Consider the following 72,089-nt stretch of genomic DNA (forward strand, 5'->3'; position numbering starts at 1 on the left):
ACTGGCGAAAAAATTTGCAAAACTGCGATTTTGACGCCTGGCTGGGCCTGCACATCACTAGCTAGGATGTCCTCTCTATAAACAACAGCAGCAGTCAGTCACTATTCATTGCAAGAGACTCAGAAGCACAAGCAAACTGGTTTCTTAACAAGCAACACAAGACAAACAATGAGGTAAATATAGTCATAGTTTTGCAGTTTTAAATTTTTTAGGTGAAGCTTTCTGAGTGATATGAATTAAAGTAATGAAGTATTTCCCAGGGATTATTTTCAAACTGAAGTCAAATTATCTGAGCACTGAGAATCTAATTATCTGCCTTGCAGGGACCAAAGTAGCTTCAGTTTTCCTCTTTGCCCCGTTTAGCGTTTAGTTTGTATGCTGTCCCTTTAAGCACATAATAAAACAGTACCTTGTACTTGATGGGAACTAAGCTGCACAAATCCATATTAGTGTAAAAATATTCTTATTGGGTTTATTTCATGTTTAGATTTTTTAGCAAAGTTAAGATATGGAGATCCAAATTATGGAAACCCCCCTTATCAGGAAAATCCCAGGTTCCAAGCATTTAATGTGACAGTATTTCCAGGCACCTTGTTGTATGTGGGTTTGGACTAACAGGGCTTGAAAAGAAAGTGAATCAAGAATACTGTATGTGCAAGGCATTCTGGGAAACTGCACCTACATGTGACAGGGAGGAATGCAGATCCAGCATTGCATTGCACCTGCTTTGGTGGTTCCGTGCAGCCACTATTGGAAAGTGTGGGCTCCATTAACTTATCCATTCATTTGCGGTGGAACACATCTAAAGGCCACTGAAGGGGAATGAATATTAACACACAAAATATAGTTACATAGTTACATAGTTAAATTGGGTTGAAAAAAGACAAAGTCCATCAAGTTCAACCCCTCCAAATGAAAACCCAGCATCGATACACACACCCCTCCATACTTTCATATAAATTCTATATACCCATACCTATACTAACTATAGAGCTTAGTATCACAATAGCCTTTGATATTATGTCTGTCCAAAGTGGAATGTTTTGGGGGTCCCCAGTGGAATGGTTTGTGAGGGGGTTTTTACGGTGGGGGCCTTAGTATTATGTAGGCTTTTAGTTCTGCTTAAATATGTTGTTAAACCCTATTTTTCTCCATAATAAATTTAGACCCATTATAGTGCATAGATAAACCGGAGCAGAGTTGGCACTCACCATAAAAGGGTTTGAATCTGCCTGGATGCAGATATAGTATCTATTTCACACAAGTAAGGTCCGCACTCTCAGTTCTTAGAAAAAATAAAACTGTTTATTCACATGGATGACTAACGTTTTTTTCTAAGAACTGAGAGTGCGGACCTTACTTGTGTGAAATAGATACTAATTATGGACTCTGCACCCAGGCAGATTCAAGTACATGGTTTGGTGGGAAAATTACCCATTTGGATTTGACGTATAAAAAAAAAATACGTCCAAAAAATAAAAAATAAATTATTTTTAATTTTTTTGGACGTATTTTTTTACTCACTATCATGTTGAATTTTATTTTTTGGACTACAGAGGGGGTTGGGACATCCACAGGGACATGACATATGCACTCATTTTATGCCAATGCCCATTTTATAAGGGATTGTTTAGTTCAAAGGGTTCGTTTTTCACTCTGTGATGTTTGCACAATATATTTTTGTTTAGTTGTCATTTAAACAACAACACTTTTTACTATGAAGGTAGTGGTCGCAGTATTGTTAAAAATTTAATTAGTGCCACAATATTGATTTATATGCATGCCCCTGTATAGACGTTCATGCCTAAATATACGTATGGTATTTTCACCCAGTGCATAGCCCAGGCATTAACTCCCTAACTTGTGGACACCCACGTTAAGAGAAGAATAAAAATGTACTCGTTTTATAGGGGGGGTGCTCCTGACTTGACCTGATGGCTTTTCCACTTAAGTATAGTTTTAATGAATATAATTGTAAGTGAGGGAATTCCATGATAGACCTGTAATCTTATCTCAAAATGTGGATACTTTTGTAACACTTTGCAAACAGTAAACAGTGATAATGAGTAGCACTTTGTTACAAAGTATGGTGATTTTAACCATTTTAACTGTTAACAAAGTAGGGGATGTGTAATATAAATGTTTGTGATTGATAGATCTAGTATTGATAGAGTATATGGCTTTAAAGTGTATGTTAACTCTTTGACGCATTTTGATGATGCTGTTGATATGTCAAATCCAAATGGGTAATTTCCCACCAAACCATGTACTTAAGCATTTCCATTATGTTTGTTTGTACTTTGAGAAAGGCCTCGGAGGAGGCCCGAAACGTTAGTCATCCATGTGAATAAACATTATAATTTTTTCTAAGACCTGAGAGTGCGGACCTTACTTGTGTGATATATATATATATATATATATATATATATATATATCAATACAAGTGATACCCGCACTCCGTCACCTGATCCACTTTCCAGGTGCTTGGTCAAAACGATATATACAGTGGCACTGTGATGTTTACAATAAAAACATTTTGGATATTTGAGAAAACAGCGTGCTGGTCCTTTGCAAAATTTGTATATATATATATATATATATATATATATATATATATATATATATATATATATATATATATATATATATATATATATATATATATATATATATATATATATATATATATATACTGAGAAGCACAGCTCGCCAGTGCTCCAGCGTCTGTGCTCATGCTGGTGGAGGATGCTAGGACTGCGCAGTCACTATGCAGATGGGCACTCGAACAGCGCGGCCTAGGGGCGCCCAAGATCGAAATCCGGCCCTGGGTAGAGAAGGTATGTTTGTGCAAATAACTAGAATTCTCACTCTCGCATCCCTGTTTAAGGGAAAAATAGATTACATATAGGTATGGGACCTGTTATCCAGAATGCTAAAGACCTGGGGTTATTTGGTCCTTAGCAACCAGATTGTTGGGCATTGCAAACCGGAGAGCTGCTGAATAAAAAGCCAAATAACTCAAAAACCTTCAATAATAAAAAATGAAAACCAAAACGCAAATTATCTCAGTATATGATTCTCTACATCATACTAACAGTTATATCAAAGTGGAACAACCCCTTTAAATAAACACAATAGGATTGTCTTGCCTCCAATATGGATTCATTATTTCTTAATTAGGAATAAGTACAAAGTACTGTTTTATGATAAAGAAAAAATAATTCATTTTTTAAAATGTGAATTATTTAATGAAAAAAAGTAAATTATTTTAAAATAATGGAGATATTCTGAGCTTTAGGGATAATGGATCCTTTACCCGTACTTTAGAAACAAAGGAGTTTTTTCCTAGAGCTACAATGAATTCTTCAAGCACCATATTGGAAAATATTACCTAGGGGCAGATTTATCAAGGATTGAATTTCGAAGTTGAAAATACTGTACTTCAAAATTCGACCATCGAATTTAATTACTTCGACCATTGAATATCGAAGTCGAAGTTTTTTTTCATCAAATTTGGCCATTTGCGGTCGAAGAAGAATCGTTCGATCAAACGATAAAATCCTTTGAACCAAACGATTCCAAGGATTTCAGCGATCAATCGAATGATTTTTCTTCGACTTCCAAAAACTTAGAAAACTGCTGTAGAAGGTCCCCATAGGCTAACATAGCACTTTGGCAGGTTTAATTTGGCAAAGTATTGAAGTCAAAGTTTTTTTAAAGAGACAGCACTTCGATTATCGAATGGTCGAATATTCAAACTATTTTTACTTCGAATCGAAGTCGAAGTCATAGTATCCTATTCAATGGTCGAAGTATCCAACAAATTACTTCGATTACGTCTGATCTACCAACTATTGAAGTTTATTATATAATTATTTACTATACATACAGGTTATTTTGTTGGGGGTCTCTGTCACTCTGTCTCTCATTTACTTGGTTTGATTTTAACATATGGTTTTCAATGTTTTACTATTTTGCATGTATTTTACCTTTTGGACAATAGATGGTGTTGATGCTCATTATATAAAAAGAACATCTCGCTGCCATCTCGTTTAGCCTATGATTAAGGGGTGTTCCCGAAACACGTTAGGCATCTGTTACACACCAGCCACCTGGCTTTTTTTTAATGACTTAATAAACATTTGTTTTTATTTTATAAGACGGTGTGTCATTTAATTTATTAGTTTTGAATTTTTGCAACCTGAGGAGCTCTACATGGTTTTTAGCGCACCAAACTCTATGTAGTCCCTCCAGGACAATCAACAAAGGAAATCTGGGTGAGTCTGCGTTCAGCTGTTAACTAACTATACACGGTTATACCACCACCCACCTTTGTTGGTTATTGTAACAAATCTTACTGTAATAAACATTATCTGAAAAGTAGATTTCAAGACTAGCAGAACAAGTAACAATCGAGTAAAAAAAACTGACCTCGACTGGCCCATCCCACATGCTAACTGTCCTTATTAAAGAGTGTGAGATATAACTGTTATTTGCAACTAAAATAATTGTATTCTCCCAAAAAACACAAAATATATGTAGCTAGAAAAAGCAATTAAGATTAAAATTTTACAAAGGCTGTTCTATGAATATAAAAAAAAATAGTATATATTAAGACTTCCTATTTATGGTATAAGAACCACCCCCCTGACATGAATTGCTATGAATATACATAAATCATATATATATATAAGTGGCATTCCACTACAAATCCCAATTTTAATTGCTTTTAATTTCATATATATATATCTATGTATATATATATATATATATATATATATATATATATATATATATATATATATATATATATATATACTATATATTTGTTTTCTTTTTTCATTTTTTTGGTAACATTTTAATTTATTATTTAATTTACCTTGATCCTGAAAACTAATTCAAGCTACCACCTCACCACCGCTGGCTACTGCATTTCACCTAAACACTTCATTAAAGTTTCCATATTATCTTGTATAGTGATCTAGACATCTTTTTATATTATTGTTGGATTGTCACCTGATATTGCATAAAAACATCATAAGGATGTAAGTAGGGATCATTGTGATTCCCTATTCAGTACCCAGATACTATAACACATGGGGATTATATGTATACATTTATTAAATTGTATCTCAATACACTGCTGGTTATAATGGAGATTGTCAATATGTGTGTTTTGTAATTGATGAACATGTGTCCTTTTAATGTTAACTCCAACAGTGAGACCCCTTCAGTGTCGGACTGGCCCACTGGGATACCAGGAAAACTCCCGGTGGGCCCAGGTGTGAGTGGGCCCTCATGCTGCTAAACATTTGGCCTATTTCATGGTTATTCCCTATTTCTATGAGAAAAAGAGGCTAAATAGATGGAATAATGGATTATAGTATGTAAAGAAAACAGACTAGGAGAATAGAGGTTGAGTGAGGAAAAGAAGAAAAATAGTACTGAGAGTGGGCCCCTGGTCTAAGGTTTTTTGGTGGGCCCCTGGTGTCCCAGTCCAACACTGGACCCCTTATTAAGTAGTTTCCCATTTCTTTAACTGTCTTTCACTTGCTGTTTGAATACATTTTGTGTAACAGGCAATAAAGGCAAAATTCATGTAACAAAGTACAAACAGTAATTCTAAGACCAGCCACAAGTCATGGCAGGCACAGTTCAGGACACATGGCCAGAAAAACATGCCAAAGCATAACCAGGACCTATCATCAACTAAACCTAAATAAAGATTATGACTAGAAAGTCACATTTGTGATGAAATGGAAGTTGAGGGAGCTTGGTGGCAGTCGAGAATGGAGGGCCCTACTTATAGATATACATGGCTCCTTTGCTTATAGGCAGACTCTGGCCAAAATGACTGGCCAAAAAGTGATTTGATCTTGGAATAGTAACTTATAATAACAGATGTGTTGATGGCCCATAATGATAAGATGGCACTTGGATCTTTCTAGTTGCACTTCCCACCTGTGCATTGGCTGAGTGGGATTCACCTCTTTGTGAATTTTTTATTTTTGTCTTTTTCCACTTGGTTTTTGAGAGCATTGTTATGTCCATGCAGGTTTAATTTTCAATAGGAAATCATCATAGCCAACTTAAACAGGGGGAAATAGGTTTCATTGTATTCTATGTCTCAAGCCATGCAGTCTACAAAGTACAGCAGTGAGTCAATTGCTGGAAAAATGTCATTTAGACAAGTAGCTACTTAGTAGTTTTACTCACTGATAAGTCCTGCAACATCTGAATCTCAGAGGCATCCTATTTCGAATTAATGACCTTGCAACTGTGCCACCATAAACAAGACTGATTAGTGATTAATTCATTTCAATTGCGTTGCATGGCAACAGAGAAACCATATAATATATAATATATACTATAATCTACAAAATCTAAAGATGGCAAACACCTATGGACAGCTTTGAAGACATGAATTATTATTTTTATAGGTCTGCTGAACCTCTTGGCTAGTACAGAAAGTTAGTATATAAAATACAGCAGGGCTCATTTATAAACACTGGGCAAATATTCACCTGGGCAGTAACCCATGGCAACCAATGAAATGTTTACTTCCATTGTTTAATTTGCAGCTGCCTTTAAAATGCCAGTCACTGATTGCTTTGGGTTATTGCCCAGTTTTTATACATTAACCCCAGCATCTCTATCATTATACTGTCTTAGGTTTAAGTTAATTTAATTAAGTTTACACAGTCATTTACTTAAAGGGGAACTATTGTGAAAATGAAAATGTAATATACACTTCATTATACTGAATTAAGTTAGTTCTGACCCACTTTTGAAATAATCTAGTTTCTCTTCACACCCGACTCCTGCATCAATAGAGAATGAAAAGAAATAGATGCTAAAATAAGGGAATGGGGAAAATAAACCTGATTTCCTAAACAGTGCAGCATTTTTAATTGATTATATTTCAATTAGAACTTTTTGCATTAGTCGCCTTTAAGCAAGTGCACTGTGCAAAGTTTAATTTCAAATGGAATGCTGTATTTTCCAGTATAATTGCAAGGTGGAGATATGTCTGAGGCAATTTTGCTCAATGAGCCAGATTTAATTTGTTGGGAAAAACGTGTCTCAATTCCAGACTTGTTGATTTGAGTCTGGACCAATGGGTCAAAACCAGTCCTGGAATTGGGGAGGGATGCACAGGAATGATATCACTAGGGGGCTGATTCACTATGGGTCGAATATCGAGGGTTAATTAACCCTCGATATTCGACTAGGAATTAAAATCCTTCGACTTCGAATTTTGAAGTCGAAGGATTTAGCGCAGAAAATCCGATCGAACGATCGAAGGATTATTCCTTCAATCGAACGATTAAATCCTTCGAATCGAACGATTCGAAGGATTTTAATCCAACGATCGAAGGAATATCCTTCCATCCAAAAAACTTAGGCAAGCCTATGGGGACCTTCCCCATAGGCTAACATTGACTTCGGTAGCTTTTATCTGCCGAACTAGGGGGTCGAAGTTTTCTTTTAAAGAGACAGTACTTCGACTATCGAATGGTCGAATAGTCGAACGATTTTTGGTTCGAATCCTTCGATTCGAAGTCGTAGTCGAAGGTCGAAGTAGCCCATTCGATGGTCGAAGTAGCCCAAAAAAACCTTCGAAATTCAAAGTTTTTTTACTTCGAATCCTTCACTCGAATTTAGTGAATCAGCCCCTACATGTCTTTATTTCTGTGACATAGAGTTTTGAATCCTGGAAATTTTTTATTGTAATAACGGAGTATTTTCTGCCACTCCCCTCTTCTGCATTCAAATAAAATGGAGAGGTTAAAAGCATGGGCGTCCGCAAATAGGGACAGGGGGCACTTTCCCCCCCCTGGATTTTAAGGTTTCCATTAAAGGAGAAGGAAAGGTAAATTACAAATAAATTTATATATATTGGCCACAAAGTGGAGAGATACTTACAGGAATCGGCTCTAATAGGGCTAAGGACACATAAATGTCAAGTATTTAAAGGAAATAAGTACAGGAATAATTTTTAATTTGCAAAGCAGTTACTTTACTGAGTAAGTACTGAAACAACTTTATACACATACAGTATCATAAAATATTTTGCATTAAATGCATATTTGCTAAAAGTTGTAACAAATAGTACCTGTATACTGTAGTAGTACAATACTTTATTGCAAAGTACTGTACTTCAGCTCTACACATTTACAACTCTCATTTATATGAGAATTTATTTTCCTTGTGCATGAAATACTGTACAGTGTCTCCACAATACAATATTACATCCTGTTGGGCTGAACTGTACATTTACTGTATTTAACATTGTGCAGAGTTACATCTTTGCAATTTCAAATTGGTATAACCTGGTACAGTACTTTTACAGCACGTTAACTGTACATACACTGTACATCTCATGTACCTGTCAAAAAAATTTGATATTTTGAACTGCTTTGTAATTTTTTGCCTGCTAAACTGCTCAATTTGTTTTTTGCACCTTGTACAACTTGTACAAAAAGAGATTCATTCATTTCTACAGCGGAGAGGTAATTTCTGAGTGTAACAATTGCTGACAGTGCTTCAGAACTTGTGGGAATATGGATTTCCACGTCTTCTACTGGCTCAGAGGTCTCATCTTCATCATCTTGATCTGTTTCATTAATGTGATTATCCAGGATTTCATCAGTGTTACGGACATCAAAAGATGAAACATCGTGGTCAACTGCCACAAAGTTGCTGCATGTTGTTCCTGTTTGCAATTGCTCCCAAGTATCATTCAGTTCATCATTCTCTTCTTCCAGGTTGTCTTCATCCACCTCTTCAGTTTCACCATGAAAGCCAGCTTTCTGGAAGCAGTTAAGATTGCTTAAAGGAGAAGTCAACATGTACGGGGAAAAAATCCTCCCCCCTCCCCTGTGTAGGCCCCCCTCCCTCCTCCCCCAGGGCCTACCTGCCCCCCTGAGCAAATGCCCCTAACTTGTTACTCACCCCTTGGCACAGGTCCTCTGCTGTGGAGTTCACGGGCACCATCTTCTCCCGAGCGCTCTTCTTCCTGCTTTGCGCTGAAAGTTTCCGAAAAAAGATCAAAAACTGCGCAGTAGCTCCGTACCAGCAAATGCCTCCAACTGCACATGCGCCTGAAAGTCACGAAGCTTCCGATCTTTTTCCCCGTACAGGTTGATTTCTCCTTTAATCTGATTCCATGCTTGTGCAGTATAGTGAAAGCATCAAGCACATTTATTTTCAGTTGTTTGGGATCTTGGCCACTCTCAAGCTCACTCAAGGCCCTCTTCACAAGACTTTTTCTGTAGTAGGATTTAAAAGCATGGATTATGCCTAAATCTAGTGATTGCAGCTGACTAGTACAGTTAACGGGGAAGAATACCAATTTGATATTGCGAAGATGTAAGGCAGTTGAGTGAGCAGGGCACCTATCAAGAAACAAGAGTATCTTTTTGCGTTTTTGAAGCCTCATTCTGTTATCCAACACATGCATCTGTTCTTCAAATAATTGTGTTGTCATCCAGGCTTTTTTATTTGCAGTGTAGTTTGTTGGTAGAGTGTTGACATTTTTAAAACATCGATGGTTCATTGACTTGCCAATTACAAGGGGTTTTAATTTTTCACTGCATAAACATACACAATATGTACAGTACACATCAAACACACACACATTAACATAGCATCACACAACCAAATGCATGAAAACCCACTGCACTCACATTTTACAACATACAGCACTGTATTCATGAGTGCTGCACTTTCCAAAACTACCCTTTTATGATGACAATTCCTGTTACGATATGGCAGCTGCTTTTGTGGACACACTGGTACATTTTCATAGGTGGTCAAGTGATTTGCTCTAGGGGGCAAGAAAGGAGACAGTAAGAATGATTGCAGTTTATTCACATGGTTATACAGTACATACTTCTGTTGTTCTGAACTTACCTTAGGTCTTCCTTAATGTCAGAATACTGTGCAGTACAAGTCTTCTTCCTTAGTATGTGGCCGACTTTCCAGATGATGTAATGGAAAAGGCAACAAACCGAGAAATCAGTGTAATCCACTTCTGTCACATCACCTCCTCCCTAAAAGCAAACATCAAACAGAACTGACACCACAAATGCTGCATGACACTGACACAGCGGTTCACTATAACACCTCCACCCCAAGAGCGTTAAGCACTTACACCACAATGCAGCATGACACTGAGACACCCCATTAGCAGGTCACCCCAAGAGCATACATTGCACATACAGTACTGTACAGAGGCACCCCATAACACAGACTTCAAAAAAATGATGGTCACCACCCTGCCACCCCTACACCCAAGAGCATACACACTGAAACACAACTTTATATGTGGGATCTGAACAGGATGTTAAGATGTGGAAGAGCCAATGACCAATCTCTGTGACACAATAAGACAAGGTCTTTCTGCCTACGGCTGACTCCAAAGACATCGTTGTAGTTGTAGTTTAGCGGATGAGGGATGGTAAGCTTGAGCCTTATCACCGGGCCCTGACTCCTTACTCGTCCTGTTCAGGACAGTTTTTCAACCCTCTCCCAGGCCTTCGCTTACACATCCCTTGCTGCTTTAAAGGAAAACTATACCCCCCAAACAATGTAGGTCTCTATAAAAAGATATTGCATAAAACAGCTCATATGTAAAACCCTGCTTCATGTAAATAAACCATTTTCATAATAATATACTTTTCCAGTAGTATGTGCTATTGGGTAATCATAAAAAGAAAATTGCCATTTTAAAAAATAAGGGCCGACCCCTGGGATCATACGATTCACTTTGCACATAAACATACCGAACAAACCATACTTGTTAGGTCACATGAGCCAATTAACAGACTGAGTTCCGTCTTTTGCTTCAACACTTCTTCCTGTAGTTGTAGTATTTCTGGTCAGGTGATCTCTGAGGCAGGGCACAGACCATGATCATGAAATGGTGGTTCAAGGCAAGAGATGTAAAAGGACAATATTTACTTAAATAAAGAATCTTTAATTTGCCACTTAATATGATATAAACTTTCTGTTGCTCAAGTATGCGTTTTGGGGGTATAGTTTTCCTTTAATTTCCCAGACACTGACCCGCTATCCTCCACTGACCCGATGTACTCCTCCTGGATTGGCCCCCGCTCTGCCTGGGATCCCGTTCTGCACACTTGTCCTCCTCTGCTCTGGACACACAGCACCACTAACTCAGCCTTGTCTCCCAGCTCACCCGTAACCTTACTGCACGGCCTAGTTCTCCGCACTATGCACTTTAGCTAAGCGCTGACCTAGTCCTGGCACACACTAGATTTATAATATTAATATATCTATATATTTGTAGAACTATAAATATCTATAATATTAGATGTATAATATTAATATACTGTATCTAAATATTTGTATAGCTATAAATATCTATACTATTAGATTTATAATATTAATATATCTATATATTTGAACCTCAGCCCCTTTCGCTCCTGTCCTTCTTCTACCTCTATGTTTCTGCTTTAAGCCCACTTTTGCCTATTCCTCCCCACAATGTAAGTACTATACGATCATGCCTTCTATTTGGATGACTCTTATCTTTTAACCCTTTGCCTTCTAAACCACAACACCATAATAATGAAGCTTTCCCCTGGCTAACAATGTTTAAACTCTTGTCATTATGTCAACCCATTTGGCAACCACCTAGAAAGTAGGTTGTTGGCAGACCAAGAAAAGGACATTTGTTGTACACGTCTTCCTGCTGTCATTACTTTAAAAAGTTGATTAATAATCAGTTTGTTCACTCTTAGTCCACAAGAACATTTTTATTTCTCTGAAATGTAAGGGCTTTGGTTATGCACAGACTAGCAGACTGGCTTTTTTATCTGATGGACTGACTCGCTTTGCTACAAGTACATGGTACTGATTTGGCTAATAAAGTTGGTTGCATTAGGCTCTAAGATCAAGGAAAGGTCTTCCAATGTCATCTTTTCTGAAATTTTGCCTGTGCCACGGGCAAGTTTAGGAAAACAGCGGGAGGTTAGGGAGCTTAATGCGTGGCTCAAGTCTTGGTGCAGGAAGGAAGGGTTTGGGTTCCTAGAGCACTGGGCTGACTTTTCGTTGGGGTACAACCTATACAGCCGTGACGGTTTGCACCTCAATGGAAGGGGGTCCGCGGTGCTAGGGGAAAGAATGGCTAAGAGGTTGGAGGAGTGTTTAAACTAGGCAAGGGGGGGGTGGGTGAGATAAAGGATTATGGGGAAGCTAGTGTAGATGGGGCAGTGGGGTTAGTAAGGGGTCATGGGGGAGGAGTGAGGGGGGCATACAGTTTACCAGCTAAGGAGGTCCCTCTGTTACAAGGAAAACAGAATAATACTAACTTAACGTATAATTCTTCACTAAGTAATGCACATTTCAAAAGTAAAAGTAGTAACCTCCGCTGTATGCTGGCAAATGCACGGAGTTTGTCAGGTAAAATGGGAGACCTAGAATTAATTGCATGCTCTAAAAATTATGATATAATTGGTATCACTGAGACCTGGTGGGATGAAACATGTGACTGGATTGTGAATTTAAATGGTTACACCCTTTTTAGGAGGGACAGAGGGATTAAAAAGGGTGGAGGAGTGTGTTTGTATGTAAAGCCTGAATTAAAGCCATGCGCTAAAGAAATAAAAATAGCTGGCACTGGTGAGGGTGTAGAATCACTCTGGGTAGAGATTTCGACTGGGCAAAAGGTATCAAAAAGAATTATCATTGGTGTATGCTATAAACCACCTTGTATAAGTGTCGAGTATGAAGCCCAGCTACTCTTGCAGATACAAGCGGCTTCACAGCTGGGTCAAGTTGTTGCTATGGGTGACTTCAATTATCCAGACATTGACTGGGGTAATGGGGTTGCTAAGACAGAAAAAGCTAGTAGGTTTGTAAATATGCTGAATGACAACTTTTTATTCCAGCTCGTTCAAGAACCTACTAGGAATAACTCTCTTTTGGACCTTGTAATAACTAACAATACTGAACTCATCTCTAACATTTGTGTGGGGGAGCATTTAGGGAATAGTGTGATCATAACATGGTCTCCTTTGAGATTCTGTTGCTGAAGCAATTCTATAAGGGAGTAACTAAAACACTAAATTTCAGACGTGCAAACTTTGACAGTATAAGGGCATCTCTGCAACATATTAAGTGGGAAATGCTTTTCACAGGGTTAAACACAGAACAAAAATGGGAAGTCTTTAAAATGCTGCTTAATAAATATACTTGTCAGTATATTCCACTTGTAAGCAAGGAATGTCGTTGCAAAGCAAAACCTTTTTGGTTCAATAGAAGCGTTGGTGTTGAGGTGGGTAAGAAAAGACGTGCTTTTAAGGCTTTCAAGTTAGCTGGTACAGCCGAAACATTTATAAGGTACAAGGAGGCCAATAAATCATGCAAAGAAGCTATAAGGCAAGCTAAAATTGCTATAGAAAAGGATATTGCAGCAAGCAGTAAAAAAAATCCAAAATTATTTTTTAAATATGTCAATAGTAAAAAAATGAAGTAGGAAGGGGTGGGACCCTTACTATCAGAGGGGGGTCAGCTGGTTGATGAAAACAAAATAAAAGCGCAGATTCTGAACTCGTATTTTTCATCTGTCTACACAAATGAAGAACCAGTAAGTGAAGGTTTCCTTCTTAACACTCCCAATTCTAGTAATACAACTAATGATGCATGGTTCACACATGAAGAAATTCAAAAGAGACTTGAACATGTTAAGATTAACAAAGGTCCAGGGCCAGATGGTATTCATCCCAGGGTAATTAGCGAGCTTAGCTCTGTGATTGCCAAACCTCTTTACTTAATTTTTCAGGATTCATTGAGATCTGGCATAGTGCCGAGAGACTGGCGAATTGCTAATGTGGTGCCTCTATTCAAAAAAGGATCCCGCTCTCAGCCTCAAAACTATAGGCCAGTTAGTCTGACGTCAGTATTAGGAAAGCTTTTCGAAGGGTTAATAAAGGAAAAGATACTGGACTTCATAGCAAATCATAATACTATGAGTTTGTGCCAGCATGGTTTTATGCGTAATAGATCTTGCCAGACTAACTTAATTTCCTTTTACGAGAATGTAAGTAGAGACCTCGATTCTGGGATGGCAGTGGATGTGATTTACTTAGACTTTGCTAAAGCATTTGATACAGTGCCACACAAAAGGTTACTGGTTAAATTAAGGAATGTTGGCCTGGAACATAGTATTTGTACCTGGATAGAGAACTGGCTAAAAGATAGACTACAAAGGTGGTGGTAAATGGAACATTTTCTAATTGGGCCAGTGTTGTTAGTGGAGTACCGCAGGGCTCTGTACTAGGTCCCTTGCTTTTCAACTTGTTTATTAATGACCTGGAGGTGGGCATTGAAAGTACTGTTTCTATTTTTGCAGATGATACTAAATTGTGCAGAACTATAGGTTCCATGCAGGATGCTGCCACTTTGCAAAGTGATCTGTCTAAACTGGAAAACTGGGCAGCAAACTGGAAAATGAGGTTCAATGTTGATAAATGCAAGGTTATGCACTTTGGCAAAAATAATATAAATGCAAGTTATACACTAAATGGCAATGTGTTGGGAGTTTCCTTAAATGAAAAGGATCTAGGGGTCTTTGTAGATAACAAGTTGTCTGATTCTGGGCAGTGTCATTCTGTGACTACTAAAGCAAATAAAGTTCTGTCTTGCATAAAAAAGGGCATTAACTCAAGGGATGAAAACATAATTATGCCTCTTTATAGGTCCCTGGTAAGGCCTCATCTGGAGTATGCAGTTCAATTTTGGACTCCAGTCCTTAAGAGGGATATAAATGAGCTGGAGAGAGTGCAGAGACGTGCAACTAAATTGGTTAAAGGGACGGAAGACTTAAATTATGAGGGGAGACTGTCAAGGTTGGGGTTGTTTTCTCTGGAAAAAAGGCGCTTGCGAGGGGACATGATTACACTTTACAAGTACATTAGAGGACATTATAGACAAATGGCAGGGGACCTTTTTACCCATAAAGTGGATCACCGTACCAGAGGCCACCCCTTTAGACTAGAAGAAAAGAACTTTCATTTGAAGCAACGTAGGGGGTTCTTCACAGTCAGGACAGTGAGGTTGTGGAATGCACTGCCGGGTGATGTTGTGATGCTGATTCAGTTAATGCCTTTAAGAATGGCTTGGATGATTTTTTGGACAGACATAATATCAAAGTCTATTGTGATACTAAGCTCTATAGTTAGTATAGGTATGGGTATATAGAATTTTAATTAAAAGTAGGGAGGGGTGTGTGTATGGATGCTGGGTTTTCATTTGAAGGGGTTGAACTTGATGGACTTTGTCTTTTTTCAACCCAATTTAACTATGTAACTATGTAACTATGTAACTATTAGCGCAGAATAATGTGTGTGTAGGTATAATGCTGGCTAGTTTTGTGAAAGAGCAAAAAGTCAAAATGTAAATCCAGAGAGCAGACACCCTTGACCTTTACTAGGCTGCGTTTTTTTTAAAAAAAAATACTCTTTAATTTATAGGCATTTATAAAAGAATTCAAAATAACCTTGTATACTGTGTGTTGTTTGGTCTCTTATGCAAATCCTTTCAATGCACAACTGAATACAGTTAAACTGGCCATATACTGCAATATCAGTTCGCTTGGAGAGGTCACTAAATGAACGTATCTAAGTTTGATTAGGCCACCCACATACTGGGCCAAATTGGAATAATTCAATTGATGGTAGTGTCAGTAACAGAATGATTTATGTATGCGATTTGTACTACTTAATATATTATAGAAAAGCTTTGTAGATTCTGAAACCAAAATATTGTTAAAGTAATTTGTGCGATTCCGTTGCCTCCTTGCCACCCCCCCACGGAAAATTTTCTGTGGACACCAATGGTTAAAAGCATAATAAGGATAAAAGGAAATATAAGATTGCTGGAAGAAAAGTAGGGAAGAGACAGAGAAGTGTATAGATAAAGTAGGTGGAGGCATCAGAGAGGGTTATAGAGAACAGGAGAGAAGAACAAAGCAGGGGAAATGAAAAGAGAAAGTGAAAGTAGAGAAGTGTAGCAGATTGAGGAATGGTGAGAGAATGATATACTTAAAATAATGTGGGGTAATCTAGAATTTGCGGGGGTTGTGCTGTTTTGCTGTGTTATGACACAGGCAGGTTGCTGTGTTTCGGATGCTGAATTAGCAGCCAAGAAAAGTCATATACACATTTTCTATTTGGAGTCCCTACAGGCCACATAATTCGGTAAATCTATGCAAACTCAAGTGGATGAAAATGAGGTCATGTGAAAGTACAGTGTATGATGGTGTAAATGTGAAAATGCCTGCTATGTGTACTGTATATATGGTTTTGAATGATGAAAACTGTAATGTTTAAAAGTGTATTTACAGAGTTTGGCCACAAGAGGGCAGTAGGTTCTTATTAATGTAATATTCTCCCCGGCCACTAGAGGGAACTAGAGGGCAGTGGTAAAAGATATAAAAAGGCAGGTTTTGCCCAGAGAGGGGTCTTCCCATCTGACAGGTGTCTTAGCCAGTTAGGACTAGTTAGCAAGGGTAGCTGGCACCCCAACCAGGAGAGAGTGGCTTAGCAGCCGTGGCTCAGCCATAGTGAGGGAAAGAGAGTGAGATTAGGACAGTGTGAAACACCCAGGCCAAGGTGACGGGAAAAAACCTACCCGGAAAGGTCAGTGGCACAAAGTAAAGTCCTGCCAGGGCGAGGTGGAGTATCATAGAGCGAATGATGGACTACCTGACCAGTAGGTGGTGCAGTTAAAAGGCCTTTGGCTGGGTTCTCAAGTCTGGATTATTTGGGGCAGTTGGAAGACCTACATAGCTGAGAAAGAATATTGGGCAACGATGTTGTGACTAATTTTCAGTTACAGTGTGAACAAATAAAACTCGCTAACTCGCTAAGGGGCCCTTAACTGTTCATTAGAAGGGGATACCAAAACAAAATGTCTTTGTTTTAAAGGAGAACTGAACCCCCCCCCACCAGTACCCTACATAGTCCCCCCTCCCTGTCCCCCCCCCACATATTTGGTAACACCTATAAGTGCCCCTAATCATTTACTCTCCTATAGGTGCAGAGTAAGCTCAGCAGGGGTCATGGGCACCATCTTCTGCTTTTTTTCCCTCCAGGTCAAGCACTGGTCGAAGCACAAGCAATTGTGCGGCATTTTGATGTCAATCAGATGGAATTGCTCAGTAGATTTTTAGGTCACTGCCCAGGGCCAATCTGCTTCAAAATGGCGTCTGTCAGAGATTGTGGTGATACAAGTCTGCTGTAGTCTGCTGCGGCCGCAACTGGAACCCTGATGCTAATGCCAGCTTGACGGTGGCAGTAACTCCAGGTTTAATTGGCATCAATATACACAGGAGGTTTGGAACAGAAGCAGTGGCTAGAAGGGGGGCTCTGTGTATGTAGCCTAGGTAGCCCACATATTAATCCCATAGCTCCCAGCATTTGAAAAAAGGAAAGAGGGAGAAAAAGATTAAAAATTTGACCATGCCTAGTTTGTGGCCACACCCCCTAAATACCATGTCCATTTTAAACAATTTGCCGGGTTATGGAACGTTTGAACACATTTCAGGGGGATTTCGGGGCACATTTTATGTGTTATTACAGTTTTGCTAATGAAGGTGAAATTGCCCTTTAAGCTGCAAGCCTCGGTTCATCCAAGAGACCTGCTTATCTTATTAGTTACAGATGTACTTCAGTGCAGGTGCTGCGTATTCTGGGCTCTCTGCCAAAATCCTCCTTATCTCTTTAAGTCTCAGAAACTTTGTATCTTTTGCTGGTGTCAGTGCAGGAGATCAAAGAGAAATGTAATATTAATAATAATTACATACCTCCCAATTTTCCCCTGAAAATGGGACACTTGGGAGGTATGCAATCCGCCACTGTGTACAACTATGCAAAAAAGACGATGGTCATTATGATGAGGTTCCCTAGTTTTAGTCCAAATTTCTGTTGGACTAATATCCCATTAAAAATAATGCTTCAGTTTGCCCTAACAGCAACAAACTTTGTAAATAAGTGTGGGGTGCTACACCTGCATTGGTGACAGGGGTACATATACACAACCATGTTTATAAATAATCTATGTACCTGCATTGTCAGGTTTTTGAATTCGGTTTTGGTTTTGGGTTTCCCTTCACATGAAGACATTAATGTTAACTTAGTTTCATTTCTGCCTTCTTCCCTCCCAGAACTACATCATAGGATCTCCTCTTTATAAGGATCGGTAGCAGCAGTCACTTGCAAGAGATTCAGTAATACAAGCAGTGCAGCTTCTCTACAAACAGGAATAACACGAACAATGAGGTAAATATAGTTATAGTTATGCAGGTTCTACTCCTTTATTAGCAATCAGGGTATGTTCATAAATGTCATTTACCGTGTAATGCTCTGTCTTTTTTATTAGGGCTATAATAGAAATGGTTATTTTAGAAATAGCAAACTGAATATGTATTTGTTTTATAAAGGCTCATTTACAAACGCAAGCACCAGTGCTAAGGGTAAAATTATACTATTATAGATGACACACCAGAAGTGACACCACAATTGGCATGGAATTTACCAAAATGAACAATAATGTGAACCTAGAATTGTGAATTTATGTGCAAATTGTGGGATCCAGTATTTTGCAGTCGAATGTTACTACTAGGTATGGGATCCGTTATCCAGAAAGCTCAGAATTAGGGAAAAGCTGTCTCCCATAGACTTAATTTTATCCAAATAATTCAGATTTTAAAAATTATTTCCTTTTTCCCCTGTAATAATAAAACAGTAGCTTGTACTTGATCCAAACAAAGAAATAATTAATCCTTATTGGAATCAACACCAGCCTTTTGGGTTTATTTAATGTTTATGTGATTTTCTAGAATACTTATGGTATGAAGATCCAAATTATGGAAAGATCCTTTATCCAGAAAATCCTAGGTCAAGAGCATTCTGGATAACAGATCCTATATCTGTACAAAGATTTCTGGCAAAAACATACTGTGGCGGGCATTTTCGGGCAAACCTCTTCTCTGTGTGCCTTCACGCATACATCAAGGATAGTTAGTTAACTCTGCAGTATTCCACATACAGACACAGGTTACGTACGAGATAGGGTCTGTAGGTTTGTTCTTAAAGGAACAGTAACAATAAAAAAATGATAGTGTTTTAAAGTAATGAAAATATCATATAGTGTTGCCCTGCACTTGTAGCTGGTGTGTTTGCTTCAGAAACTCTACTATAGTTCATATAAAAAAGCTACTGTGGAGCAATGGTGGAAAGTGAAAAAAGACTATATGGCACAGGTTAAATAGTGGATAACAGATAACACCATTATGTTCTATAGAGCTTATCTGCTGTGTAACCTGAGCCTTTTCTCCTTTGAATGGCTGCCCCCATTGTTACACAGCAAATTATTTATATAAACTATAGTAGTGTTTCTGAAGCAAACACATCAGTTTTACCAGTGCAGGGCAACACTGCATTATATTTGTATTACTTCAAAACACTTTAATTTTTTGATGTTACTGTTCCTTTAAGTTGAATTTGTACGTAAGTTGGAACAGGTACATTTACCTATTAAAAGCAAGTTAGACAGATGTTTATCTTAACAAAGTATTTATTTTTACTTTTCTGTGCTTCGCAGTAGACAACACACGTCGGGGGGGGGGGGGCTGGGGCAGGTGGTTTATTACAGGTAAATGCTAATAAATTAATAAATAATATAATAAATAGCCTCAGTTTGTAAGTGTGAGTTGTATGTAAGTCGAATGTTTGTAACACGGGAACTCCCTGTGATGGGCCACATTCAATTCAAGGAGAAACCTTCTCTCTTTATTTATCTTTATGAGAACTCAACTCTTCTATAGCTTTTACTAAAAACATGTTTGTGTCACTTTAAAAAGCGAATAGTTTAACGGTAGAAATAACTGTTTCATTTAATATCCTTTTTTAACATGTCTTTAGTAGTGGGAGGATATTACTGCCACAGATTTGTTTGGGAGAGGGGGTTGTGGTGGCCCAATTATATTTTTGCACCGGAGTCCACCAGAACCTTAAAGCAACCCTGAGGGTAATTTGGTCTAAAATCCCCCAATTCTCATTGGAAGGTTTGATGTGGTGAGCTCTAATTCTGCAGGGGACCCCATGTGCTACCCTCCAGAGAGGGTTTGTTCAATAAATATGCTAAAATATCGCAAATACCAACTGTGTGCTTTATATTGTATTTACAGTGAGTCACAGGCTACACTGAAATCTCGCTTGGAAGAGCTGAAGTGTCACTTTACATGGGGGCTACAGGAAAAGGATGCTGATATTGAAGAACTGGAAGAAAGACTTAACAATCAACTGAAATATTTGAACGTATATTCTAAAGGGAGGGTATATAACATGCTGGCCTATGTAAACCATTTGAAGAATAATAATACAGAGGCTATTGTGAATCTCCAAAAAGCAGAGGCTATTCTTTGGTATTCTAAAGTATTGGAGACCGACATGAAATATCTGATGACCTTCTCCAACTATGCATGGGTCCATTACTATCTTAATGATAGGGAAAGCTCCAAGCTCTATATTGAGAAGATAAATACTATTTATATGCAATCAAAAGGGATTGAAGATCTTGTGCAATCTGAGACCTATGGAGAACAAGGATGGGCTCTGGTGAACTTTTGTGGCCAATACTATGAAAAAGCAAAAGACTGTTTTGAAGAGGCTCTTAAAGCGAATCCAGATGACCCCGAATGGAATACTGGACTGGCAACTGTAGTTTATCGTCTGGAGGAATTCCGAGGCAGAAACTGGCCATCTTTCAAAAGTTTTTCATTCCAGCTACTGGAAAGGGCAGTTAAGCTGAATCCAAAAGAATTTGTGATTAAGGCACTTTTTGCTTTGAAACTACAGGAGTTAAATAAGCAAGAAGAGGCAATGAAGTATATTAAGGATGCCCTAGAACTGACACCAGATCTTCCCTATGTGCTTCGCTATGTTGCCAAATTTTACAGACGAGCAGGGATGTTTGAGGAAGCTATTGCAGTCCTGAAGAAGGCTGTAAGCATAACTCCTACCTCTGGTTTTCTCCATCATCAGCTGGGACTGTGCTACAGACAAATGCTTAAACAAAGGGACAGAACAGGAAGAGGTGATAAAAGTGGTCAAGACACACAAAAAATAAAAGATCTAATGGAAAAGGCTATATTTCACTTTGAAATGGTGCTAGAAGTGAAAAAGGCATTTCTACATGCGCATTTTGATTTAGCAGAAATGTACATCAGATCAAATCAATCTAAAAAAGCAGAGGAAACCTATAAAAAGGCCACAGAGCTAACAACCATTTCTGAATATGAGAAACAACAAGCCCACTTAGAGTATGGAACATTTCTGGAAAACTGCAAGAAATCTAAAGATGAAGCTGTAGATCAATACAAGGAAGGGCTGCTGATCCCTGACCAGAATGAATACAGACAACAGTGTGAGACGTCTCTGAGAAGGATAGCCAATCAGAAGTTAAAGAGAAACCCCAGTGATGTTTCAGGGCTTGCTTTGCTTCTGTTTATCAGTAAGGCAAACCAGGACTATGATCCATCCAATGAAGAATACTGAGCATTCTCTTTGATCTGAAGTTAAAGTGAAGAAAAGAATTTAAAATCACTGGCATTGTTACACATACAGTTCTAAATTCTGCAGTTTTACATATAACATTATGATTCAAATAATTCACTTATGTCCTTTATAGTACTTTATAGGAGCCATTTGCTTTCTTGATTACTTATACTAGACTAGGAAAGGTAATTACATGTATCGAACCCCTTATCCAGAATTCTTGGGACCCAAGAATTTCCAAATGAGGTTTTTTTCTGTAATTTAGATCACCATACCTCAAGTCTACTAAATAATATTTAAAAATTAAATAAACCCAACAGGATTCCTTTGGTATTAATGTGGATGCATGCAGCTTAGTTGGGATCAGGTACAAGGTACTGTTTTATTATTACAGAGAAAAGGGAAATCATTTTTAAGAATTTGAATTATTTGCTGGATTTTATGGGAGACAGCCTTCCCATAATTTTAAACTTCCTGGATATTGGGTTTCTAAGTGAGAAAGTAATGCTTACATGATCAGAAATATTTTGCAAAGTGCCAGAATGCACAGAGATTTGGACAGACCCCTGAGAAACTGGTTAGGGCTCTTATAACCTGTATTAGTGTTTATTGCTAGATTAATTTTTTTAATATCTGGGGATAATAAAGGTGGTTATGGTAAATAGGCAGTCCAGCCTCCAATAACAGTCCTGTACATTGTTATATAATTAAAGTGACCTGTCCTCCCACTTCTACAGAGAGGGTAGAAAGTCAGTAATATATTTGCACATAGAGATATTACACAGACATAGCAGCACTCCAATATAGATTAATATAACAATTATGTTTTAAAAAAAGGATTATATACTGTACATGTATGAACCTGTTTTCATTTGTTTGATCAGATACACTGTGTTGGTGCAGTGTTTATTTATTAAATTGTCCTAATGAAGATGATATTTGTAAACTGAGCGAGAAGCAGAATTGTTGAAATCTGTCATTTCATTTCTGTGAAATTCTTCATTTGTGTTTACGGTAATAAATAATGTATACAAACATTTCCGACAAGACAGTCATTTTTAAACAACGCAAAAATCTACAGGCTGTTGATATATTAGGGACATACTAGGGTTGCCACCTTTGTACGGCTCAAGATCAAGGCAGGGGCAGGGCCATGATGTCACAGATGTCAGTGATGTTGTGGGCGGGGTTATGACACAGTGATCAGTGATTGGCTATTTTCCATGCCTGATTTTAATTTTTTGGAAAGCCAGGCAGACTGTCTTGACCCGGGCAGCACTTCTAAAAACCGAGCTCTCCGGGTCAAATCCAGACAGGTGACAACCCTACGCCATACATTCATACCAGGTTACCGCAATTTGCCCTTGCATGTCTGATAAGGGAGTAGAGAAGAGAATGGTAATAGGAAGTCTTGAGAAAGGTCCAGACAAATAGACTAAGCGCATAAAAAGGGTTTTTCTGTGAATTTTCGGTGTTTACTTCAGTAAATCATGACCACAATGCAATACAAGTTTTTCTCTCTGAATTTGTTTGCATGAATGGAGGTACTTCTGATGCGCAGCTTCAGTAATGGAATAAACCTGGGTATAAGTTCCTTTAGGCAGCTTAATTGTAGGGCTCCTTTAGGTCCATGTTCCCTCACACTTTTCATTAAAGGAGGCTCAACCAAGGCACTGTATATACATTGTAAGAAGCATCAATTCATTCAAGAATCTTTCTTTAATTAGATGCATGTCTCACAATGCAACAACATTTTAGTATTGGGAGCACACCCTGTGTATACAAGTAGCTTTACCTTCTAGTGCTGCAACTTCCTGGCGTTTACATATTGCTATGTCACTCAATATAGTTCATGTAGATAAAGGGGAGCACAGAACATACCAAGATTAACTGCTGTGTTGGCTTTATAGTACCATACCAAATGGAAACATTCCAGTAGGCATGTCTCACGATGGCCACTCCCACCGGTAGTTTCTATTGATAGACAGTACCATGCCAGGATCAAAAAAGCCTTTATTGAAGAAAAAAGGGCTGTGATCTTAGCTTCCTCCCACTTGACCTGGGTATCGTCAAGTCTTGGACCCTCTTCCCAAACACACCTCCCCTTTACTATTAGATAAACAACTGGACACTTCTTTAATGGATTGAAAAGCCCCAAGCCACTTTTACTTACACACAAGTTAACATTCACACATATTTAACATTTCAAACGTTAACATTATAACCAATGTCCAGCGGGATCCCCACCGCTAGCCGCTGAAGGCTTGCTACTGGACATATCCACATCCTGAAGTTTGGCCCCTTGTTTTGACCTTCCCCTCTTAACCGTGGCCAATGACCACACCCCCTAGCCTCAGACCTACAAATCTTCCGCCACGGGCGTCCAGGATGAAGCCTCATCCTGGCGCGCCCCCCCCCATGCGCAGGGCCCTTCCAATACCATCCGCTAGACCAAGACATTGAAAATGTCTGCTCCCACCAATGACAAATGCACCCCGTCTCTATAATAGTAACCCGGCATACGGGATTCCAAAGCCTTATACTGTACCACTATTTCTCCGGAGTGCCTTATGAAAGCACTGAGCAGCTTGTTCAGCTTCTGTCTACTTCACTCCATTGCCTCTCGGTCCCGTGCCCACCTCCAAACAAATCGACCTACCATCTCCGACCAGACTATCACCACCCCTTGAAAAAATGACCTAAGCTTATCCACATCTTGCTTCATTGCCCTCACCAAGTCTCTTTGAGACATGACCCCCATATCATTCCCCCCAGCATGAAGCACCAAGACATCAGGATGTCCCTCTGCTGCTGACAAGCTAAATACCTTGTCCATCACTCAGGGCCACAACAACCCACCAAATCCAAACCACCTGATGTTCACTTGGTCTTCCGGAAAGCCCAGTTGAATTACTCCTCTCCGAACTGCGGCTTTCTCTGCGGCCCTGCGGATGTACGAGTGCCCCAACAGCCATACTACTTTCTTGTGACCTTTTAAAGAAACAAACAACAGACCAACAACCAATATAACATGGCATAAACAGCTCCCCAACCCTCCGTATACAACTTGTACTCCCATTTTCCCTTTTTAAACCAAAGCAGGGTGTATGTAGCTCCTAAACCGCCTGGGCTCCCAAAGTCCTATTTTTTTTATTGTCTCCTCCCTCAGGCCGGCCCTGGCCACCTCCGTAGCCGCCCCAATGCGGAATGAGTGTGTCCCATATTCTTCCGGAACCTTGCCCAACTTCACTAGGGCCTGCCTGAAAACTGTTAGAAACTGATACCTGGAAACGGTACACCGTCCTCATGCATCAGCAATGACCCGTCCCTCTCTGGGCGGACCTTCAAGTAACCCTGAAGGCATCCCTGTGGGCAAATTGTCCCCCTCGTACAACTCACCCAGCACAATTTGTTTGCCCTTGGCCCACTTGTCCGTTTTGGGCCGGCTTAGCCAAATCCGTACACCATGCTCCTCCACGGATATATCCCCAATGGCCAACACCCCCCCGGCTTAGACCTACTTGGGCTCACCAGTTCACCTATTCTGAAAGCCCCGAAAAAGGCCAGTGTAAAGGCTGCTTGGAACAAACGTATCTCATATGGAGACATACCGATTCCCTCTACCCTTTCCTGTATACCACCCAAAATTTCCACCGATACCGGCCTCCCCTTTTTTTTTACCCTTTTCAGTACCTGTCTCACCTCGAAAACTTTGGTGTAACCCTCCCAACCCCAGCAATTTGAACAGAAACGCAAGGGCCACCAATCCCCTCTCGAAACTCACCACCGACTTACCCATTTGCACTTTCCAAAAAACCCACCAGAGCAATGCCTCCCTTCTGTCCTTCGGTGAAAACGTCCCACCTGACCAGTCCGCTAGGCGGTCCCACTCCTCCCAAACTCTTTGGTAAGCCACCCATATGGCCTCTGACACCGATGTCCTCACCAGCCCACCAAGTCTCTTGTCCCAAGTTGCCAAAGACCAGCGAGCATGGGGGTCCCGATCCGCTCCCGATGCCACCTGCCAAAAACGCTCCCACGGGAAGCGGGACAGTGCGTCAGCAATGACATTCAATTTCCTTAGACATGTTCTGCCCTGAAACCCAAATTGATCTGCAGACAGCGTAGCACCAAGGCTCTCAATAATCTCACCACCTCCGGGGAGGTAGCAGACTGCCGATTGATTGCCTGCACCACCCCCAAATTGTCAGAGCGGAAAATCACTCGTCTGTTTGCCAGAACTGAACCCCACAAGTAGACCGCCACCAGTATAGGAAACAGTTCCAGAAAATACAAATTCTTCACTGTCCCTGCCTGCACCCAGTCTTCCGCCCATCGATCTGCGCTCCATCTCCCACCTAAATAGGCTCCGAAGCCTCCTCCACCCGACGCATCCGTGAACAGCTGTATCTCCTCGCCTGAAACTTCCATCCTTTGTAAAAATACCTTGCCATTAAAATCTCGCAAAAACCGTGACCATACCTCCAAGTCCCCTTTGACCTCCTTGGGAACCCTGATGTGTTGATGTTGTTCCTTCACCCCTGACATGGCCAACCCGAGCCGACGGCAAAATATTCTCCCCATTGAAATCACCCGACAGGCAAAGTTGAGTTTACCCAAAAGTGATTGTAACTCCTTCAACGTAGCTTTCTGCCACCCCCATAGCTGGTCAACCACCTGAGACAAATCCATTAATTTGTCCTCTGCTAGCCGCGTCAATCCTGCCTCCGAATCTATTTCCAAGCCCCAAAAACTCAGCCGAGTTGTTGGGCCAACCGTCTTGTCCAGGGCCAGCGGGACCCCGAAATCCCCCGCCACTTCTGCTCAGCATTTCCATCATAAACGAGCATGTCATTGTCACTGATCCGCCTTTTGGAAACGATAGGTTATGTATCAGCTGGAATTTTCCCGGTTCCTTCTTGGGGACGACCCCAAATTTTCAAGCTGAGTAAAGGTGGTTCCAAAAAAGGGCCCGCCATCCGCCCGAGTTCCACCTCCGTGGCCAGCTTTTGACAGACTACCACGAGATTATGTTTTACTGATTTCAAACTGGCGTGTACCTCCCCTCCCTCCCGTGGCTTGAAGGGGATCCTAAACCCCTTCAGGAAACCTTCCTTTAAAAATTCTGCGTCTTTCCGCCTACCGTACGACCCTAACCATGGAAGCATCGCGCTTAGCAGCACTGGCATCCTCCCCTTTTGCAGCATCTGTTCCCTTTGACCCCCTTTTTCTTTCTTAAAACATCTGTTGTAGGGGTGGTTGGCACCGCATCCGGAGCATTCATGCTTAAATTTGCACAAGCTGCCCCATTTGCACTGCCCCTCGTTATACAGCCAGCAGAAACCCAGTTTGTGGCCCGCTGATGATGATCCTGACTGGTCCCCGCCGGCGGGCCGTGGAAAGGCGAAAACCTTCTGTTCTAACATCAGCTTCATCCACAGTGTCATATCTAGTTGGTCCCATCTCATCCCTGGGTTTGCCGCTAAACGCTGCCTGAATTGCTCATCGTAGCGCCACCATGCCAAACCCAAATATATGCGGAAAGCCTCCCATATCCAGTCTAGATAGCAGAATAGAGCTGAACACTTTTCTGGCTGCTTTTCTCCGATGACCACTGCTAGTATGCAAAAGGCTCTGAGCCAATTACCAAAAGTTTTAGGAATTTTCCTGTATCTTTTGGCCCTTTTCTCCTTTTTCTTCCCTTCCTTTTTCTGGTCCTCTTTTACCTCCACTACCTCCTCTAAGGGGAGCAGGGAAAATATTTCCACAAACTCCCCTTTACATATTCTCTCTCTACTTTCATTCTTTAAATGCACCCCCAATGGGCCTGCGAAAGACACATAAGCGTTCTGCCTTGCAGACTCCGCCACTCCTCACATGATGGCCTCCTTTTCCTTCTCCCTGGCCGTCTCGGACCCACCATTTGCCTCCCCCGTGCTTGTTCCCGGGACCTCTGCTGTGGCCGTGGCTCCGCAGGCCACTGGTTGCCCTACTGTCCCTCCTTTGCGTAATACCGTAGCAGACCTGGCCTCACCTCGGTTCCCTTCCCAGACTCTTCCTATCCCTTCTTGCTCCCCTCGCTTGTCCTCCCAACTGGCTAGGAAACTTTTCAGACCTTCCAAGAGGGTCCCCCCAGCCTTTTCCCCCATACCTGTTCCTGGCCATCCTTGGGCAGTGGGGGTTGCGAATGCCGGGACACCTCTGGGTACTGTCACCTCTGCTTCGCCGGCTGCCTTCTCTGTTTTCCCGCCACCTCCAAAAAACGACAGCCCCCACAATCCCTTGCTCTGCACTTCCGGGTTTCTCTTTCTCATCCGGTCATGGCCCTATCCCTCCAGCCTCTTCCGGTCTTCCCGGGCCTTCTATCCCCCCGTCTGTTACATTTTGGGTTCAGCTCGTGTGGATTGTGGCCCTGCATATGATAACATGGAAACTCATCATATTTCATACACTAACAACTTGCAACCTTAGACTTAGTAAACCCCCCCCCCCGTCACTCTTAAGCATTCCCCACAATTTCTGCCAATTTTCCACGATTTCTGATCATTTGCAGGTAGAAATCCCATGTGCGCAAGTGCAGTGACATCGATGCATGATATCGATTGTGAATTTTATAGTTTGCAACAGTGCGCAGTGTATCTAATACAAAATTTTGACAGCTCAGCCTACAGTCCTGGATTTCTCTTTGGTCTCCTGCACTGAACAGTCAAAAAAAGATACATAAGTCTCTGAAACTAAATTAGATAAGAGCCTTTTGGCAAATAGCCTAGAATACAGTTGTAACTATTTTAGATGAGCAGGTCTCTTGGGAGAAATGAGACTTGCAACTTAAAGGTCAATTCACCTTGATTAGCAAAACTGTAATAACACATGAAAGATTGCCCTAAAACCCCCAGAAATGTGTCCAAACTTTCCATAACCTGCCACATTTGGTCAAATGAGGGCGACATTTAGGGAGTGTGACCACAAATGGTCATGGTCAACATTTTTTTAAATTTTTCAAATGTTGGGAGGCATGAGGTTGGTGGGTGGCGCATTCATTTCCTACTTATTTTTTGCAGTAGAAGCTTTGCTGATTTTCAAGAGACTCCTTAATTTGAATATACAAACTTGTTGCATTGGTTAAATGCCAAAGCTTTGTGCCAAAGGCAGTGCTGACATCCTCCACTGTTTGCCAGTGTTGGAGATTATTTAACCCTTCTGTGTCCACACTAGTGCCAGTCTCCAGTCATAGAGATAGTGATGATTTCTAGCCTGTGTTAACTCACACAGGTCTCCCAATCTGTGATTGATGATAATGATATCTGTCTCTTTAAAGGAGAAGGAAACCCTTTCGGAGCAAAACCCCTCCCCCCCGTAGGCCCCACTCCCTCCTCCCCCCCGGGCTACATCCCCCACGGGCAAATGCCCCTAACTTGTTAGTCATCCCTCCATGCATGTCCTCTCTTGCCGAGTTCACGGGCGCCATCTTCTTCTGATCGCTCTTCTTCCTGTATTTGGTGGCGCATGCGCAGTAGGAGGCATTTTCCGGTTGGATCTACTGCGCATGCGCCAAAGGTCATGAAGTTTCCGAAAAAAACTAATCGGAAACTTTGTGAAATTGGGGCGCATGCGCAGTAGATCCAACCGGAAAATGCCTCCTACTGCGCATGCGCCACCAAATACAGGAAGAAGAGCGATCAGAAGAAGATGGCGCCCGTGAACTCGGCAAGAGAGGACCTGCATGGAGGGGTGACTTGTTAGGGGCATTTGCCCTGGGGGGGGGTAGGCCGGGGAGGACGAGGGAGGAGGGTCTACGGGGGGAGGGGTTTTGCGCCAAAAGGGTTTCCTTTTCCTTTAATGCAATTAGAAATTAGATCCTCAGATTTGCCCTTATGCCGCCAATCATTTGAAGCAACTGTTGGGACCTGTTATCCAAAATGCTTAGAATGTAGAGAAAAAGGAAATCATTAAAAAAAATTGCATTATTTGGATAAAATGGAGAGATGACAAGTGATGGGCGAATAAATTCGCGAAACCACTGTGAAATTTCGCCGGCGTCCGTTTTTTTGGACGCCGACGCATTGTCGCCGTTTCTCACGAATTTCGCTGGAAATTTTTCAGCGAAGCGAAATGCCCCAAATTCGCCAATCACTAGAGATGACCTTTCTGTAATTTAGAGCTTTCTGCATAAGGGGTTTCAGGTTTACAGATCCCATACCTGTATAGGCTCAGCTATATAAGAACGAATCTATGTCCCTGTATTCTCAGCTTTTCCTTTGGTTTCCTTTTACTTGAATTGCAGCTGCTGGTGTCTGTTAGTTTCGATTCTGCCTTGTTCCCTCCCTGAGCCACTATGCTAGAATCTCCTCTCTATAAACAACAGCAGCATCAGCAGCAGTCAGTCACTATTCATTGCAAGAGACTCAGAAGCACAAGCAAACTGGTTTCTTAACAAGCAACACAAGACAAACAATGAGGTAAATATAGTCATAGTTACGCAGTTTTAACTCTTTTTAGGTGAAGCTTTCTGAGTGATATGAATTACAGTTATTTAGGATTTCCCAGGGATTATTTTCAAACTGAAGTCAAATTATCTGAGCACTGGGAATCTAATTATCTACCTTGCAGGGACCAAAGTAGCTTCAGTTTCCCTCTTTGCCCTATTTAGTGTTCATTTTTATGCTGTCCCTTTAAGCACATAATACAACAGTACCTTGTACTTGATGGGAACTAAGCTGCACAAATCCACATTGGTGGCAAAATGTTCTTATTTCATGTTTAAATATTTTAGCAGAATTAAATGGATATCCAAATAATGGAAAACCCCCTTATCAGGTAAATCCCAGGTCCCAAGCATTTAATGTGACTTTATTCTTTCCAATGGGACACAGCAAGCAGAATATCTGTAAATCAAACTCATTCGATTTATCGTAGGGAACATTTTGTCCCATGAGCTGAGGCTGTTGCAAAAGCCAAATGATTCTTAGATGATACATTTTGACCCTACAGTCCTTCGTTGTAGTTCAACAATGACTGATGAGAGATAAATATCCCTCTCTTAGTTAGTTCTACGCTATTGCATACAATAGACACATTCAACTCAAGAATGAATTCAAACGAGTACACGATTCAAGTGTTTTACCATCGACAGTATTTCCAGGCTCTTTGTTGTAATGTGGGTTTGGACTAACAGGGCTTGAAAAGAATATGACTCAAAGATATGTGCAAGGCATTCTGGGGAATTGATTCTGCAGTGCAGCGAATAGCAATAGACAGACCGATGCTGTTTTTAATAGAAATGACATGTACAAGCAACTTCACGGTGACTGAGAAATTGTAATCAATGTATATTGGAAAGTCGTTTCTAATTACAGTTGCTTTCATGGTTCGATATTTTATTTATGGATTTATATCCAATTGATGTTATTTTTTTAAGTTAATAATTGTGCATGTAATGATCAGTGTATCTGCTCAGCAATATGTATTGCTTGGTAAGCGTTCAGTAGGAAACGGCGCCAATATTCAATATGATATGTAGTTTCAGTAAGAGCCAATAATAGGCTTAAGCTGGCCATAGACGCAAAGATCTCATCGTACGAATCAAGGATTCGTACGATTTTCGGAACGTGTGTGAAGAGTCCCGACATTTTTCGTCCGGAGGAGATCGGTCGTTTGGTTGATCGGACAGGTTAGAAAAGTTCTGTCGGCTGCCGATAATCTCTCTGTGTGTACAGGTATGGGACCTGTTATCCAGAATGCTCGGGACCTGGGGTTTTCCGGATAACGGATCTTTCCGTAATTTGGGTCTTCATGCCTTAAGTCTACTAGAAATTAATTTAAACATTAAATGAACCCAATAGGCTGGTTTTGCTTCCAATAAGGATTAATTATATCTTAGTTGGGATCAAGTACAAGCTACTGTTTTATTATTACAGAGAAAAAGGAAATAATTTTTAAAAATTTGGATTATTTGGATAAAATGGAGTCTATGGGAGACAGCCATTCCGTAATTCGGAGCTTTCTGGATATCGGGTTTCCAGATAAGGGATCCTATACCTGTATTGCCAATAATACGATTTTCAGTGGGAGACTGTCACTAGCTTTGTCTATCGTACGATTGCTGTCAGGGGCAGAACATCGGCTGATTTGTTCTTTTACTACTTTATTTGGTCGGAATGGTAAGACTCTGATCTGAATGGTTAGTGGCAGGTCGGGAGATGGGAAAGTCCAATCGTTCATTCAAAATTCGTACGGTCGGATCTTTGCGTCTCTGGCCAGCTTTAGATGTACATACACACATAACTGCAGATAACAACAGGCTTTTACCAAAGTAAACACAGTGAACCCTTGCGAGGGAGTTACTTGTGTCAAGTGCTCTGTGAAGCATACAACCAGTGGAAGGATCAGAGCACAGGAGCTGTATGGGGCACATGTATGTTGTAAATCTCATCCTCAGTTTTGTATTCGTATCTAGGGATGTAGCGAACGTCGGAAAAAAAGTTCGCGAACATATTCGCGAACTTGCGCAAAAATGCGAGCGGTTCGCGAACGGTTCGCGAACCCCATAGACTTCAATGGGAAGGCGAACTTTAACATCTAGAAAAGACATTTCTGGCCAGAAAAATGATTTTAAAGTTGTTTAAAGGGTGCAACGACCTGGACAGTGGCATGCCAGAGGGGGATCAAGGGCAAAAATGTATCTGAAAAATCTGCCTGTGTGTGCTTGGAAGAGATAGTGTAGGGGGAGAGCTGTTAGTGATTTCAGGGACAGATGATAGTAAGCTTGCTGGCTAGTAATCTGCTTGATACTGCTCTGTATTGGAGGGACAGAAGTCTGCAGGGATTTGAGGGACATTTTAGCTTAGGTAGCTTTGCTGGCTAGTAATCTACTGTTCTCTTTAAACAACTGCCATACGTTGACCTTGTAGGCATTGTTTGCCCAGTTTTTTTGGCCGCAGCCACTGAAGCACAGAGGCCAGAAAAAATATGCCATATAAATGCTGAAAATAGTAATTTTTTTGGTCGCAGCCACTGAAGCACAGTTGCCAGAAAAATGATGCCATATAAATGCTGAAAATATAAATTTTTTTGGTTGCAGCCACTGAAGCACAGAGGCCAGAAAAATTATGCCATATAAATGCTGAAAATATAAATTTTTTTGGTTGCAGCCACTGAAGCACAGAGGCCAGAAAAATTATGCCATATAAATGCAGAAAATATGCATTTTTTTGGTCGCAGCCACTGAAGCACAGTTGCCAGAAAAATTATGCCATATAAATGCAGAAAATATGCATTTTTTTGGACGCAGCCACTGAAGCACAGTTGCCAGAAAAAATATGCCATATAAATGCTGAAAATAGTCATTTTTTGCCATACGTTGACCTTGTAGACATTGTTTGCCCAGTTTTTTTGGTTGCAGCCACTGAAGCACAGAGGCCAGAAAAAATTAAACCAGTAGGGTTTGCACCCTAGTTTGTAACGGTGGCGGAGGGAGGAGGAGGACGCTAAAGGACAGCTGTGTGTGGAGTCATGAGGCTTGAAGAGAAGGACAGCTGCATAGAAGTCAGAACAAGTCTTCCGGCGTGCAGTAACCCTCCGAGATCCACCCCTCATTCATTTTAATAAAGGTCAGGTAATCGACACTTTTGTGACCTAGGCGAGTTCTCTTCTCAGTTACAATCCCTCCTGCTGCACTGAAGGTCCTTTCTGAGAGCACACTTGAGGCTGGGCAAGACAAGAGGTTCATGGCAAATTGTGACAGCTCTGGCCACAGATCAAGCCTGCGCACCCAGTAGTCCAGGGGTTCATCGCTCCTCAGAGTGTCGATATCTGCAGTTAATGCCAGGTAGTCCGCTACCTGCCGGTCGAGGCGTTCTTTGAGGGTGGATCCAGAAGGGTTGTGGCGCTGCCTTGGACAGAAAAACATTTGCATGTCTGACGTTACAGACTGGCCAAAGGGCTTTGTCCTTGCAGGTGTGCTCGTGGCAGGATTACTGGCACCTCTGCCCCTGGAATGTTGATGAGTTCCTGAAGTGACATCACCCTTAAAAGCATTGTACAACATGTTTTGCAGGCTGGTTTGTAAATGCCGCATCTTTTCGGACTTGTGGTATGTTGGTAACATTTCTGACACTTTATGCTTGTACCGAGGGTCTAGTAGCGTTGCGACCCAGTACAGGTCCTTCTCCTTAAGCCTCTTGATACGGGGGTCCTTCAACAGGCATGACAGCATGAAAGACCCCATTCTCACAAGGTTGGATGCAGAGCTATCCATCTCCGCTTCCTCATTATCAAGGACTGCATCATCCACGGTCTCCTCCCCCCAGCCACGTACAAGACCAGGGGTCCCCAAAAGGTCACCACTAGCCCCCTGGGAAGCCTGCTCCTGTTGGTCCTCCTCCTCCTCCTCCACAAAGCCACCTTCCTCCTCTGACTCCACTTCTGGCACCTCTCCCTGCGTTGCAGCAGGTGCCTGGGTTCGTTCTGGTGATTCCGACCAGAAATCGTGCGCTTCCAGCTCCTCGTCACGCTGGTCTACAGCCTCATCTGTCACTCGTCGCACGGCACGCTCCAGGAAGAAAGCGAAGGGTATTAGGTCGCTGATGGTGCCTTCGGTGCGACTGACCATATTTGTCACCTCTTCAAAAGGTCGCATGAGCCTGCAGGCATCGCGCATAAGCACCCAGTAACGGGGGAAAAAAATCCCCAGCTGTGCAGATCCAGTCCTACCACCCAGTTCAAAAAGGTACTCGTTGACGGCCCTTTGTTGTTGCAGCAGACGTTCCAACATAAGGAGCGTTGAATTCCAGCGAGTCTGGCTGTCAGAAATCAAACGCCTGACTGGCATGTTGTAGCGCTGCTGAATGTCAGCAAGGCGTGCCATGGCTGTGTAGGAACGTCTGAAATGGGCCGACACCTTTCTGGACTGGGTGAGAACGTCCTGGAATCCTGGGTACTTGGAGACAAAACGTTGGACTATTAAATTTAACACATGTGCCATGCAGGGCACATGTGTTAAATTGCCTAGTCTCAACGCTGCCAACAGATTGCTTCCATTGTCACACACCACTTTTCCGATCTGCAGTTGGTGTGGGGTCAGCCACCGATCGGCCTGTGACTGCAGAGATGACAGGAGTACAGATCCGGTATGGTTTTTGCTTTCCAGGCACGTCATCCCCAAGACAGCGTGACAACGGCGTACCTGGCACGTCGAATAGCCTAGGGGGAGCTGGGGGTGCACAGGTGTGGAGGAGGAGAAGGAGGACCCAGCAGCAGAGTAAGAAGAAGAAGAAGACGAGGTAGAGAGCGATGGAGGAGTAGAGGTGGTGGCAGAACCGCGTGCAATCCGTGGCGGTGACACCAACTCCACTGTTGTTGTTGAGCTACCCATTCCCTGCTTCCCAGCCATTACCAAGTTCACCCAGTGGGCAGTGTAGGTGACATACCTGCCCTGACCATGCTTGGAGGACCATGCGTCAGTAGTCATATGGACCTTTGGCCCAACACTAAGTGACAGAGATGCGGTAACTTGGCTCTGCACATGGTGGTACAGGTGTGGTATTCCCTTTTTAGAAAAAAAATTGCGGCTGGGTACCTTCCACTGCGGTGTCCCAATTGCTACAAATTTGCGGAAGGCCTCAGAGTCCACCAGCTGGTATGGTAAAAGCTGGCGGGCTAAGAGTGCAGACAAGCCAGCTGTCAGACGCCGGGCAAGGGGGTGACAGTCAGACATTGGCTTCTTACGCTCAAACATGGCCTTCACAGAAACTTGGCTGGTGGCAGATGACTGGGAATGGGAACAGGTGGTCAAGGTGGAAGGCGGAGTGGAGGGTGGTTCAGACGGGTCAAGGAGAGCAGAGGTAGAGCAGTAAGATGCTGGACCAGAAGGAGTGTGGCTTTTAGTTTGCCTGTTGCCTTTGAGGTGTTGCTCCCAAAGTGCTTTGTGCTTGCCGCTCATGTGCCTTCGCATAGAAGTTGTACCTATGTGGCTGTTGGGCTTACCAAGGCTCAGTTTCTGACTGCACTCATTGCAAATTACAATGCTTTTGTCAGAGGCACACACATTAAAAAAATCCCACACTGCTGACTTTTTGGAAGTGTGCGATCTGGCGGTAACAGTAGAAGTTGGCGGAGTTGGCGGTATTGGCGGCAATGGCGGGTGCGTTGGCCGGCTGAACACAGGTGCCGATACATGTTGTTGCCCTGCTGATCCCTGCGGGCTGTCCTCCCTGCTTCTTCTAAGTCTTATTCTCCTACTGCCTCTCTGACTCTCCGTCTCTCCATCTGAACTACCCTCCTCTTGCTCTCTTCTACTAGGCACCCACAAAACATCAATCTCCTCATCATCATTCTCCTCAGATGCATCAATTTCTTCTGACACATCACAGAAGGAAGCAGCAGCGGGGACCTCCTCCTCATCACTCATTATGTCCATCTCTATCGTGTTCTCTGCCAGAATTAAATCTGGTGTAAGGTCCTCATCTCCTTCATCTTCTTCTGGCAATAATGGTTGCGCATTACTCAGTTCAAGAAACTCATTGGAAAATAACTCCTCTGACCCCAGTGAAGAAGGGGCACCGGTGGTGGAGGAAGTGTTACGTGGGGTGGCCATAGCAGTGGAGGATGAGGAGGATGTTGTGGTAAAGTTAGAAACGGTAGAGGATGGGGTGTGCTGTGTAAGCCAGTCAACTACCTCTTCAGCATTTTGGGAGTTCAGGGTCATTGGCTTTTTAAAACTGGGAAATTTGCTAGGGCCACAGGATTGCATAGCAGCACGGCCCCTAGCACGGCCTCTGCGTGGCGGCCTGCCTTTGCCTGGCATTATTTTTAAAAAAACAACAACAACAACAAAAACTCAGTTGGTTTTTCTGGAAACGATAATACACACAGCTAGATGGCGGGTTGAAGAAAACACTGTGCAAATAATGCCTACAAAGTCAACGTATACACTACTACAGCGGTGGATACGGATTACGTAAAATATATGAATGCTGCTTGAAAAAAAGTAACTCAAGTGGTTTTTCTAGAGACGATAATATTATCAATATTTAGACAAAATGTGAACAAGGTCACACAGCTCGATGGTGGGTTGAAGAAAACAGTGTGCAAATAATGCCTACAAGGTCAACGTATACACTACTACAGCGGTGGATACGGATTACGTAAAATATATGAATGCTGCTTGAAAAAAAGTAACTCAAGTGGTTTTTCTAGAGACGATAATATTATCAATATTTAGACAAAATGTGAACAAGCTCACACAGCTCGATGGCGGGTTGAAGAAAACAGTGTGCAAATAATGCCTACAAGGTCAACGTATACACTACTACAGCGGTGGATACGGATTACGTAAAATATATGAATGCTGCTTGAAAAAAAGTAACTCAAGTGGTTTTTCTAGAGACGATAATATTATCAATATTTAGACAAAATGTGAACAAGCTCACACAGCTCGATGGCGGGTTGAAGAAAACAGTGTGCAAATAATGCCTACAAGGTCAACGTATACACTACTACAGCGGTGGATACGGATTACGTAAAATATATGAATGCTGCTTGAAAAAAGTAACTCAAGTGGTTTTTCTAGAGACGATAATATTATCAATATTTAGACAAAATGTGAACAAGCTCACACAGCTCGATGGCGGGTTGAAGAAAACAGTGTGCAAATAATGCCTACAAGGTCAACGTATACACTACTACAGCGGTGGATACGGATTACGTAAAATATATGAATGCTGCTTGAAAAAAAGTAACTCAAGTGGTTTTTCTAGAGACGATAATATTATCAATATTTAGACAAAATGTGAACAAGCTCACACAGCTCGATGGCGGGTTGAAGAAAACACTGTGCAAATAATGCCTACAAGGTCAACGTATACACTACTACAGCGGTGGATACGGATTACGTAAAATATATGAATGCTGCTTGAAAAAAAGTAACTCAAGTGGTTTTTCTAGAGACGATAATATTATCAATATTTAGACAAAATGTGAACAAGCTCACACAGCTCGATGGCGGGTTGAAGAAAACAGTGTGCAAATAATGCCTACAAGGTCAACGTATACACTACTACAGCGGTGGATACGGATTACGTAAAATATATGAATGCTGCTTGAAAAAAAGTAACTCAAGTGGTTTTTCTAGAGACGATAATATTATCAATATTTAGACAAAATGTGAACAAGCTCACACAGCTCGATGGCGGGTTGAAGAAAACAGTGTGCAAATAATGCCTACAAGGTCAACGTATACACTACTACAGCGGTGGATACGGATTACGTAAAATATATGAATGCTGCTTGAAAAAAAGTAACTCAAGTGGTTTTTCTAGAGACGATAATATTATCAATATTTAGACAAAATGTGAACAAGCTCACACAGCTCGATGGCGGGTTGAAGAAAACACTGTGCAAATAATGCCTACAAGGCCAACGTATACACTACTACAGCGGTGGATACGGATTACGTAAAATATATGAATGCTGCTTGAAAAAAGTGACTCCGGTGTTTTTTCTGGAGACGGTAATATTATGGATATTTAGACAGAATGGGAACAAGGTCACACAGCTCGATGGCGGGTTGAAGAAAACAGTGTGCAAATAATGCCTACAAGGCCAACGTATACACTACTACAGCGGTGGATACGGATTACGTAAAATATATGAATGCTGCTTGAAAAAAGTGACTCCGGTGTTTTTTCTGGAGACGGTAATATTATGGATATTTAGACAGAATGGGAACAAGGTCACACAGCTCGATGGCGGGTTGAAGAAAACAGTGTGCAAATAATGCCTACAAGGCCAACGTATACACTACTACAGCGGTGGATACGGATTACGTAAAATATATTATGGCTGCTTGAAAAAAGTGACTCCGGTGTTTTTTCTGGAGACGGTAATATTATGGATATTTAGACAGAATGTGAACAAGGTCACACAGCTCGATGGCGGGTTGAAGAAAACAGTGTGCAAATAATGCCTACAGGGCAAATAATGCCTAAAAGGTCAACTTATACACTACTACAGCGGTAGTAAAATAAAAAAAGTAAAATAAAAAAAAATGAATATTAAAAAAAAAAATTAAAGTTGGTGCTGCTGAACTACTAGGAGCAGCAGATTAGCACACCAGTCCCACTCCCCAACACTGCTAGACTAATAGCACTGGGCTCTTATAGTAGTAGTAGTAGTAGTAGTAGTAAAACAACAAAAAAATAAATAAAAGCAGTCCTTACAAGGACTACTGTTATTGCAGCAGTCAGCAGATGAGATCAGAAGCAGGACAGCTGCCCACTGCAGCTACATACAGAGCACTGCAGTAGAAGGTAGATTACTAGCCAGCAAAGCTACCTAAGCTTAAATGTCCCTCAAACCCCTGCAGACTTCTGTCCCTCCAATAACAGAGCAGTATCAAAACGATTACTAGCCAGCAAACTTTCAACTGTCCCTGAAATCATTAACAGGCAGCAGCTCTCTCCCTACACTATCTCTTCAGCACACACAGGCAGAGTGAAAAAACGCTGCAGGGCTTCGGTTTTTATAGGGAAGGGGAGTGGTCCAGGGGAGAGCTTCCTGATTGGCTGCCATGTACCTGCTGGTCTGGGGTGAGAGGGCAAAAAAAAGCGCCAACAATGGCGAACCCAAAATGGCGAACGTCGCGCGACGTTCGCGAACTTCCGGCGAGCGCGAACACCCGATGTTCGCGCGAACAAGTTCGCCGGCGAACAGTTCGCGACATCTCTATTCGTATCCACTGACACACAATGAGCCGATTTGTATGTATTATGCTTCCCAAGTTTGTCCACTTTATTTTAAAAGACAACAGCAGCTACTGATAAAAAAGAAATAGTAATATGATGGTGAACACATACAGTTGTTGTTGGTGTTCTTATGGTGTTAACAGATAACAACATTATGTTCTACAGAGATTATCTGCTGTGTACCCTCAGCCTTTTCTCCTTTGAATGGCTGCCCCCATTGCTACACAGCAGCTTATTTATATAAACAATAGTAGTGGTTCTACAGCAAATTCAGCAGTTTTACCAGTGCAGGGCAACACTGTATTATATTTTCATTACTTTAAAGGAGAACTAAACCCTAAAAATAAACTTGGCTAAAAATGCAATATTTTATTTAATGAACTTATTACACTAGCCAAAAGTTTCAGCTTGTCAATAGCAGCAATGATCCAGGACTTCAAACTCATCACAGGGAGTCACCATCTTGAAAAGTGTCAGTGGGCTCTGAGCAGCTGTTGAGAAGCTAAGCTTAGGGGTCGTTGCAAATTATCAAGCAGAAAATGAGGGTTGTCTATAATTTAAGCTGATGCTAAAGGGCTGATTATTAAATTTGGATGCTGGTTGCACTGTTTTCTGTGCTGACCTCTAGTAAATATCCATATTAATTACTAATCAGTCTTACATTGTGACATTTATATTCTATGAGTACTGTATATTGTGAGTAGGTCCCTAAGCTCAGTAAGTGACAGCAGAACACAGCATGTGCAGTGAATCAGCAGAAAAGAAGATGGGGAGCTACTGGGGCATCTTTGGAGGCACAGATCTTTACTGCTAAAGGGCTGTGGTTACCTTGGGCTGGTACAGAAGGCCAAAACATAATGTGCAACCTACTCCTTTACTTAAGCTGTTAATTTTATTTTTTGATGTTACTATTACTTTAAGACAACACCTAGGGTTGCCACTGTCACCCGGAGAGCACATATTTTGGAATTCCTAATTTGGAAATCCAGCAGGACTTTTAATTAAATGGCACAGCAACCAATCACAGATCACCATGCAGCAACCCACCCCATGAAGGCAGCGACCCACCCCTGAGACATCACCCGCCTCCCAATGTCATTGGGCCCATCCCCTGCCCAGACCCCTCCTGAATGCAGTGCTTCTAAACACAGAGATGCCCTTTATTCGTGTTTTCTTGCCCCTTGAACCATTTATGTTTAATGAGTATCTCAAATACTTACTGTGTGCTTTATATTGTATTTACAGTGAGTCACAGGCTACACTGAAATCTCAATTGGAAGAGCTGAAGTGCCACTTTACATGGGGGCTACAGGAAAAGGATGCTGATATTAAAGAACTGGAAGAAAGACTTAATATTAAACTGGAATATTTAACCAAGAATCTTAAAGGGAGGGTATATAACCTGCTGGCCTATGTAAACCACTTGAATAATGATTATAAAGAGGCTATTGTTAATCTCCAAAAAGCAGAGGCTATTCTTCAGGAATCAAAAGTATTGGAGACCGACATAAAATATCTGCTGACCTTCTCCAACTATGCGTGGGTCTATTACTATCTTAATGACACTGAAAGGTCCAAGCTCTATATTGAGAAGATAAATGCCATTTATACACAATCAAATGGGCTTGAAGATCTTGTGCAATCTGAGACCAATGGAGAACAAGGATGGGCTCTGCTGAAATTTTGTGGTCAATACTATGAGAAAGCAAAAGGCTGTTTTGAAGAGGCTCTTAAAGCGAATCCAGATGATCCTGAATGGAATAGTGGACTGGCAACTGTAGTTTGTCGGTTGGAGGAATTCCGAGGTAGAGACGGTTCCGATTTCAAAAGTTTGTCATTCCAACTATTGCAACGGGCAGTTAAGCTGAATCCAAAGGACTCTGTAATTAAGGCACTTTTGGCTTTGAAACTACAGCAGTTAAAGAGACAACAAGAGGCAATGAAGTATATTAAGGATGCCCTAGAATTAACACCAGAACTTCCATATTTGCTTCGCTATGTTGCCAAATTTTACAGACGAGCAAAGATGTTTGAGGAAGCTATTGGAGTCCTGAAGAAGGCTCTAAGCATAACTCCTACTTCTGGTTTTCTGCATCATCAGCTGGGACTGTGCTACAGACAAATGCTTATTAGGGATGGGCGAATAAATTCGCCATGGTTAAATTCGCGGCGAATTTCTGCGTTTCGCCGCGGGCGAATTTTTCGCGAAATTGCGGCAAAAATTCGCCTCGCGACTCGTTTCGCCGCGCGTCGAAATTTTCGTCGCGCGACGAGCTGCGACGCCGCTAATGCGCGTCAAAACAAAAAGACGCGCGACAAACTAAACATCACCCACAGCAGCCAATAAGATGTGAGCCATCCCTGAGCCAACCCACTGGCTATATAAGGAGCTGCAGAGGCGGCCATTACTCGTGGCGTTTCTGGTAGAGGTAGAGAGAGCAGGATAGTGAGAGATTTGTGTGTGATTTAGCTAGTGGAGTTTGTGTAGAGAGCTTTTTTTTTTTCTGAGTCAGTGCAAGTGGAGGTTGTGGATTTCAGTTTACTGTTTTCCCTCTTCTGCTTGCCTGCTCACCACCCAATAGCCCTTTTTAGGGCTAACTGTCTTTGTCTTTGTCTGTGCTGGTGTGTGTACTCCTTGTGGGTGCACACTTCTGCTGAGGGGATTTAGTTGAGGGTTTTATTTTTTTCTCCTTTCCTTCCCCGAAATATCCAAACCCCCCCTTATATATATTTTTTTTTTTTAAGTTTAGTTGCCCAATATGACGGGCCGTGGGAGAGGGGGGATGGGTGGTGGTGGTGGTGGTGGGAAGAAGGGTGGGTTAGGGAGGGGTGGTGGTGGTGGTGGGAAGAAGGGTGGGATAGGGAGGGGTGGCCGAGGAAGAGGCCGTGGTGCTGGCCGTGGGCATCCAACCCCACAACAGCCATGTGCCATGCCCAGTCTGGGCACTGTAAATCAGTCGCAGCACAAGCTGCCATCAAAGCAGCTGCCATCACAGCAGCAGCTGCAACAACAACAGCAGCAGCTGCAACAACAACAGCAGCAGCTGCAACAACAACAGCAGCAGCAGCTGCAACAACAGCAGCCGCAACAACAGCAGCAGCAAATGCCACAGCAGCAGGTGGCTGTGGGTCGCAGCAGCGGGGCAACTGGTCCACGTAGGACTGTGCCCGATTTTTTTGCCACTGCTTCGCGACCCATACGGTCGCAGCAGGCAGAGGCAGTGGTAGACTGGCTGACCCAGGCTACCTCATCTGCAGCAGGCACTAGTGAGCGGCAGGAGGTGGCATCACCTGCTAGCTCAGTGTGGGATGACACCCCATCCCTCTTATTTGATCCTGAGGTGGACTTGGGCCCAGACACCCTGGATCTTTTTGATGATCAGGCAGGAATGGGGGGGGCATTCATGTCTGATGAAGAGGAGGAGGTGGTCATGTCACAGCCCACATCAATAGGGGATATTGGGCAGGGTCCCCTTATGGCAGGGCAGCAAGTTGCTGGTGTGGGGTCAGACACCAGCATGCTGGATGTGGGTATTGATGCCATGTATGAGGCAGGGTCTGGTCTGGGGGAGGACGATGACAGGGACAGACCCTGGGAGCCGGCTCCAGAGGATAACAGCAGCAGTTCAGGGGGGGAACTGTTTGTTGTTGATGAGGATGAAGAGCCGGCTCCACCGACCACTGCTAGGGGGGGCAGGCAACAGGGCAGCACTGCGCCTAGGTCCAAAGCCTATGTGCGTACGGGTGGGGACCATCCTCAACCCTCCACAGCAGGCAAGGCAGTGGCCCGCACTTCAGCAGTGTGGGCTTTTTTCACGTGCCAGGCAGAGGACCAGGCAATAGCAGTGTGCCAGCTCTGCCGGCAGAAGGTTCGAAGGGGGCAGGCAGGGTCACATATGGGAACATCAGCTTTAAGTTCCCATATGAAACGTCATCACAGGATGACGTGGGAGCAGCACCAAAGTGGCAGGGCACCGGGTGGCAGTGGTGCTTCCTGTCCACCTCCTCCCATTCCTCAGGGAAGAGGTGCTAGCTCCCCAGACCCTGCAGCAGGTGAAGAGGATTCTGGGGCTCACAGTCGGAGGCAGCCACTGTGTAGCTCAGCCTCTTCTGCAGCCTCCTCCTCCTCAATGCGGCCCCTGTCCCGCCAGGTTTCCCTCCCCCAGTTCCTCAGCCGCAAGACGCCTCTCTCCCCCAGCCACCCCCAAGTGCAGAGGCTTAATGGCTGCCTGGCAAAGCTTCTGGCAGTGCAGCTGCTGCCCTATCAGCTAGTCGAAGCAGCCCCCTTCCGACAGCTGATGGCTTGCGCTGCCCCTAACTGGCGGATCCCCAGCCGCCATTATTTTGCCAGGAAGGCCGTCCCTGCCATCCACCAGCATGTGGTTGAGAATGTGTCCCTGTCGCTGGATCATGCTGTTGGCGGCAGGGTGCACTGCACCACTGACACGTGGACCAGCAGGCATGGGCAGGGGAGGTACATAACCTACACTGCGCACTGGGTCACCCTCATTAGTGCTGGGGAGGGTGCAAGCCGGGGCGCTCCCCTCAGGCTACAGGTGCCTCCCCGTGGGGTACAGGGCAAACCCCACATGTCCACTTCCTCCTCCTCCTCCTCCTCCACTATGGATGAGCCACCCCTGAAGCGTCCCCGCAGCTACGCTTCAGTGCAGCACAGGCGATGTCAGGCTGTGCTGCAACTCCTCTCCCTGGGCGAGAGGAGTCATACTGCACCTGAGCTCATGGCTGCCTTCCAGACTCAGGTGCAGCGGTGGTTCACTCCCCGCCAGCTCCAAGCAGGTAATATTGTTTGCGACAACGGTCGCAACCTGCTGGCCGCCATCCGCCTAGGGCACCTGACCCACATGCCTTGCTTTGCACATGTCCTCAACCTTGTGGTGCAGCGCTTCCTCAAGAGCTACCAAGGGTTGGGTGACATGCTGGAGAAGGTACGTAGGGTATGTGCCCATTTTCGCAGGTCCCCCACCGCCAGCGCGTCTTTGGCACGGATGCAGCGGCAGCATAGTCTGCCACCCCACCGGCTCATCTGTGACCTGCCGACGCGCTGGAATTCCACCCTGCACATGGTGGAGCGCCTCGTAGAGCAGCGCTGGGCGGTCAGCAATTACCTGCTGGAGCACAGTGCCAGGGGTACTCAGGGGGCAGATTTGGGGTACTTTAGTGCAGAGCAGTGGCAGCAAATGAGGCAGCTCTGCCAAGTACTTGCCCCCTTTGAGCAGGCGACACGCTTTGTTAGCAGGGACAATGCGTGTCTTAGCGATGTCATACCCCTGGTGTTCCTCCTCAAGCGCACGTTGGATGGGCTGCTAGAGGAGGGTGACGTGCCTGAGGAGGAGGAGGAGGAGGAGAGTAGGCCCCGTAGGCAGGCAGAGGGGGCTGAGGAGGAGATGGTGCCCGATGAGGAGGATGAGGGAGAGGAGGACTGGGTGCCTGCGCAGCATGGGGAGCAGGGCACATGCCACCCAACCACCCCAGCTATTGTCCGCGGCTGGGAGGGTACAGAGCAGGGGCAGGTCGAGCCAGATGACCTGCTGCATCTGGAGGGCAGTCAAGAAGAGGTTGGTCGGGGGCACCTCTTTTACATGGCTGCCCATATGCAGACTTGCCTCCGAAGCGATCCCCGGGTCTGTTCTATCAAAGACCGGGAGGATTATTGGGTGGCTACTTTGCTTGACCCACGGTACAAGGGAAAGGTGGGGGAGTTCCTTGTACCCAGCCAGAGAGAGAGGAGGATGGGTCAATTGAGGAAGGCTCTGTGCTCAAAATTAGTGGAGGCCTTCCCCCAGTCTGACACTTCTCAGGCCTCCACTACTCCACACACCCAGCAGAGACGGGGGCCTAGCAGCAGCAGCAGCAGCAAGGGCGGAGATCTCATGGGTGTGTGGAAGAGCTTTTTCGAGCCTCAACGGCCAGCAGCAGGCCCAGTCAGCACCCAAAGCCACCACCAGCAGCGGGTGGAGCATATGGTGGCTGACTACATGGGGTCAGTCAGCGTGCAGGATGCCATTCGCCCTGACGATGACCCCATGCATTATTGGGTCTCGAGGCTCGACCAGTGGCCAGAACTGGCACAGTACGCTCTGGAGGTGCTGGCTTGCCCCCCTGCCAGTGTCCTGTCAGAGCGTGTCTTCAGTGCCGCAGGTGGGGTGGTCACTGAGAAGCGGACACGGCTATCCACTGGCAGCGTGGATAAGCTGACATTCATTAAAATGAATGAGGCATGGATAAGCGGGGATATCCAAGTGCCCATTGCAGACAGCAGAGACTAGCCTCCTCTCCTCCTTCTCCTCCATAGATTTATCCTCCTCTCTCCATTGCTGCCCATACTCTCCTCCTCAGTGGTATTGCCCATTCCCCATCTGTCTGCACCTGCTGCCCTTGCTGCTGCTGCTGCTGCTGTAGCCTGCTACTAGCCCTAGTAGTACTGCTGCTGTGCTGCATTGTCTGCAATTTTTTTATGGTGGGGGCCTATCAAAGCTCCTACTGCTATCGTAGATACTACTGCTGCATTGTCGGCAAATTTTTTTAGTAGTTGAGGCCTAACATGGCCTCTAAATATGTTTCTTCGAATACTGCCACATTGTTGGCTAATTTCTTCTGGTTGAGGCCTAACATGGCTTCTAAAAATGTTTCTACGAATACTGCCACATTGTTGGCTAATTTCTTCTGGTTGAGGCCTAACATGGCTTCTAAATATGTTGCTTATAATTTTGCCGCTAAGTTGGCTAATTTCTTCTGGTTGAGGCCTAACATGGCTTCTAAAAATGTTTCTTCGAATACTGCCACATTGTTGGCTAATTTCTTCTGGTTGAGGCCTAACATGGCTTCTAAATATGTTGCTTATAATTTTGCCGCTAAGTTGGCTAATTTCTTCTGGTTGAGGCCTAACATGGCTTCTAAATATTTTTCTTACAATTTTGCAGCTAATGTCTTCTGTTTGGGGCCTGCCTCATTTAATTCTTCTGGCTCTAATATAGAGTTTATTAAAAGTTACAACATGACTGTTGTTGCCTCTGCTGTTGCTACTAATGCCTCATTATTTGGCAAACGTCTTCTGTTTGGGGCCTGCCTCATTTAATTCTTCTGGCTCTAATATAGAGTTTATTAAAAGTTACAACATGACTGTTGTTGCCGCTGCTGTTGCTACTAATGCCTCATTATTTGGCAAACGTCTTCTGTTTGGGGCCTGCCTCATTTAATTCTTCTGGCTCTAATATAGAGTTGATTGAAATTTACAACATGACTGTTGTTGCCGCTGCTGTTGCTACTAATGCCTCATTATTTGGCAAACGTCTTCTGTTTGGGGCCTGCCTCATTTAATTCTTCTGGCTCTAATATAGAGTTGATTGAAATTTACAACATGACTGTTGTTGCCGCTGCTGTTGCTACTAATGCCTCATTATTTGGCAAACGTCTTCTGTTTGGGGCCTGCCTCATTTAATTCTTCTGGCTCTAATATAGAGTTTATTAAAAGTTACAACATGACTGTTGTTGCCGCTGCTGTTGCTACTAATGCCTCATTATTTGGCAAACGTCTTCTGTTTGGGGCCTGCCTCATTTAATTCTTCTGGCTCTAATATAGAGTTGATTGAAATTTACAACATGACTGTTGTTGCCGCTGCTGTTGCTACTAATGCCTCATTATTTGGCAAACGTCTTCTGTTTGGGGCCTGCCTCATTTAATTCTTCTGGCTCTAATATAGAGTTGATTGAAATTTACAACATGACTGTTGTTGCCGCTGCTGTTGCTACTAATGCCTCATTATTTGGCAAACGTCTTCTGTTTGGGGCCTGCCTCATTTAATTCTTCTGGCTCTAATATAGAGTTGATTGAAATTTACAACATGACTGTTGTTGCCGCTGCTGTTGCTACTAATGCCTCATTATTTGGCAAACGTCTTCTGTTTGGGGCCTGCCTCATTTAATTCTTCTGGCTCTAATATAGAGTTGATTGAAATTTACAACATGACTGTTGTTGCCGCTGCTGTTGCTACTAATGCCTCATTATTTGGCAAACGTCTTCTGTTTGGGGCCTGCCTCATTTAATTCTTCTGGCTCTAATATAGAGTTTATTAAAAGTTACAACATGACTGTTGTTGCCGCTGCTGTTGCTACTAATGCCTCATTATTTGGCAAACGTCTTCTGTTTGGGGCCTGCCTCATTTAATTCTTCTGGCTCTAATATAGAGTTGATTGAAATTTACAACATGACTGTTGTTGCCGCTGCTGTTGCTACTAATGCCTCATTATTTGGCAAACGTCTTCTGTTTGGGGCCTGCCTCATTTAATTCTTCTGGCTCTAATATAGAGTTGATTGAAATTTACAACATGACTGTTGTTGCCGCTGCTGTTGCTACTAATGCCTCATTATTTGGCAAACGTCTTCTGTTTGGGGCCTGCCTCATTTAATTCTTCTGGCTCTAATATAGAGTTGATTGAAATTTACAACATGACTGTTGTTGCCGCTGCTGTTGCTACTAATGCCTCATTATTTGGCAAAACTCTGGTGGGTGTCTATCAAGGCTCCTACTGCTGTTGCTGACACTACTGCTGCATTGTCGGCAATTTTTTTTTGTAGTTGAGGCCTATCATGGCTTCTAAAACTGTTTCTTCGAATACTGCCACATTGTTGGCTAATTTATTCTGGTGGTTGAGGCCTATCATGGCTTCTAAAAATGTTTCTTCGAATACTGCCATATTGTTGGCTAAATTTTTTCTGAGGGTTGAGGCCTATCATGGCTTCTAAAACTGTTTCTTCGAATACTGCCACATTGTTGGTTAATGTCTTCTGGTGGTTGAGGCCTAACATGGCTTCTAAAAATGTTTTTTCGAATACTGCCATATTGTTGGCTAATTTCTTCTGGGGGTTGAGGCCTATCATGGCTTCTAAAACTGTTTCTTCGAATACTGCCACATTGTTGGTTAATTTCTTCTGGTGGTTGAGGCCTAACATGGCTTCTAAAAATGTTTTTTCGAATACTGCCATATTGTTGGCTAATTTCTTCTGGGGGTTGAGACCTATCATGGCTTCTAAAAATGTTTCTTCGAATACTGCCACATTGTTTGGCTAATTTCTTCTGGGGGTTGAGGCCTAACATGATTTCTAAATAGGTTGCTTTTAATTTTGCCGCTAAGTTGGCTAATGTCTTCTGGTGGTTGAGGCCTATCATGGCTTCTAAAAATGTTTCTTCGAATACTGCCACATTGTTGGCTAATTTCTTCTGGTGGTTGAGGCCTAACATGGCTTCTAAAAATGTTTCTTCGAATACTGCCATATTGTTGGCTAATTTTTTCTGGGGTTGAGGCCTATCATGGCTTCTAAATAGGTTGCTTGTAATTTTGCCGCTAAGTTGGCTAATGTCTTCTGGTGGTTGAGGCCTATCATGGCTTCTAAAAATGTTTCTTCGAATACAGCCCCATTGTTTGGCTAATTTCTTCTGGGGGTTGAGGCCTGCCTCATTTAATTCTTCTGGCTCTAATAAAATTGATTACAACAATGCTTGCTGCTTGGTTGTCAAATGTATTCACACTATTATTACCCCTGAAACGACTGCGGCCAAAAGTCCTTTGCCTCTGTCATTATTCTTTCTTTTGAAATGATAGGAGTGCTCTAAAAAATGTATACAGGGAGGGCATGTGTGTATAGCAGTAACTGAGTGGAACATAGGTGCGAATTGCTCTTCCCATTGATTCCAAAGCAAAACATGGCATATATACATTCATCACTGTGTACAAAAGTAAGGGAAATGTTTTAATGGTAGTCCCAAAGCCATGTCTGGTCTGGGAGTCAAAATAGGCCCTTGCATTCAAATTACACAGAGGCCCAAACAGGCCCCAAACATCAGCCCAGTAAATTTGACTGGAAACCAACCAACCTGGCAACCCTGGCTGACACAAACATAGCCATAAACTCTACTTAAATTCATGCTGTAAGTAATAATTTAGATTGAATTTGTCCTCTATGAATGCTTTTGTCCTTGAGTTAAATAAACGAGACAACACAGTTTGCTTAATGGAAAGAGGAATTTCATTCCTAGATGATGTCCATCTTACATCCCACTTTCAGCTGCATCTGCTATTTTGCGACTTTCAACTTCACAAGCAGTCTTGTCCCAGTTTGCTGTCCATAACCTTCAAAGAGAACACACGCCATCCTTTGTTTCCAAACACTTTACACAACGTATTCATAGATCCAGTGCAAAGCCCTTAAAGGGGTGGTTCACCTTTAAGGAAACTTTTAGTATGCAATAGTATGGCAAATTCTAAGCAACTTTTAATTTGGTTTTATTATTTGCCTTTTTCTTCTAAGTTCTGACTCTTTGCAGCTTTTAAATGTGGGTCAATGAGTTGACCCCAACTAAAAAGCAAATACTATGTCAGGCTACAAATGTATTGTTAGTCATTGCTACTTTTTTACATTTAGGCCTCTCCTATTCATATTCCAGTCTCTTATTTAAATCAATGTATGATTGCTAGGGGAATAATGTTACTTCTAATAGTGCCTAATTGCCAAATATAGTGTGACTTAATATCATAATTTATTTTAAAAAATCAATGTATTTGAGTGTTACAGTAGTCAATTTATCAATTTCGTCGCCGTCGCGACGAGGTTCGTCGCCGTCGCGACGAGGTTCGTCGCCGGGCGACGAGATTCGTCGCCGCGCGACGAGATTCGGCGCGCGTCATATCAAAACTGTGTTTGCGCATGCGCGCGCGTGCGTCATGTGACGCGCGTCGTGTGCGCGCACGCGTCATGTGACGCGCGTCATGCGCGCGTCAAAAATGGGCGTCGCAACTATAAATAGCCCCGCCCGTGCTTACATTTTTAGGAGTGCAGTTTGAAAATGGCAGGACCTGGCATGATGAACCGGGACCAGCTAAGGTACTTCGTCAGGTACCTGCACCAGGAGGGATACGACAATATCCCTCCTGGAGTGAGAGGAATCCAGGCGCTCCGAAGGAGCATAATGGAGAGATTGAGGCGCAGGCTGCGGAGGGAGTACCGCCTGCGTTTAAGTTTGCGGGAGCTCCAGAGGATCTGGAGCGATCTCAAAAGACGCCACAGCGCATTTGTAGATGAGCTGCGCATGGAGGTGGAAGGTAGAGTTATTTAAAAAGAAAACATCTTATAATGATTTGCTATTTTACAGCAAAAATGTATTTAAGTGAATACTGTAATTAGGATTGGAACAGTTGACTTTGACTGACTGACATAATTGCAGACAAGTTAGATAACAAGTAAATGAGCTGTCAAATGGAGATTATTTAAACAGATTATAATAGATTTATTTAAATGCAATACATGAGTTTCCCTTCTTAACTACAATAAAGCCACTTGATTCCTATTTATTTTGGTATTTTGGAGCAAATGTGTATTTGTTTAGGCCTGTGACAAGGCTAATAAGAATTTTACTTCACATAAAGGTAGATTTATTTAAACATAATAAATAGGTTTCCCTTCTTAACTACAATAAAGCCACTTGATCAGGCTCGGATCTGTGGAAAGGTCACCAAGGCCCGGGCCTAGGGCTGGAAGATTTTAGGGTGGCGGCATGCTGCCCAACCACACCCATATTGGTTCAGAAAAACTGGGGATGCACAGGAGATACAATAGTTTCCCATGCAGCAATCCCCATTGCTCCTGTCCAGATGATAAAAATTTGCCCGAATAAAGGGGAGGGGACAGGGGCGACGAATGGCAGTGGGCCTAGGGGCGCCTACTATGTAAATCTTGCCCTGCACTTGATTCCTATTTATTTTGGTATTTTGGAGCAAATGTGTATTTGTTTAGGCCTGTGACAAGGCTAATAAGAATTTTACTTCACATAAAGGTAGATTTATTTAAACGGAAAAAATAGGTTTCCCTTCTTAACTACAATAAAGTTAATTTTCCTGTAGTTACAACATGACACCTTATCCTGTATAATTTATACTATACAAATGCAATTGCTGTGTTACTCAAACTGAAATTTATTCATTGCCAGCTGAATGGATCCAAGATGATCCTGATGATGGGGAAGTACCACCACCACCACCACCACCTGACCAGGCAGCACCGCCTCCACCTGATGAGGCAGCACCGCCTCCACCTGATGAGGCAGCACCGCCTCCACCACCTGTCCAGGCGGCACCACCACCTCACCAGGCGGCACCACCACCTCACCAGGCGGCACGACCAGTGGACGACCAGGGGCTCAGTGTAGGCACTCAGACAGAGAATGCCTACTACGACCAGACTGAGCTCCTGGTCACCCTAGTCCACCAAGTTAATGCCATGCGGCAGGAGCTGGGAGAGGTTAGGGACATTGTAGACAACCTGCAGAGGGTAGTTGCTCCTCCTCCTCCTCCACTTTAATTTATTTATTGTTTGTTACAGCACCGTTGTGCTATATGTTGTAAATTAAAAAAATTTTTATATCTCTATATTTTGAGTTCATTTTTCATTTGACTAAACTAATACTCACATGGTACTTGGAATTGTTTGGATTCTAATAACACAACGATGACTATTCTTAATCGGAGTCATTAAAATTACATTACATAGTATTTCAGAATCATTACAATTACATGATGTAAATATAAGGTTCATTCACATAAACATATGGTTTATTCATTTTTATCTGAGATACAAAGCATCCAGATACTATCTGTTCAGATTTATTAGTTGTACTTGTGTTAGTAATCTACTATTAGATATATGAAGTACAGATGGTACTTTTTGGTTAAACAGAGATATAGAGTAGTAGTAGATACCATTACCAGTTGACCAGAGGTAATGTGAAAAAATCCACAAACGTTAAAAGTTTAAGAAACTTGCAAAATGGGAGCCATTTTTTCAAGATAGGAGTCCTCTAACAATGCAGGGCATGTGTGTAGCAGTATACTAAGTGAAACACGCATGTGTATTGGTCTTCCCATGGAGTCCAATCCAATTCAGCACATTCAGACACAAAGCAAAAGATACCATGTTCATTTATCATCACAGACTACAAAGCTTGAAACTAAGGGGAAATTTTTTATTTGTAGGCCCAAAGATGAAAAAAGGTTATACAAACAAAACACCCATAGAAGATGGGCTTCATCAAATTGCACTGCGCGTCAAAAATAACGTCGCGCGTTAAAACTCATACTTGCGTCCGCGACAAAATATTTTGACGCGCGACAAAATCGGCCCGCGCGACTCGTTTCGCGAATTTTTCGCCGTTTCGCGAATTTCGCTGGAAATTCGCGAATTATTCGGCGAAGCGAAACGCGACAGATTCGCCCATCACTAATGCTTATGCAAAAGAACAGAAGAGGTAATGGCAGAAGTCCAGATATGCAAAACATAAAGGATCTAAGGGAAAAGGCCATATTTCACTTTGAAATGGTGGTAGAAGTGAAAAAGTCATTTCTACATGCACATTTTGATTTAGCAGATATGTACGTCAGATCAAATCAACATAAAAAAGCAGAAGAAACCTATAAAAAGGCCACAGAGCTAACAACCACTCCTGAATGTGAGAAACAACAAGCCCTTTTACATTATGGGGAATTTCTGGAAAAATGGAAGAAATCTGAAGACGAAGCTGTAGAACAGTACAAGGAAGGGCTGCGGATTCCTGTTCGGAATAAACACAGGGAAGAGTGTGAGATGTCTCTGAGAAGCATAGCCAGACAGAGATTAGCGAGAAACCCCAGGGATGCTTCAGGGCTTGCTTTGCTGGGGTTCATCAGTAAGGAAAACCAGGATAAATCAAATGCAATGAAATTGTATGAAAAAGCTTTAAGCAATGATCCATCCAATGATGAATATCTGAGTGCTCTCTTTGATCTGAAGATGATGTGAAGAAGATTATTTGAAGATACCTGCATTGCTACATGGACATATAACCATGAACTCATTTAGTTTTGGTCTGTACTTTACATATTAGCAGTTAGGTCAACATGTGCGCATTTTACATATAAATAAACATAAATAACATGCAGAGTTGGGCCAAATAGTATTTGTGGCTATGACTGTACTACTGTACTATTTGTCCATCTGTCCAATTGCCCCACACAGCACCCACACTGCCGACTGCTTCTCACTCCTCTGCCTGCTCTCCGCTCTCATATAAAAAAAGACATGAATATCCTGTAAATTATATCCTTATAAATGGTGCTTTGTGATGTCAGCAGTTAGAATCAGTGCTTAATGATGTCATTTCTGTCACATGACTCACTTGAAGTTGTGTATTATAATAAATAACGCACCCCTGGATGTAAAATATGAAGATATTATACGGTTGTGGGACTCCTTGGTGACTTATAATGTCCTTATATTTTACATTAGGGCAGTGATCCCAAACCAGTAGCAACATATTGCTCACCAACCCATTGGATGTTGCTTCCAGTGGCCTCAAAGCAGGTGCTTAATTTTAAGTTGCTGGCTTGGAGGCAAGTTTTGGTTGCATAAAAAACAGTTGTATTGCCAAATAGAGCTTTCTGTAGGCTGCCGGTCCACATAGGGGCTTCAAAATAGTCAATCACAGCCCTTTGTTGGCATTCTCAGGAACTATTTTCATGCTTATGTTGCTCCCCAACCATTCTTACATTTGAATGTGGCTTACGGGTGAAAAAGGTTGGGGATCCCTGCATTAGGGGGTACATTATTCACTACATATATTTGTACAGAGCTTTAAAGTCACATGTCTTTAAGGGTTTGGATTCGATTCCGCTAAGCAGTTAATGGTTTGGCTGAATCTGAATTCTTCAAAAAATTAGGGTTAGGCTGATTGGACCAATTCCTGAACCAAATCCTGTCTCCAGTGATCCTTATTTGGGTTTAATACTGTATACAATATATCCAGTCATTTCTGAAGAGACAGTAATTGTAAAACAACATTCTGCCAATTTGGAAAATGTTTAAAAAAATGAATGAGCATTGTGTTACCATTGTCTGACAGCTACTTACCTTTGATTAACAAGTGGTATCTGTTACTGCTACTACTTGTATATACCAACCAATGTTCTCTCCCAAAACTTGTATATACATATACCAATGTGCTCCCCCAAATCTTGTTTATTTATATATATATATATATATATATATATGCTCCACCAACGCTTGTAAACATGTTTCAATATACTGTATATATATATATATATATATATATATATATATATATATATATATATATATATATATATATATATATATAACAGATCCGGACAGCATGAGTGCACACTGGGATTTAATTAAAACTCTGATGTTTATTAAGTTACATTAAAACTGTAGATAAAAAGGCAAAAAAAGACCGCAGCTGCTCGCCGCTCTCCCCTCAAGCCAGGTGCTCAGTCAGACAGTGTCAACAGCTGGGTTATTTATACAGGAGGTGATAATGCCTTCTAGTGGGCTCTCAATAAAATTACACCTTTATTTAAATCCATTAAAAACTGAAACAAAGTGAAACTGTTAAAAAAAAAAAATATTTTGAAACAATATTAATTGATTAAAAACCAAACAATCTGTAGGTACAAATATTTTGGCGGGGATGATTCAGATACATTCCAACTCCTGAGGAGGTCCTTTTTGACGGGGAAGGCTAGGGAAAGTTTTTACCTAAATATAACATGCCACCTACACCCATCTTGATCAAGCTTTTCAATTTGCTGAGAATCCATATGCTCCAATCTCTAATATAAATAGCTAATGTCATGTCTATAGTTTAGACCATTAGGGATTCTGGTATCCAATTTGAGGATCCAGAAAGCCTCCCTGAGGTTTAATCTATAAATGATATTGCCTCCTCTGATGGGGACCCGTACCTTTTCAATTACTTTCACCCTTAGGTCTTTTAGCCCATTGGGTGTGCATGTTTTAAAATGTTTGCCAACCGGAGTGGTCTCTTCCTTATTGGTAATACTTCTGATATGCTCCCTTATCCTTTCCTTCAGCATGCGGGATGTGCGACCCACATACTGTTTGTTACAATGGCTGCACTCTAGAAGATATACAACGTTTCTGGTATTACAATTATAGAACCCTGTATTTTTGAAGACTTACCCTGATGCATTAGATTTAAACTCCGGCCCAATAAAAATAACTTGGCATGTCTTGCAGGTATTCGCCCCACATTTATATGTACCTTTTACTTTTAGCCAATTATCTGCCGAGTAAAGTGAAGCCGATGAGATTAGACTAGGATTAGACTAGGAGCCAGCATTTTTCCTAAAGTGGGAGCCTTTCTTGGGACGCACTTGACCTCAGTTTGAGCCAAGATTTCAGACATTTTTGTATCTCCATCCAATATAGGTAAATATTTTTTAATAATCTTACAAATTTGCCCATACTTCTCACTATATTCAGTGACAAAGAACATTTTTTGTTTGTCTGGTTTAATGTAATCTGAGTGATCCTGGATCAACCTTCTTTTTTCTTTCCCCAATACAGGTGCTGTTTTAGCTTTCTCATGTGCACTTCTTATGAGATGTTTGGGGTAACCTCTATCTTGCAATCTATGCCCTAATTTATGCGATTGGAGATCAAATGTGGCATCCTGACTGCAGTTTCTCCGAAACCTAACAAACTGACTATAAGGGATGCTGTTCAGGGTGTGTTTGGGATGACAACTATTATATTTTAGAATTGTGTTGCCTGCCGTAGGTTTCCTGAAAATTTCCGTGTCTATTGATTTAGTGCATGAATTCCCTTTTAAGGTTAAATCTAAAAAAGTGATTTTCTCATTGTGATGTTCGAGTGATAATTGAAGATTGTATTGATTTGTATTGAGGTATTGATGAAACTCATCAATTAGACTCAAAGGACCATTCCATATAAATAGCAGGTCATCGATATACCTACCGTACCAAATTATGTGATCGCGAAAGGGGTTAGCACATCCATAGACATGGCACTGCTCCCAGCGGCCCATGTAGAGGTTCGCATACGAGGGGGCGAAAGACGCTCCCATGGCAGTGCCACGTCTCTGGAGGCAGTAACCCCCATCGAAGTGAAAAAAATTGTGTGTTAATAAAAATTCAAGGACCAATAAATTAAAGTGAATGAAATGTGGTGTGTAGGAGTGTGATTCCTTCAAAGTGTCTGAAATGGCTTGTATACCCATATTGTGTGGGATCATGGAGTATAAGGATTTAACATCCATGGAAATCCAGTGATATGTGTCCAACCAAGTGAGGGTGGATAATTTTTCAATGAGGTGTCCAGTGTCTCTTATGTATGAGCCCAAAAGTGGGACTAAAGGTTTTAGATTCAAATCAAGCCAGTCTGAAAGCCCCTCGTTCGCAGATCCAATGCTAGCAACTATGGGTCTGCCCTCTGGTGTTTGGATAGATTTATGTGTAAATTTCCGCACTTACCTCGCCTTTCCTATGACAATTCCTGCTAGATGGTGCAAAAAACTCTCTAGACGGTCGGCACACGTCAATCATAGTAATCACAGTTGAATGGAAGAGAGCAGCACAACACCAATTTGTTGCAGATGGGGAGCTTCCCCATTTATTTTTCACCACCAAAAAATCAACGTTTCGGGGGGGTTTTCACCCACCCTTCTTTTTTCCCCATTTTTTTTATATGCTATCGAAAATACACAAGACATTAGAAAATCCCCCGGGGAGACCTATAGTTTCGGGTGTTAATTCATTACTACAACCATTGGCACTTTTTGTGGACACCTACCTCCAAGATATTCTTCCAAAACTTGACACATGTCTAAAAGACACTACACAATTTTTACAGACAATTAAATCTTTTGAAAACAGGTCACAATCACCCATACTGTGTACTATAGACGTAAAAGACCTTTACACCTCTATACCACATGAGGAAGGAATTGAATGCACTAGAGAGTATTTACTCAATGAAAATCTACCAATACATCAAAGTAATTTTGTTTGCGATTGCCTTGAATTTGTCCTAAAAAGAAACTACTTCAGGTTTGACACAGAATTCTTTCTACAAATCCAGGGGACAAGTATGGGTGCTAACATGGCTCCGGCCTATGCTAACATATTTATGCACAAATTTGAACACATGTATATTCTCAATAATATCCATTTCGGGAAACATATAGCATTATGGAAACGTTATGTGGACGATATGTTTTTGATATGGACAGGTTCCCAAAATGATTTATCTGAATTTCTTACATATCTCAATGATGTACACAACACCATAAAGTTCACAATGTGCATTGGCCCCCAAAGTGTAAGTTACCTTGATGTACAGGTAACTTTCTGTGATGGTAATTTCATCACAGATGTATACAAGAAACCAACGTATAGAAACAGCACACTACGGAGGGATAGTTTCCATCCCATTGGCACAGTCAAGGGGCTCCCTAAAAGCCAGTTTATGAGAGCAAGACGCATAACGTCATCGGATGACCTTTATAGAAACCAGGCAAAAGAATTGGTTGAAAAGTTTACACAAAGGGGGTACGGTAAGGCAGAACTGGAAGGTTACACACAGGAAGTAGCGACCCTTAAAAGGGATGAAAAGAAAAAAGACAAACAGAAAAACATAGGGATTCCTTGTGTTACAACCTATGGTCCCCATAGTGCCCTGATTAAAAAGGTGATAAAAAAACATTGACCCATTTTGCAGAATGACAAAACATTTGGGAAACTTTTCACTGAGGCCCCATTATTCTCTTACAAAAAAGGCAAAAGTATTGGTGATCATCTAACCAGGACAGATGTTAGGAACCCTCTAATTACAAAAAAACAAACGAAAAGGGTGGGTACATTTCCATGTATGAATTGTAGCCATTGCAATGGGATCATAAAGGGGGAAGTCTGCACCCATCCAAGCAGAGGGAATCCCATTAAACTTAGAGGCTTCGCAACCTGTAATACAGAAGGGGTGATTTACCTGTTAAAATGCCCCTGTGGCTTAGGCTACATAGGGCAAACAAAAAGGGCATTTAGGCTAAGACTTAATGAGCACAAAAGTGTCATAAGAAATTATAAGCCGGAAGAGAAAATGGAGGACGATAAGATTAAGGATAAGGTAAAAAAAGAGACCATCCTTGCTAAAGATTTTTTTGAGAAAAGACACACAGTTTCACAAATACGATGGCAAATTTTGGAAGAGGTTTGGGTGTCTCCAAGTAATGTAACTGATAAAAAATTAGCTTTACTGAAGAGGGAGGCTTTCTGGATCTGGAAACTGGAAACATTGTATCCTAAAGGTATTAATGAACATTTCAGTCTAAATTGTTTCTTATAATATGAATTTTTTTAAAAAAAGTTTGTAACACTGTTTTACTTTTCACAGATAAACTGGCCAGAGGGTGAAGAGAAATGATAGAGCTAATGATAAAAAACCCCGCTGGCTGTGAGTAATTATACCACAAGATGTTATATAATCATGTATACCATGTAGTCTAAGTGCATTACTTTCTACACTGTGATTTTTTTGTTTAACTGATGTTTAACTGATGCTTGACACGGACATTCGTGAATGGATTTATTGAGAAGAAAATTCTTACTTTTTCGTGACACTACAAAATGGACCCTTATATGAGGGTGGGACAGGACTGAGTACCAAGCCTCAATTTGGATCCACACAGGAACTTGGGAACATGTGGTTGTTGGGTGTGGCCTAATGGGCTTTATAAGGTTATGGTGTGCACTGTGTGTTTATCCTGATGAAGGGTGGGTGAAAACCCCCCCGAAACGTTGATTTTTTGGTGGTGAAAAATAAATGGGGAAGCTCCCCACCTGCAACAAATTGGTGGATAGATTTATGTATCTTTGGGAGATGGTGGAAGATTGGGATGGTTGGAGTACGCCTAACCAGATAATCCCTATCACGTGTGTCCACCACTCCCAAAGATATACCATAAGACACCAGTTCTTCGATAGCCTTCATAAATTTATCCTGTGGATTGAAGGAGAGGGTGGAATAGGTTTCGGAATCGTTCAACTGTCGCTTGGCCTCTGCTATGAAGTCAATAGTATTCATGACCACCACACTCCCTCCCTTATCTGCCTGCCGTAAAGTAATATCTGTGGCTGCCTTTAAGGACATGAGGGCTCTCCGTTCGTCAAGGGAGATGTTCCATTTGTTTCTCTTTGAAACACTGGTGTTGAGTTTCTTAAGGTCCTGTTCCACCAGATCCTGGAACATATCCATTGAGGAGCATCTAGACTGTAAGGGGTAAAAGCCAGAATTACATTTTTTATTGAGTCGATCTACCGGTTAGCAGGGTTGTAGCGAACTGCCGATTTGGTGTTCGCGAACGCCGTTCGCGAACACCGGCAAAAAATGCGAACGTTCGCGGACAGTTCGCGAACTTCTAACACCCGCTAAAATCGTTCGATTCGAACGATCGAAGGATTTTAATCATTCGATCGAAGGATTTTCATTCGAATCGAACGATCGAAGCCATTCGAATGCTTTTCATTCGATCGAATGCTTACAATCGTTCAAACGAATGGAAATCGTTCGATTTTTAGCGGTCGAAGGAATTCGAATGGTCGAACGATCGAACGCGAACTCAAAATGCGAACGTTCCCAAACGTTCGCGAACATTCGGCGGACGCGAACGGTCGAAGTTCGCGCAAACTAGTTCGCAGCAGAACAGTTCGCTACATCCCTACCGATTAGGGGCTCATCTGGGGATCTTTCCCTAATGCTCTAGTTTTCTAACATACTTAAATCAGCAAGGCAGCAAAACTCCTTAAACGTCTCAAAGAATGTACCCTGTTCAGAAGTCCCATTGTCCCTCAGTTCGGTGCTATAGTTTCTATGGGGGGGGCTATATCTACTCCCTCACCCCCTGACCCAAAGTGTCTCCTAAGGGTTAGCTTGCAAACAAACTTGTTCACATCTAATAGTGTATTAAACAAACTAAAGTGGTGGGTCGGAGCAAAGGATAACCCTTTACTAAGTACTGAGGTCTGCGACGGGGACAGGGTGGTGGAGGATAAATTAACGACTTTCAGTAAGTCCGGTCCTTCTTCTTGGGGTTGGTTCTCAATTTGTAAGGTCTTTCCCTGGAACCGTTTCCCCCCTCTTCTTGTCTTTTTCCTGATTTATCGTTCTTTCTGTTCCAGTCTGTTCTCTCCTGTTTTTTCCGGTTCGTATATTGATCCTGGCCGTGATGGTTTTTTGGCTTCCTGGTGTCCTCCATTGGCTCCACATCCTCTAGGTCTGCCACAGTGGGGGCACGCCTGTTTTGGGGTAGAGACGTCAAATCATCCGTACAAAAAGAAGTCTCCTCCCCCGAGTCACTGGAGAAAGAGACTGATTTAGTGCGGTCACGCTGATAGCTTTTGGATCTTAGAATGGATTTTGGTCTCTTCCATATATAAACCATATTATTCTCATAGTCAATTCGATCTCTATTCAATTTCCGCTTCTTTCGTGAGCTGACTGTTTGTTCCAAACTTGAGAGATGTTCTTTTAGTTTCCTATCCAGGTCGCCCAGATCTGGCAATTTCTCAAGACTTGACAAAAGGAGTTGGGATTCATTAATGTTCTCCCTAGTGACAATTAATTCTTGTTTCTTGTGATTGATAATCAGTGCTATCAAAGTATCAATTCAAAGGAACATCTCGACAGGGTATCATTCCATTTATTCACAAACATCTCATCATCTCTGGCGAACGTGGGAAACTTCCTGATCCTTAAACCTCTCGGTATTCTATTCAGGGCAACATATTTCTCCAGAGTTACAATGTCCCAGCAAAGTAGCAATTCTTGTGACATGTATTTTTCTAAATTTTTAAAAATTTCAGGAATAGTATCGTCATCCTCTTCATCCAAATTCTCGTTATTTAAAACTGTTTCAAGCTGGTTAAACCGTGACACCCTGTCCTCAAGTTTTTCCAGGGCATACAGTTTGTTTGGTATTAAAAGCTCAGCAGGTTGATTGTTCGCCATTTATTCAATATTAAAAAAAAACCTTTATTGGCTGTTCTACAAAAATTTCACTTAATTGTAAAGTGAAAGCCCAAAAGGAGGCGAGAAAGGACGTGTTTCCCTTGAAAGCGTTGCACTCAAACAATATGTAACAATAGGAGGTATATATTTGTTAGAAAAAGACTGCACCCATATTCCTTTGATCTTAATAGTATTGGAGCAAGAGTGGGGGGGTTAGGAATTCTCAAGAGGCAAATAGATGTAGTCCAGACACAATAGTACAGTGTTTTCTTCAATTGAATTATAGTCTCTTGTGCCTCTTGTTTCTAGTATAATCGACCCCAAAGTTATCCAAAAATGGACACTAGTAAAGGGCCCTCACTTCTCCCACACATATGTTGCAAATTTACTGGCGTCCTTATATGCTCCGTTCGCTACAGTATATTACAAATTTGCTAATGTCTGTGTGAACTCAGTGCATTAAAACTGGTCAACGTTTCGGTCCGCCTCTAGGATCATTATCAAGACGATCTGGTCTTGATAATGGTCCTAGAGGCGGACCGAAACGTTGACCAGTTTTAGTTATGCTTTTTCTCATATGAGTGGCACCTGGGTGTCTTGCTGATTCCAGTGGAGTGCGGACTACCAAGGATTTTATATATATATATATATATATATATATATATATATATATATATATATATATATATATATATATATGACATCCTCAACACTTATATATCATAAAGCACTCTCCCAGCAGTTCTATAAATATTATAATGCACTCCCTTATCTGCTCAGTAATAAAAACCCCACTATTTTCTGTTTACTTTAGGTATATATCTTGTTATAGTTATGCTGCTCTATGTTAACTCACTTCATAGTTAGCTCTGGAATGTTATATGATATCTCACACTGTACTGGGAAATTACCTTATTAGTAAATGATGTTTGTGGATGGAGAGCATCTCCTGGGAAATCACTATTCCACCAATTAATTAATCCATATTGTATAATGACCACCGAAACTTTACTATGGTGTGATTGTTAACTAAGTTGTGTAACTCAAGAAGACTGTATAAATATCTTGTTGTAACCTCGGGAGCCTATCTCTTACATTTCAGCTCAATAAAGAACCTTATCAACTGGCGCTTAAAGTTCCTTAGGAACCAATTACAGGTATAGGACCTGTTATCCACAATGCTTGGGACCTGGGGATTTTCAGATAATGCATCATTCCGTAATTTGGATCTTCATAACTTAAGTCTACTAGAAAATCATGTAAACATTAAATAAACCTAATAGGCTGGTTTTGATTCCAATAAGGATTAATAATATCTTAGTTTGGATCAAGAACAAGGTACAGTTATTTTATTACAGAGAAAAGGTAAATCATTTTTAAAAATGTGGATTATTTTGATAAAATGGAGACTATGGGAGACGGCCTTTCCATAATTCAGATCTTTCTGGATAACAAGTTTCCGTATAACGGATCCCATTCCTCTCTAGCAGAAACCTTAGGGTTGCCACCTTTTGTGAAAAATGTTACTGGGCGGTGGGGGGAGGAGAGAACAAAAGGAGGTGGTCTGTGATGCAAAAGGGGGCGGAACCACGTATTGTGCCGCAAAAGGGGATGGAGCAACACACACAATGGCGAGAAGGCTGAAAAAAGGTAAGTTCAGAGCGAATTGAGGGCGGGCCAAGGGCTTTTTTTAAAGGAAATACAAATTACCGGTAAATCTGTTATACCGGCCCCGGCAGGTGTTTTACCGGCTAGGCTGGTAAAATACTGACCGGGTGGCAACCCTACTGAACCGTAACCTGTTCCTGGATCCCATTGCATGAACAAAAGGGTTGGACATTTTCTGAGTGGGATATCTAGGTAAACCAGCCTAAGATGGGATAGGCATGGATATCTTTGAATCTATACCACTGAACAGTGCAGGGCTCTATATAATTATATCACAAAAAAGAGTCCATATTTATAACACTGTTTCATATAAATAAAGCTTTTTCAAAAACAAAATATTTAAATAGTAGTATGTGCAACTGGATAATTCCAACTAAAAAAACTTGCAGTTTTAAGCAATAAAGTCTGCCCTTGGCTCATATTGGGCACTGTGCTCACACCACAACCATGGGCACACATCAGTCAGTGAATGGACAGACTCTTCTTCCTGTTACAGATAGAACCTGCATCCTTTCCTGTCACATGATCAGAGTGACACACATAACATTCCAAAATGGTGACTAAAGGTAAAAGACGTAAAAAGGTAATTTACTGATGTGTATATGCCAACTTGGTAAAATTCTTTAATAAGTCCCTTATTATCATATAAATTACCTGTTGGTTAAAGGAGAACTAAAATCTAACTAAAGAAGTAGCTAGAAATGTTGTAAAATTATGGTTTGAGCTTCTGTACCATCCCAAGGCAATCACAGCCCTTTAGCAGGGAAGATCTGTGTCTCCAAAGATGCCCCAGTAGCTCCCCATCTTCTTTTCTGCTGATTCACTGCACATGCTCTGTGCTGCTGTCACTTACTGAGCTTAGGGACCCACTCACAATATACAGTACACATAGAAAAGAAATGTCACAATATAAGGCTGATTAGTAATTAACACAGATAATTATTAGATGGCAGCACAGAAACCAGTGTAACTAGCATCGGAATGTAATAATCAGCCTCGTAGCATCAGCTTATATTACAGACAAACCTCATTTTCTACTTGATAATCTACTATGACCCCTAAACTTAACTTCTCATAAGCTGCTCAGAGCCCACTGAGCATGTGAGTGTCGCAGACACTTTCCAAGATGGTGACTCCCTGTGACAAGTTTGATGTCCTGGATCATGACTGCTATTCAGAAGCTGAAACTTTAGGCTGGTACAATAAGTTCAGTGTATACAATATGACATTTTTAGCCATATTCATTTTTAGGGTTTAGTTCTCCTAAAAAATAGTTATGAGAACTTGCCCCTTAGTCCTTGATGTTACTGTTCATTTAAAGGGGGAACTATAACTAAAATTTCATAAATGGTTCATCACACTAAAGTAGGAAAGAAACTTTCAAATATAATAAGTTAACACTCTGTACCATTTCTGAAATCAACTTTGTCTTTACTATCCCTCTCTCAGCATCTCAATCAAAATTGGGAGCCGGATTTTGATTGACATTTGAATCCAATATATCTTTTAGGGAGGGCTCCCTTTCCTAGTTAATGTATTAGAGCTTACTCAAATAAGGATTCCAGTACAAACAAAATCGAACAAATGAACGGATTTGGCACAAATCCTGCATGTAGTGAGGCAGGATGATCTGGTGATTTTGAAAGAGAGAATTTTTATATATATATTCTAAGCAAAAGAAGCCCCCATGGAGGCTAGTGTTAGAAGGGTTGTCATATGGACTTGTGGAGCCCCATACACTTGCCTGGTCACAACCCTAACTGCCTAAGCCACACCCAATGTGCCCAAACCACACCCATTTGCAGTAAACTCCACCCCTTACATGGTTCTGTGGCAGTCCAGGCCCCTGTGGTGCCTTTCACTGGTGATTTGATGGGAAGCTACAAAACAAAGAAGTATTAGGATGAGAAATAAAAGGACCATACATTGTGTAGCTTCATTGTTATCAATTTAATGGTTTTTCTGATTGACATCCACTGACCCACCCCAAATCCATTCAAGTAAATGGCAATGCGTTCCAGTCCGGAATCAGGAAGACTCGATTAACCGATCACACAATAGTGTCTTCTCCTCGCAATAATGTGCATTTAGCTTGATATTTAAGATATAATGTCCCAGATATGAAGCTGCACAGCTGCTTCTGGGTATTAGTTATACTAGTAAGGCACAAGGTATTCTCCTTGGTTGAGATTATCATTACAAAACCCTTTACTCATGTCCATCCATTGCATTATAACGAGCAGTCTCTGTGCAGTCGGTGTGCAACTCAAGCTTAATCCATTTTGGCAATTCCTCCGCAATGCCCACTTTGTGCAATTGTATGAAACCTTCCTTGATTAATATTGTCTTTTCCCAGTTATAAACGGTGCCCACGGTAGATTCCTGCTGGTTTGTGATTGCATGAGAAAGATGCTTAACAACGGCATATTTTGTTTGTTCTTGGCACAATTCATTACCTACACCTCTTTTTGGTTTATTGTGTTGACACAGGACACATCTCCATTAGTCCAGATTTCTTGCTTTATATCAGAAGTGGCCACAGCTACAGGCTGGGGTTTCTTCTTTATCCTTCTTATCATTTTAGCCAGACCCAAGAGAACAGCGCAGAATATCATGGAGAATCCACTAAGGAGGAATGCTGCTGTGTAGTCACCGGTCGTGTCCACCAGCCAACCTGAACAAGGAAAAAATATCTTATATCAGCCTGACATTAAGTATGGTGCTTGAAGAATTCATTGTAGCTCTTGGAAAACATCCTACAGTTCAGGCACAAGTCACATGACCAGGGGCAGCTGGGAAATTGACAATATGTCTAGCCCCATGTCAGATTTCAAAATTGAATATAAAAAAATCTGTTTGCTCTTTTGAGAAATGGATTTCAGTGCAGAATTCTCCTGGAGCAGCACTATTAACTGATTCATTTTGAAAATTTTTATTTTTCCCATGACAGTATCCCTTTAATGGAGCCTAAGCTTTCCAATAGTGGCTGCACGAAACCACCAAAGCAGGTGCAATGCAATGCTGGATCTCATGAGAAAATGTTTACCTTTGACGGATGACTTCAAGGAAACAAGGATAGGAGAATAGAAACATTCTATTATTAACTTTAATGCTAATGAAGACAAGACTCACATCTGTAGGGAAACAGTCTATAGAAAATAGGCTTGATGCTGCTAATTAGAGGTGGTCAGTACTGGATGAGGCTTCCCACCCCTAGACGCTGCTGCACTGTGAGGCAAGATAGACCATAATACTTCAAGCAATACAGGACTTACAGTAGGAGAGCCCACTACTTGCAGTGTATATACTCAGTTTACTTTGCAGTTAACATTAATTCTCTATTTTTAGTAGGGATGCACCGAATCCACTATTTTGGATTTGGCCGAATCCTTTGTGAAAGATTTGGCCGAATACCGAACCGAATCCGAACCCTAATTTGCATATGCATATGCAAATTAGGGGTGGGAAGGGGACATTTTTTTTACTTCCTTGTTTTGTGACAAAAATTCACGCGATTTCCCTCCCCACCCCTAATTTGCATATTTGCAAATTAGGATTCCGATTCGATTCGGCCGAGCAGAACGATTCAGCCAAATTTGAATCCTGCTGAAAAAGCCAGAATCCTGGCCAAATGCCGAACTGAATCCTGGATTTGGTGCATCCCTCATTTTATGTGGTTTCTGAAATTGTAGCAGTTTTAGGTGGCTAATACCAGGCTTATATTTTAGCGACAAGCTTGTTTGTGATATTGCCTACACAGTTAACAATTTATTTGCATCTTTTATCTTATGCCAAGCTCAGCCGGCTGCTAAGTGTGCATTAGAAAACCTACCTGCAATGGGCGGGCTCACCAAATACGGCACTGCGTGCAGGAAGAACACCACTCCCAGGGCGGAGGACAAATTGGAAGTTCCTACGACGTCTCCAGTAATGACAGGAATGAGAGCCACATAGGCCCCATCAAAGTATCCAAACATGACAGAGAAAGGCACCAGCAACTGGAAGCGTGTCAGGAAAGGAAGAAACAGGCAGCAGAGGCCATCCAGGCCCACGGCTATGAGGTAGCAGCAGTATCGATGCTTCTTTAGGAACCTGCGAAACATAAAGGAGGTCCTGGTGAATATTTTAGGTCATTGACAGTGTCAGACTGGGACACCAGGGGCCCACTCTCAGTACTATTATTCTTCCTCTCCTCGCTCAACCTCTATTCTCCTAGTCTCATTAGTTATTCATACTATAACCTATTATTCTATCTATGTAGCCTCTTTGTTCTCATAGAAATAGGGAATGGCCATGAAATAGGTCAAATGTTTAGCAGTATCCCGGTGGGCCAGTCCGACACTGGTCATTGATCAATAATTCCGTTGCAATATGATCAAGCATTTGTATATAATTAACCCTGATCTGTTGGTAACTGCACTTCTACCATCTCCCTTGTGGTGGAATAAATAAATGAATATAACAACTACAGGGGGAACGTAAGAGAAAATAATAGTATTATTTAGTGGGTGCCCACTATTAGACTAAAATTGTAGGGTGGAAGTGGCATTGTGGGTAAAGACCATTGCATTTACATTAAGGGGGTTATTTATTAAACCTCAAATTTTTCTGAAAGGGATTTTTGGGGCAAAACTAGAGATGCACCGAATTCACTATTTTGGATTCGACCAACCCCCGAATTCTTTGTAAAAGATTCAGACGAATACCGAACCAAAGCCTAATTTGCATATGCAAATTAGGATTAGGTTCGGTATTCGTCTGATGCAAATTAGGGGTGGGAAGGTGGAAACATTTTTTACTTCCTTGATTTGTGACAAAAAGTCACGCAAATTCCCTCCATGTCCCTAATATGCTAATTAGGATTTGGATTCAGTTCGGCCAGCCAGAAGGATTCGGCCGAATCCGAATCATGCTGAAAAAGGCCAAATCCTGAAAAAAAAATGTAGCGCTTCAGGAAAATGGGATTTGGGTTTTCACTCTATTGTATTATTTTTCCGCAATCCGATTAATTTGGGTTATTTTATTAATAAATAAGGTCAAATCGAGCATGGGAGTTTGGTTGTGTTTTTTTTTTCAATAAAATATGAAATAAATCCGGATTTCAATAAATAAACCCCTGAAAGTTTTGCTTCCTTAACTGTGTCCGCTGGATGGACACAAGGATAATCTATGAATGTTCCACTAGAGGGCAATGTATCTTTACAAATTGCTATCAAACACTGTAGCAGTTCTCCTACAGTGTAACAAATAGAACGCTACTAATTCCTCTTAAAAATTAAACTCCAATTCTTCCAAACGTACAAAGATTATTTATTCAATTAAAACAAAAGAAAGGAAAAGAACCTTGTTTTTAGTTTGATGTTTTTTGAGGGTAAGGCTACACTGGGCGTTTTGGAGAGATTTGGTCGCCTGGCCACTAATCGCCTCGTCTTTGCGGCGACCAATCTCCCCAAACGCCTTCCCTCATTCTGCGCCGGCAAAAATGAATCTTTGCGTGTGATTAGCCCCGGCGTTTTTTTTTTCATTTTAGCCAGCGCAGAGTGAGGGAAGGCGTTTGGGGAGATTGGTCGCCGCAAAGACGAGGCGATTAGTCGCCAGGCAACCAAATCTCCCCAAAACGCCCAGTGTGGCCTTAACCTGACAGGTCGCCACACCCGCTTGCAAACTCTCACTGGTAATTCTACGAAATCTTCCAAAGACCCGCTTGTCACCTCTACTTATTGCTTTGTCACTTCTCAGTAATTCTATGATTTCCTAGCTTAAGACTCAATTTTAATAATTGAGTCTTAAAGAGTTTGCAAGCGGGTGTGGCGAACTGTTAAAAACATCAAACTAAAAACAAGGTTCTGTTCCTCTCTTCCTTTCTTTTGTTGCAGTTCTCCTGCTGGATTGTGCTACATTGTTTCAAGAGTCAGAACCAGCAGTGCAGAGAAAAAGACAAATACTGCTGGCAAGTGCAATTAAATTGGACCTGTCACCCAGACACAAAAAAACTGTATAATAAAAGTCCTTTTCATATTAAACATTAAATCTAATTTCTATTTTTTATTAAGGCATTCATAGCTGTTGTAAGCTCATTTAAAAATCTCAGCTGTCAATCAAATATTGTCTGCCACTTTTTTGGGTGACGGGTCCCCTTTAAATGTATAAATAACTTTAAAACCACTGTTTTTTAAATTAATGTTATTGGAAAGTTAACGTTACATTTCATCGAAAGGAAATGTCCGGCAAAAAAATAGCTTTTTTGCATAATGCTAAACAAAATTCTAATTAACTTTCCTATATACAATAATTAAACAGATTCAGTGGTTTTAAATGTATTGTAAATGTATTTGCTATTGACGGCAGTGTCTGTCTGTCCCTTTCTGTTCTCTAAAACACTGTAGCACTACTACCGAGATTTCTGTTAAATTGAATAGAAACGCTGATGATGTAAACATATTTAAACTCAAGTAGCACAAGTGAGATCCCAAGTACTTGATTGCTACAGTATGTACATCTTGCAGATTATTACTACTATATGTTACAGTGAAAATAGTTCAGGGGTTAATATCAAGGGTTAATAAACCCTCGAATTCGACCCTTGAATTTAAATCCTTTGAATTCGAATATTGAATTCAAAGGATTTAGCGCAAATCCTACGATCGATCGGACGATAAAATCCTTTGAATCGAACGATTTTAAGCAATTGATCGAACGATTTTTCTTCGATCAAAAAAAGCTTAGAAAAGTGATGGGGAAGGTCCCCATAGGCTAACATTGTACCTCAGTAGGTTTAAAGGACAAGGAAAGTCTAAAATAGAATTAGGCTAGAAATGCTGTATTTTGTATACTAAACATAAACATGAACTTACAGCACCACAAGCCTAATCAAACAAATGATTTATGCTTTCAAAGTTGGCTACAGGGGGTCACCATCTTGTAACTTTGTTAAACATCTTTGCAAGACTAAGACTGTGCACATGCTCAGTGTGGTCTGGGCTGCTTAGGGATCGTCATAAACGAAGCTGCTTGAATTCTGCATGTCTGGGAAGTAAGGCGGGGCTCCCCCTGCTGTTCATAAGTGTGATTGTTTCCCTGCTCAGCAGTTAGGGACTGTCTGACAATTCCTATCCACAGCAGTAAATGAAGGAAGAATTTCACTGCATACAGTCAGGTTTCTTATAAAAAATGATACACATTTTTTAATTAAAGTATATTGGAGATAGGTTTCTTTTTCATTAAAGAAGGCAAAAATGGGATTTTATTTTTTGCCTTTCCTTGTCCTTTAAACTACCGAAGTATGTAGTCGAAGTTTTTTTTAAAGAGACAGTACTTTGACTATCGAATGGTCGAACGATTTTTACTTCGAATCGAAGTCGAATGTCGTAGTAGGATATTCGATGGTCGAAGTACCCAAAAAAATACTTTGAAATTCAAAGTTTTTTTCATTCGAATCCTTCACTCGAGTAAATGTGCCCCCTACTGTGTACTGTGACAGTTTTATACTCTCTTTGCATTCCCTATTAGTAAATGACCCCCGTGCCACTGCCCAAAAAGCAAATATTGTTTACAAGAAAGATTAGGTAAACAGGAACAGAATTACTGTATTTTTTTTTTAATTTTAGTTCCCCAAAAAGCAGCAATGCAAAAGGGGATCAGTAGATGGCGCTATTTAGCCTATGTGCTGGGAATAATCTATATTTAGTTGATTCTATTTCAGTGTAGGGGTTGCCCAAATTATCGTTCAGCAGAAACATCCTGTTGCATAATTTATGTTCTAGAGGCCAAAGTGTTGTTTTTTGTATCATCTTTCAAAATACCGTACATTTTGTCATTGAAAACACACATGAAAGGTGCACGCATGGGGAATTATGGCATGCTTATTTATATCTCCGTAGCTAGGGAAATCTTATTAGAAGTAAGGTAAATAATTCTAGTGTGACTACTGACACATTCTCTGTATTGTCTAAAGTGATGTTGCCTGATATCTCACATACTGACTGGGCATTTCCCCAAGCTGGCTATATGATTGAGTATATATCTCCTGGAGAAAGAGTACTGTTATGAGTACCCCAAATCACACACATCAAAAAATCCAACCTGCTTTCTTAACAGAAAAGATAATACAGGTATAGGATCAGTTATCTGGCAACCCATTATCCAGAAAGCTTTGAATTACAGGAACGCTGTTTCCCCTAGACTCCATTTTATCCAAATAATTCAAATTTTAAAATTATCCCCTTTTTTCTCAGTAGTAATAAAACAGTACCTTGTACCTGATAAAAACTAAGGTATAATGAATCCTTATTGGAGGCAAAACCAGCCTATTTAGTTTAGTTTAAGGAGAAGGAAAGTCCTGTTATACTTGGGGTGCCAAAAGTTAGACACCCCCAAGTGAATCGCATTTACTTACCTGAAACCCTAGTGCTCCTATCAGGAGTAATCTGCACCGCCCGGAGTTATTCCAGCGAGCACCACAGAGCAATCGTCTTTCTTCATCTCCTTTCTTCTCGCGTCTGCCCCGGGAAATTTGAAGATCTGATAAACTTCAATCACTCTTTACTGCTGTACAGCAAGTTGGAGTGATATCACCCCCTCCCTTCCCCCCCCCCCCAGCAGCCAAACAAAAGAACAATGGGAAGGTAACCAGATAGCAGCTCCCTAACACAAGATAACAGCTGCCTGGTAGATCTAAGAACAACACTCAATAGTAAAAACCCATGTCCCACTGAGACACATTCAGTTACATTGATATGGAAAAACAGCAGCCTGCCAGAAAGCATTTCTCTCCTAAAGTGCAGGCACAAGTCACATGACCAGGGGCAGCTGGGAAATTGACAAAATGTCTAGCCCCATGTCAGATTTCAAAATTGAATATAAAAAAATCTGTTTACTCTTTTGAGAAATAGATTTCAGTGCAGCACTATTAACTGATTCATTTTGAAAAAAATGTTTTTCCCATGACAGTATCCCTTTAATATATCAAACCACAGAACTATCTTTCCGTAGGGATGTGACAGGGAGGAATGCTCCTACAGACTTATCACTGATTCCTCTTGAAGGACTTACGTTTCATGAATTTTCAATGAAGCAAATGGGTCAGATTTGCCCATCACTACTCGTAAGGACACACATAGAGAAGGTGCTTTATATGCCTCACTGCTCTTAAAACCTTACCTTCTATCAGTGACCCATCCAAAGGTGATGTTACCAACAATGTCT

At 41.8% G+C, this 72,089-nt stretch overlaps 2 protein-coding genes and 1 pseudogene across 3 annotated transcripts in view; 2 read left to right on the forward strand and 1 right to left on the reverse strand.

The window, feature by feature from the left end:
• Window positions 1-18,212: 18,212 nt before the first annotated feature.
• On the forward strand, window positions 18,213-22,624 carry LOC108705597 (annotated as a pseudogene).
• Window positions 22,625-29,945: 7,321 nt separating this feature from the next.
• LOC108705596 (interferon-induced protein with tetratricopeptide repeats 5-like) lies at window positions 29,946-53,514 on the forward strand. Its single transcript, XM_041568746.1, has 3 exons — window positions 29,946-30,046; window positions 40,574-41,479; window positions 52,643-53,514. The coding sequence occupies exons 1-3, from the start codon at window positions 30,042-30,044 to the stop codon at window positions 53,172-53,174; spliced, it is 1,443 nt and encodes a 480-aa protein (XP_041424680.1). The 5' UTR covers window positions 29,946-30,041; the 3' UTR covers window positions 53,175-53,514.
• An 11,302-nt stretch (window positions 53,515-64,816) lies between these two features.
• LOC121395369 (monocarboxylate transporter 12) overlaps window positions 64,817-72,089 on the reverse strand; it is a 16,924-nt gene continuing 9,651 nt past the window's right edge. The window contains exons 4-6 of one of the 2 annotated variants that reach the window (XM_041568747.1): window positions 72,045-72,089; window positions 66,718-66,977; window positions 64,817-65,559 (exon numbers count right to left, since the gene is read on the reverse strand). The exon at window positions 72,045-72,089 is cut by the window's right edge and continues 541 nt beyond it. In XM_041568747.1, coding sequence (XP_041424681.1) covers window positions 65,342-65,559; window positions 66,718-66,977; window positions 72,045-72,089 — 523 coding nt within the window. In that variant the 3' untranslated portion in view covers window positions 64,817-65,341. Of the gene's footprint in view, window positions 65,560-66,717; window positions 66,978-71,280; window positions 71,384-72,044 lie in introns of those variants that run through there. The other variant, XM_041568748.1, reaches the window with a different exon arrangement.

The sequence above is a fragment of the Xenopus laevis genome, chromosome 7L (genome assembly GCF_017654675.1).
Source record: "Xenopus laevis strain J_2021 chromosome 7L, Xenopus_laevis_v10.1, whole genome shotgun sequence".
NCBI classification, from domain to species: domain Eukaryota; kingdom Metazoa; phylum Chordata; class Amphibia; order Anura; family Pipidae; genus Xenopus; species Xenopus laevis.

Bases quoted from the DNA above. Each gene is read 5' to 3' on its own strand.
- LOC108705596 (XM_041568746.1), top strand. The intron at 41,480-52,642 runs GCCATGGTTAAA...AAAGAACAGAAG, and splicing joins AGGGATGGGCGAATAAATTC to AGGTAATGGCAGAAGTCCAG.